The sequence below is a fragment of the Oncorhynchus keta genome, chromosome 29, assembly GCF_023373465.1.
Source record: "Oncorhynchus keta strain PuntledgeMale-10-30-2019 chromosome 29, Oket_V2, whole genome shotgun sequence".
NCBI classification, from domain to species: domain Eukaryota; kingdom Metazoa; phylum Chordata; class Actinopteri; order Salmoniformes; family Salmonidae; genus Oncorhynchus; species Oncorhynchus keta.
The window spans coordinates 26,372,958-26,431,137 of NC_068449.1; the positions used below are offsets into that span (position 1 = coordinate 26,372,958).

General features: G+C 42.3%; 3 protein-coding genes across 6 annotated transcripts; 1 reads left to right on the plus strand and 2 right to left on the minus strand.

Annotated features, from left to right (window-relative positions):
* The first annotated feature begins 8,335 nt into the window (after positions 1–8,335).
* Positions 8,336–34,033, plus strand: metap1 (methionyl aminopeptidase 1). The gene is made up of 11 exons (XM_035743118.2): positions 8,336–8,608; positions 9,773–9,824; positions 10,360–10,469; positions 10,733–10,793; positions 28,734–28,825; positions 28,922–29,005; positions 29,127–29,265; positions 29,996–30,127; positions 31,734–31,877; positions 32,292–32,357; positions 32,460–34,033. Exons 1-11 carry the CDS (start codon positions 8,495–8,497, stop codon positions 32,624–32,626), a joined length of 1,161 nt encoding a protein of 386 aa, XP_035599011.1. The 5' UTR covers positions 8,336–8,494; the 3' UTR covers positions 32,627–34,033.
* Positions 34,034–43,370: 9,337 nt separating this feature from the next.
* On the minus strand, positions 43,371–48,908 carry LOC118362627 (alcohol dehydrogenase 1-like). Its single transcript, XM_035743124.2, has 9 exons — positions 48,756–48,908; positions 46,104–46,205; positions 45,358–45,499; positions 45,176–45,263; positions 44,842–45,061; positions 44,497–44,757; positions 44,250–44,382; positions 44,019–44,157; positions 43,371–43,929 (listed from the first exon to the last, which is right to left on the minus strand). Exons 1-9 carry the CDS (start codon positions 48,771–48,773, stop codon positions 43,896–43,898), a joined length of 1,137 nt encoding a protein of 378 aa, XP_035599017.2. The 5' UTR covers positions 48,774–48,908; the 3' UTR covers positions 43,371–43,895.
* Positions 48,909–50,606: 1,698 nt separating this feature from the next.
* Positions 50,607–52,512, minus strand: LOC118362626 (trichohyalin-like). 4 transcript variants are annotated; one of them, XM_035743121.2, is made up of 5 exons: positions 52,369–52,512; positions 52,112–52,217; positions 51,921–51,948; positions 51,012–51,824; positions 50,607–50,856 (listed from the first exon to the last, which is right to left on the minus strand). In XM_035743121.2, exons 2-5 carry the CDS (start codon positions 52,177–52,179, stop codon positions 50,650–50,652), a joined length of 1,116 nt encoding a protein of 371 aa, XP_035599014.1. In that variant the 5' UTR covers positions 52,180–52,217; positions 52,369–52,512; the 3' UTR covers positions 50,607–50,649. The 4 variants fall into 4 exon arrangements, with proteins under 4 accessions (XP_035599014.1, XP_035599015.1, XP_035599012.1 ...); XM_035743122.2 differs by having other exon boundaries at positions 51,914–52,217; positions 52,369–52,424; XM_035743119.2 differs by having other exon boundaries at positions 52,112–52,424.
* Between the last annotated feature and the right edge of the window lie 5,668 nt (positions 52,513–58,180).

Below are 58,180 nucleotides of genomic sequence, written 5' to 3' on the forward strand. Positions count from 1 at the left end.
GGTAGCCTCTGGAACTGCCGATCTGCGGCCAACAAGGCAGAGTTCATCTCAGCCTATGCCTCCCTCCAGTCCCTCGACTTCTTGGCACTGACGGAAACATGGATCACCACAGATAACACTGCTACTCCTACTGCTCTCTCCTCGTCCGCCCACGTGTTCTCGCACACCCCGAGAGCTTCTGGTCAGCGGGGTGGTGGCACCGGGATCCTCATCTCTCCCAAGTGGTCATTCTCTCTTTCTCCCCTTACCCATCTGTCTATCGCCTCCTTTGAATTCCATGCTGTCACAGTTACCAGCCCTTTCAAGCTTAACATCCTTATCATTTATCGCCCTCCAGGTTCCCTTGGAGACTTCATCAATGAGCTTGATGCCTTGATAAGCTCCTTTCCTGAGGACGGCTCACCTCTCACAGTTCTGGGCAACTTTAACCTCCCCACGTCTACCTTTGACTCATTCCTCTCTGCCTCCTTCTTTCCACTCCTCTCCTCTTTTGACCTCACCCTCTCACCTTCCCCCTACTCACAAGGCAGGCAATACGCTCGACCTCATCTTTACTAGATGCTGTTCTTCCACTAACCTCATTGCAACTCCCCTCCAAGTCTCCGACCACTACCTTGTATCCTTTTCCCTCTCGCTCTCATCCAACACTTCCCACACTGCCCCTACTCGGATGGTATCGCGCCGTCCCAACCTTCGCTCTCTCTCCCCCGCTACTCTCTCCTCTTCCATCCTATCATCTCTTCCCTCTGCTCAAACCTTCTCCAACCTATCTCCTGATTCTGCCTCCTCAACCCTCCTCAACCCTCCTCTCCTCCCTTTCTGCATCCTTTGACTCTCTATGTCCCCTATCCTCCAGGCCGGCTCGGTCCTCCCCTCCCGCTCCGTGGCTCGACGACTCATTGCGAGCTCACAGAACAGGGCTCCGGGCAGCCGAGCGGAAATGGAGGAAAACTCGCCTCCCTGCGGACCTGGCATCCTTTCGCTCCCTCCTCTCTACATTTTCCTCCTCTGTCTCTGCTGCTAAAGCCACTTTCTACCACTCTAAATTCCAAGCATCTGCCTCTAACCCTAGGAAGCTCTTTGCCACCTTCTCCTCCCTCCTGAATCCTCCTCCCCCCCCCCCCTCCCTCTCTGCAGATGACTTCGTCAACCATTTTGAAAAGAAGGTCGACGACATCCGATCCTCGCTTGCTAAGTCAAACGACACCGCTGGTTCTGCTCACACTGCCCTACCCTGTGCTCTGACCTCTTTCTCCCCTCTCTCTCCAGATGAAATCTCGCGTCTTGTGACGGCCGGCCGCCCAACAACCTGCCCGCTTGACCCTATCCCCTCCTCTCTTCTCCAGACCATTTCCGGAGACCTTCTCCCTTACCTCACCTCGCTCATCAACTCATCCCTGACCGCTGGCCACGTCCCTTCCGTCTTCAAGAGAGCGAGAGTTGCACCCTGTCTTTTTGTCTGAAAAATCCCTTTCTCTCCCCTCCCTCTCTCTCTCTCTCTATGTTCCTACACTCGATCCCTCCGATGTCAACAACTACAGACCAGTATCCCTTCTTTCTTTTCTCTCCAAAACTCTTGAACGTGCCGTCCTTTGGGTCCTCAGCTCTCCCGCCAGCTATCTCTCTCAGAATGACCTTCTTGATCCTAATCAGTCAGGTTTCAAGACTAGTCATTCAACTGAGACTGCTCTTCCCTGTATCACGGAGGCGCTCCGCACTGCTAAAGCTAACTCTCTCTCCTCTGCTCTCATCCTTCTAGACCTATCGGCTGCCTTCGATACTGTGAACCATCAGATCCTCCTCTCCACCCTCTCTGAGTTGGGCATCTCCGGCGCGGCCCACGCTTGGATTGCGTCCTACCTGACAGGTCGCTCCTACCAGGTGGCGTGGCGAGAATCTGTCTCCTCACCACGCGCTCTCACCACTGGTGTCCCCCAGGGCTCTGTTCTAGGCCCTCTCCTATTCTCGCTATACACCAAGTCACTTGGCTCTGTCATAACCTCACATGGTCTCTCCTATCATTGCTATGCAGACGACACACAATTAATCTTCTCCTTTCCCCCTTCTGATGACCAGGTGGCGAATCGCATCTCTGCATGTCTGGCAGACATATCAGTGTGGATGACGGATCACCACCTCAAGCTGAACCTCGGCAAGACGGAGCTGCTCTTCCTCCCGGGGAAGGACTGCCCGTTCCATGATCTCGCCATCACGGTTGACAACTCCATTGTGTCCTCCTCCCAGAGCGCTAAGAACCTTGGCGTGATCCTGGACAACACCCTGTCATTCTCAACTAACATCAAGGCGGTGGCCCCTTCCTGTAGGTTCATGCTCTACAACATCCGCAGAGTACGACCCTGCCTCACACAGGAAGCGGCGCAGGTCCTAATCCAGGCACTTGTCATCTCCCGTCTGGATTACTGCAACTCGCTGTTGGCTGGGCTCCCTGCCTGTGCCATTAAACCCCTACAACTCATCCAGAACGCCGCAGCCCGTCTGGTGTTCAACCTTCCCAAGTTCTCTCACGTCACCCCGCTCCTCCGCTCTCTCCACTGGCTTCCAGTTGAAGCTCGCATCCGCTACAAGACCATGGTGCTTGCCTACGGAGCTGTGAGGGGAACGGCACCTCAGTACCTCCAGGCTCTGATCAGGATCTACACCCAAACAAGGGCACTGCGTTCATCCACCTCTGGCCTGCTCGCCTCCCTACCACTGAGGAAGTACAGTTCCCGCTCAGCCCAGTCAAAACTGTTCGCTGCTCTGGCCCCCCAATGGTGGAACAAACTCCCTCACGACGCCAGGACAGCGGAGTCAATCACCACCTTCCGGAGACACCTGAAACCCCACCTCTTTAAGGAATACCTAGGATAGGATAAGTAATCCTTCTCACCCCCCTAAAAGATTTAGATGCACTATTGTAAAGTGGCTGTTCCACTGGATGTCATAAGGTGAATGCACCAATTTGTAAGTCGCTCTGGATAAGAGCGTCTGCTAAATGACTTAAATGTAAATGTAAATGTGAGGAAGTTACTTTTAAAGAATGACCAGGCATCCTCAACTGATGGGATAATCATCAAAGAAGATAATAAAAAATAGATAATAAGTATACTTTTATTGTGTAACTAATCAGAAATTACATGACTTGTGCTCACAGTCAATAATACACAGCTTTATTGTACACACACAAATACACTTAATTTCAACCTACAAAATAACCAGCCAAGGTGGTCACCTAGTGATGCACAGGTGCAGGTCAGGTGGGTTTAGGGTCAGTAAAGTTGAAGTTGGAGACTTATATCTCCCTCACTACCTTTAAGCAACAGCAATCTTAGCAGCTTACCGATCGCTGCAGCTGTACACAGCCCATCTGTAAATAGCCCATCCAACTTACTTACCTCATCCCTCAGCTCTTTTGCACACCAGTATTTCTACTTGCACATCATCGTCTGCACCTCTATCACTCCAGTATTAATTTGCTGAATTGTAATTACTTCACTAATATGGCCTATTTATTGCTTTACCTCCTTACTCCATTTGCACACACTGTATATAGATTTTTCTATTGTGTTATTGACTGTACTTTTGTTTATCCCACGTGTAACTCTGTGTTGTTGTTTTTTGTCACACTGCTTGCTTTATCTTGGCCAGGTCGCAGTTGTCAATGAGAACTTGTTCTCAACTGGCCTACCTGGTTAAATAAAGGTGAAATAAATACAAAAAATTGTGTGGATGAAGAGCGTGTGGATTTAGGGCGGGTTGAATAAACAGAAAACAATAGCCTGCCTTAAAACATCTAAAAATATCTAATTCTTGTGCAATTTACAATACCAGTCAAAAGTTTTAGAACAACTTAATCATTCAAGGGTTTTTCTCTATTTTTACTATATTGTAAATTTACTATGTTGTAAATAGTGAAGACATCAAAACTCTGAAATAACACATATGGAATAAGTCGTGAAGAGGGCACAACAAGACCTATTCCCCCTTATGAGACTGAAAAGAATTGGCATGGATCCTCAGATCCTTAGAAGGTTCTACAGCTGCAACATCGAGAGCATGGTTGCATCACTGCCTGGTACGGCAACGGGAGTGCGTACGGCCCAGTACCACACTGGGGCTAAGCTGCTTGTCATCCAGAACCTCTACACCAGGCGGTTTCAGAGGAAGCACCTAAAAATTGTCAAAGACCCCAGCCACCCCAGTCATAGACTGTTCTATCCACTATCGCATGGCAAGCGGTACCGGAGCACCAAGTCTAGGACCAAAAGTAATCTCAACAGCTTTTACCCCCAAGCAATAAGACTCCTGAACAGGTAATCAAATGGCAACCAGGACTGGGTTGCCCCCCCCCCTTCTTTTACACATAGTCACTTGAACTATACATTCATGTACATATTACCTCAATTAGCCTGACTAACCGGTGCCCCAGCACATCGGCTACCCGGACTATTTGCATTGTGTTCAGCCACCCTCTACCCGCCAAGCCCTCTTTTACGCTGCTGCTACTCTCCGTTTATCATCTATGCATAGTCACGTTAGCTATACCTACAGTTGAAGTCGGAAGTTTACATACACCTTAGCCAAATACATTTAAACTCAGTTTTTCACAATTCCTGACATTTAATCCCAGTAAAAATTCCCTGTTTTACATTAGTTAGGATCACCACTTTATTTTAAGAATGTGAAATGTCAGAATAATATCTTTCAGCTTTTATTTCTTTCATCACATTCCCAGTGGGTCAGAAGTTTACAAACTCAATTAGTATTTGGTAGCATTGCCTTTAAATTGTTTAACTTGGGTCAAACATTTTGGGTAGCCTTCCACAAGCTTCCCACAATAAGTTGGGTGAATTTTGGCCTATTCCTCCTGACAGAGATGGTGTCAGGTTTGCAGGCCTCCTTGCTCACACAAGCCTTTTCTGTTCTGCCCAAAACATTTCTATAGGATGGAGGTGATAGGATGGGCTTTGTGATGGCCACTCCAATACCTTGACTTTGTGGTCCTTAAGCCATTTTGCCTCAACTTTGGAAGTATCCTTGGGGTCATTGTCCATTTGGAAGACACATTTGTCTTGAGATTTTGCTTCAATATATCCACATCCTTTTCCTTTCTCATGACGCCATCTATTTTGTGAAGTGCACCAGTCACTCCTGCAGCAAACCACCCCCACAACATGATGCTGCCACCCCCGTGCTTCATGGTTGGGATGGTGTTCTTCGGCTTGCAAGCCTCACCCTTTTTCCTCCAAACATAACGATGGTCATTATGGCCAAACAGTTCTATTTTTGATTCATCAGACCAGAGGACATTTCTCCAAAAAGTACAATCTTTGTCCCCATGTGCAGTTGCAAACCGTTGTCTAGATTTTTTATGGTGGTTTTGGAGCAGTGGCTTCTTCCTTACTGAGCGGCCTTTCATGTTATGTCGATATAGGACTCGTTTTACTGTGGATATAGATACTTTTGTACCTGTTTCCTCCAGCATCTTCACAAGGTCCTTTGCTGTTGTTCTGGGATTGATTTGCACTTTTCGCACCAAGGTATGTTCATCTCTAAGAGACAGAACATGTCTCCTTCCTGAGCGGTATGACGGCTGCGCGGTGTTTATATTTGCGTACTATTGTTTGTACAGATGATCGTGGTACCTTCAGGCATTTGCAAATTGCTCCCAAGGATGAACCAGACTTGTGGAGGTCTACAATTTTTGTAGACCTCGGCTGATTTCTTTTGATTTCCCATGATGTCAAACAAAGAGGCACTGAGTTTGAAGGTAGGCATTGAAATACATCCACAGGTACACCTCCAATTGACTTATCAGAAGCTTCTACAGCCATTACATAATTTTCTGGAATTTTCTAAGCTGTTTAAAGGCACAGTCAACTTAGTGAATGTTAACTTCTGACCCACTGGAATTGTGATACAATAAATTATAAGTGAAATAATCTGTCTGTAAACAATTGTTGTAAACAAAACAAAAATGACTTGTGTCATGCACAAAGTAGATGTCCTAACCGACTTGCCAAAACTATAGTTTGTGAATAAGACATTTGTGGAGTGGTTGAAAAATGAGTTTTAATGACTCCAACATAAGTGTGTGTAAAATTCCGATTTCAACTGTACATATTACCTCAATTAGCCCGACTAACTGGTGCCCCCACACATTGACAATGTACCGGTATCACCTTTATATAGCCTCGCTACTGTTATTTTCATTGTCATTTTACAGTTTTTTTCTTTCTTTACTTATCTATTATTCACCTAATACCTATGTTTTTATAAAAAATTGCACTGTTGGTTAGGACTTGCAAGTAAGCATTTCACTGTAAGGTATGCGGTGCACTTGACAAGTAAACTTTGATTTGATTTTAGTAACCAAAAAACAAATCATAATATAACATCATAATATATTTTATATTTGAGATTCTTCAAATAGCCACCTTTGCCTTGATAACAGCTTTGCAAACTTCTCTCAACCAGCTTCACCTGGAATGCTTTTCCAACAGTCTTGAAGGAGTTCCGACATATGCTGAGCACTTGTTGGCTGCTTTTCCTTCACTCTGCGGTCCGACTCATCCCAAACCTTATCAATTTGGTTGAGGTCAGGGGATTATGGAGACCAGTTCACCTGATGCAACACTCAATTGCTCTCATTCTTGGGTAAAATAGCCCTTACACAGCCTGGAGGTGTGTTGGGTCATTATCCTGTTGAAAAACAAATGATAGTCTCACTAAGCCCAAACCAGATGGGATGGCGTATCGCTGCAGAATGATGTGGTAGCCATGCTGGTTGAGTGCACCTTGAATTCTAAACAAATCACAGTGTCACCAGTAACCCACCACACCATAACACCTCTTCCTCCATGCTTTACTGTGGGAAATACACATAAAGAGATCATCTGTTCACCCACACCGCGTCTCACAAAGACATGGCGGTTGGAACCAAAAATCTCCAATTTGGACTCCAGACCAAAGGACAACTTTCCACCGGTCTAATGTCCATTGCTCATGTTAATTGGTCCAAGTAAGTCTCTTATTCTTATTGGTGTCCTTTAGTGGTGTTTTTGTTGTTGCAGCAATTCGACCTTGAAGGCCTGATTCACAGTCTCCTCTGAACAGTTGATGTTGAGATGTGTTTGTTACTTGAACTCTGTGAAGCATTTATTTGGGCTGCAATTTCTGAGGCTGGTAACTCGAATAAACTTATGCTCTGCAACAGAGATCATTTTGGGTTTTCCATTCTTGTGGCGGTCCTCATGAGAGCCAGTTTCATCGTAGCACTTGATGGTTTTTGCGACTGTACTTGAAGAAACTTTCAAAGTTCTTGAAATGTTCTGGATTGACTGACCTTCATGTCTTAAAGTAATCATGGACTGTCTTTTCCATAATATGGACTTGGTCTTCTACCAAATAGGGATATATTCTGTATACTGCCCCTACCTTGTCACAACACAACTGATTAGCTCAAACATATTGTAGCGACCCGCACAGACAGCTGTGTGTTATGTGTTAGGCTAGGAGGTGGTTGTGTTGTACTGACCAGTACCCGGTGTTCGCGGGGTCCGACCTGTCAATCAACCTGCTATCTGCCAATCACGGGAATGCCTGGAATGTTCTGATGCCAGGCATCCTGGTGGTTGGCGGAGTGGCGTGGAGGGGGGTTGGGCAGGGGGGTGGAGCATTGGAAGTTAAGACCAGGTTCAGCCTTTGTTCTCTCTCTCTTACGTCTGGGTTTCACAAGAGAAGGTCACGATTGGCTTGTGGGTTATCTGTCATCTATTTGGCGTGTGCTACGGCCCAAACAGTAGCCTGTGTAAAGTTGGTGTAATAAACCGTCAATTCGTAAACTCAAGCCTCTGTCTGGACAATTGTTCATTTATGATCTAGTCAGGTCATTACAATATTAAGGGAAGAAATTCCACAAATTAACTTAACAAGGCACACCTGTTAATTGAAATGCATTCCAGGTGACTACCTCATGAAGCTGGTTGAGAGAATGCCAAAAATATATTTGGTTACTACATCATTCCAAATGTTTTATTTCATAGTTGTGATGTCTTCACTATATTTACCCATCTCTCTCATCTTTCTATTTGTAGCTAGCTAAACTAACGTTAGCTAACCAAGCTAGTTTACTAGCTAGCTGATCGTTTTATGAACATAACTTGTGAGCATCGTATTCAGATGAGTTTTAAAAATACATATATTTATCCCCATTTCCGATTATCCATTAATCTCATCCATGATGTCTTGACGGCTGTGGCGCAAGCTAAAGGCAAAAAACGTAAACAAAGAGGATACATGCGAGTAGAGCAACTGAGTTTGGTCGTCACACACACATGCCCATATATGGCATTACGGTGGCAGACATATTGGAATTTCTATCCGGTGATGTCCCTGCAAAAGGGAACACATATATCTCCTGCTGGCGAGGTTTTCTCCAGCCGACAGACCGTCCACTCCTCCCAGTCTCCACCCCTCTAGACTGCGGGCAGGCATGGCGGCTATCGAGACACGGGAATGCGAAACAGAAGGCTGTAGCAGCGAGGCCAAACTTCAATGTCCAACCTGTATCAAGCTCGGGATCCAAGGCTCATACTTTTGCTCTCAGGTAGCATTCGTTTTCTAATTCATTCAATTTGAAAGGGGTCTGACATGATCCACACAACGGCCCAGCATCCTTCATCACGAGGTAGCTAGCGCTGACATAGTTGCCCCAATTGAGTTTCCTCACACCCCTTTAAGTAGCCTAGCATATGATGCTAGTTAGCTACAGTAGCTAACTAACTACAAGCATGTTCTGCTTAAAACCGTAGCGAAAAAGCAATGGTTTGCAAACACATTAGATAGGAACTTTATTTGAAGCCAATAGCTAACATTATCCTCCCGTATGAAAAATGCTTGTTTTGTTTATTGTAGTTTGTGTATTCTAACTAGTTAACTCATTTGCTAGCGCGGTGTTCGTTAAAAAGCATCAACTTTGAAGTCTAGCAAGCTTGTTGGGTAGTTAGCCTAGTTTACCCATTGGTATTGGTTATTGCAATGAATTAAATTGTGCATGAGGCATGCTTTCTACATGTTGATGATGTAGCCATGCTAATTAATTTGATTTCTCTGATCCTGGTCTGGCTGTAGTAAACCCACCTGTGGCATGTTTGAAATGTCAATCATTGAAATTGCCAAGGATTCAAGGAAAGAAGAATGCAGGTCCCAGTTTCAGTTTAGCCAAACATATTTATAACTAACCCACCTGTCTGTGGTTTAGCTGTGTGTCATTAAAGGTAAAAGGCAGTGTAATTAGTTTAAAGCTTATCACAGTCTGGCAGTAGGCCTAGATTCAGTTTTGTCAGAGACTGATTGGTAGGTAGGCAGATCTGCTCTGTCAGAGCCTCTATCCATGAAGCCAGCCGGTTGGTGGGATATTTTTTTCCTGTTGCTCTCACTGTTCTGGTGGTCACTGGTCAAAAAATCCATTGACTGAGCAGCAGAGATGCATGGTCAACTGGCCGTTGACCTAGTCTTGAAATAAACTGTTAAGTGGTTTATATAGCATGTGTGCAATACAGAGGCCATTGGTCTCTCTGCCTTTGTATAATATTGAGCGGGAAAGCACAAATCCCAGTCCACAGACGATTAGAGGAATTGATTCTGCAATTTGTGCCATTGAGAAACAAACAGCCAGCAGATACTGCTGCTATTGATGATTTAAGGTCGCACACCCCTGATGTGCAGAGTCTCATATGGATATATCTCTCCTCTCTGTCCCCTCATTCAGGAGTGCTTCAAAGGGAGCTGGGCTACTCACAAGCAGATGCACAAAAAAGCAAGTAGGTAGCGTCGTTAGCAATATCCTATCACACAGACCAACTCACTTCCAAATAATTTTCCAAACGGATCACAATGTTGCTTCATGGGCTTTCTTGTCATTGTTCCCATTCCTACATGACCTATCATCTGAAGGCATAGAATATGTGAAAGCCTGCATAAATGCCCAACCTTTCCCATCTCTAATTTTGATGTTGAAATAGAGCAATGGTGTAGCCATTCAAAATGGACTTTGACATTGTAATATGTACCAGCCATTAGATCAGGGGTGGACAATCTGTGATATCCGGTACAGGCTTCCCCCTCAGACAGGCAGCAACACACTGGATTACATTTATCAATGTAAAAAAAAAGAAGCAGTTGTTTTGTTGACTTGGGCATTTTACTGCTTGGCTGGAAGAAAAACCTGAACCCACACTGGGCCCTCACAAGATAAACTTGCCCAAGAGTAGTCTAATCTGTATGTGTGAACACCTAACTGTGATCTTTCAAAATGTTGTCAAATCAGATGTCCTATATTACATTCTCTTTTTGCAGAGGAGGATAAGAACCAGGTTGAGGCAAAGAACTGCGTGGAGAACGACACCAACACAGACCCATGGCCTGGCTACCGCTACACGGGCAGACTACGCCCTCACTACCCACTCGTAAGGCCACCTTTCTGGTACATTTCTAAATTGGGCTAATGCGCTGATAAGAGCTTTTATGTAGGATATTTTTTTCTTGACTACATAGTAGTCCAACATATGTCAACACAACATGATTTAATAGACAAAAGCCACACAAGCTTTGTGTAAAGTTTATTCATTAGCCCCTGGAAGCTGTCTAATCATGTCTCAACTCTCATCTTGTTGGTTCCTTCTGTGAGCTCCAAGTAATCAATCTCTCCTGTCATTGGTTCCCCATGTAGACTCCCATGAGGCATGTCCCCGGTAACATCGAAAGACCTGACTATGCCGACCATCCACTAGGTAATGCTACTCCTCCTCGACTGCCTCCAGTTGCTTTTAAGTTTTAAGAAATCCTTTGCTGTCCATTTGAAAATCTTCTCAAGGCTAGTATTCTTTGTCATGAATTGTTATTGAAACATGACACTTTATCTGAGAAATGTGTACTGTTTCTATGTTTAACATCAGGTGACATCATTCATAGAAAAATGGGTTTCTGCCCCAGCCATAGATTCCGCCTGAGCTGATCACTCATTATGTAACCATGGCAACCTCAATGGTGAGGATTCACTGCATAAGTTAACTGTCACCTGACTACTGATCAGCCACCAGGTAGCCATGGTTAGTCTCTCCACTCATGGCACATCCATCCAAATGGCACGCCGGGACGCGAGTGAGATAATGTCATGTCCGTTATTCGTGATCATCAGAGCCCAGTTTTTCAAAAGTTATCTGAATTCAAATCCATGTTTATTTGTCACGTGCCGAATACAACAGGTGTTGTATTTCACCTTACAGTGAAATGCTTACTTACAGGCTCTAACCAATGGTGCGTGACAAAATGTGTGTTAAGTAAAGAAATAAAACAAAACAACAGCAAAAAGACTTTTGAAAAAAGAGTAGCAAGGCTATATACAGACACCTGTTAGTCAGGCATATTGACGTAGTATGTACATGTAGGTATCGTTAAAGTGACTATGCATATATGATGAACAGAGAGTAGCAGAAGCGTAAAAAGAGGGGTTGGCGGGTGGTGGAACACAATGCAGGTAGCCCGGTTAGCCAATGTGCGGGAGCACTGGTTGGTCGGGCCAATTTAGGTAGTATGTACATATCGTTAAAGTGACTATGCATATAAGATAAACAGAGTAGCAGCAGCAGTGTAAAATAGGGGATGGGGGGGGCACACAATGCAAATAGTCCGGGTAACCATTTGGTTACCTGTTCAGGAGTCTTATGGCTTGGGGGTAAAAACTGTTGAGAAGCCTTTTTGTCCTAGACTTGGCACTCCGGTACCGCTTGCTATGCGGTAGTAGAGAGAACAGTCTGTGGCTGGGGGTCTTTGACAATTTTTAGGGCCTTCCTCTGACACCGCCTGGTGTAGAGGTCTTGAATGGCAGGCAGCTTTGCCCCAGTGATGTACTGGGCCGTATGCACTACCCTCTGTAGTGCCTTGCGGTCGAAGGCCGAGCAATTGCCGTACCAGGCAGTGATGCAACCGGTCAGGATGCCCTCGCTGTTGCAGCTGTACGATGGGATTAAATGCATAGAATTAGAATGAATAGAGTGGGATTCCAAGTCAATGATTTGGCTGTTTGATTAATTCTGTTTCTATGTATTAAATGGCTACATTTTGCTATAGATTTTCAATGTTCGAACATGGCTTGAGGCGAATCCCATGCATCAATTTGCCTATGATCCCACAACCCTTCTAAAGATGCAAAAAGTAATTTAGTTTAGAATGATGTTACAACACCTGTGTAGTTCTCTACTGAAGCTGCAGAGTCTGAGAATAAGTAGTAGCCAGTTCTCACTCTCACTCTGTATTCCAGTTCACGTTCTCTGGATGGCAAGTGGCTTGAACATTTTCCTCCATGACCAAATGATCCTGGTAAAACACCTAATGTTGCTAGGTAACCATGCAAACTTGGATAGATAGACATGAGCATGACTGGAATATGAATCTGATTAGGATGTTGATATTGGCCAACTACTGGATAACATAGATTTGACCAATAAACTAGCCAGCACTAACCATGTTACATGTCAGGGATGTGCAACTGGTGGCCTGTGTAGAAATTACAAAAAATATATACATTTTTACAAAAATGTATGTTCACTTGGAACTCATTCGAGATCTCGACTAACGCTTGAGACTTATAGTAGAATACACAAGGTGCAATTTCAAAATTGTCTTGTGAATTAGCAGTTTTTATCTTATGTCAGTCACTGACAATCACTCAATTAGCCCATGTCAGCTAACAATAGGCTACTTTACCGTCATATTTCAAATCAAACTATTTATCACATGCTCCGAATGCAACAAGTGTAGACCTTGCCGTGAAATGCTTACTTACAAGCCCTTAACCAACAGTGCAGTTCATGAAGAGTTAGGAAAATATTTACCAAATGAACTAAAGTAAGATAACAATAACAAAGCTATATACAGGGGTGTGCGGGGGTATAGGTTAGAGGTCATTTGTACATGTAGGTAGGGGTGAAGGGACTATGCATAGATAATGAACAGCAAGTACCAGCAGTGTACAAAATAAATGGAGGGGGGGACAATGTAATATTAGCAATGTTTACTTTGGTCACTAGGGGAGCTCCTGTATGGCTACTGAAGCGTAATACATTGTTGTAGTAATTACTCTTTACCAATAGGGTGAACTGTGCTGAACTAGAAGAGCTGCAGGTAAAACGCCTGCCAGCAAACAAGTTGGCTCGTGCAAGCGATCATGAGCCCTAGAAAAAGGAAATTTTAGCATTTAAAATGGCATATTTCAACCAAAATGGGAGACTGATTATCTGTTCACTGAATTCAAAGGTAGACCACAATGTTTGGTGTGCTTGCAGAATGTATCTGTGATGAAAGATTAGAACGTCAGTCGCCACTACAACAGCAACCATAAAGAGAAATATGGCAAGTACACTGGTGCTGCTAGTGCAGCCATCGTTACAAATCTAAAATCCAAGATACACAAACAGCAGTGCCTTTTTACAGAAGCCACTACAACACAATAATGTTGTGTAAAGGCATCTTATCAAGTAGCACTTGAATTAGGGAAAGCAAAGAAGCCCTTGTCTGATGGAGACACAGTGAAAAGATCAGTTCAGATGGCTAAGGCTTTTGGGGATGACAAGATGGCCTAGAACTCGAGTTTGTCTCACTCCGCACAGTGACTCGCACAATTTGATGTTCACCATCATGTAGATGGGAAGATAGAACAAATAAAATGTTATTGGTCTCATGCACATACAGTGGGGCAAAAATGTATTTAGTCAGCCACCAATTGTATAAGTTCTCCCACTTAAAAAGATGAGGCCTGTAATTTTCATAATATGTACACTTCAACTATGACAGACAAAATGAGAAAAAAAATCCAGAAAATCACATTGTAGGATTTTAATGAATTTATTTGCAAATTACGGCCAGGCAGAGACAGCAAGGGCGGTTCGTTGCTCCAGAGCCTTTCCGTTCACCTTCCCACTCCTGGGCCAGACTACACTCAATCATATGACCCACTGAAGAGATGAGTCTTCAGTAAAGACTTAAAGGTTGAGACCGAGTTTGTGTCTCTGACATGGGTAGGCAGACCGTTCCATAAAAATGGAGCTCTATAGGAGAAAGCCCTGCCTCCAGCTGTTTGCTTAGAAATTCTAGGGACAATTAGGAGGTCTGCGTCTTGTGACCGTAGCGTACGTGTAGGTATGTACGGCAGGACCAAATCAGAGAGATAGGTAGGAGCAAGCCCATGTAATGCTTTGTAGGTTAGCAGTAAAACCTTGATCAGCCCTTGCTTTGACAGGAAGCCAGTGTAGAGAGGCTAGCACTGGAGTAATATGATCACATTTTTGGGTTCTAGTCAGGATTCTAGCAGCCGTATTTAGCACTAACTGAAGTTTATTTAGTGCTTTATCCGGGTAGCCGGAAAGTAGAGCATTGCAGTAGTCTAACCTAGAAGTGACAAAAGCATGGATTAATTTTTCTGCATCATTTTTGGACAGAAAGTTTCTGATTTTTGCAATGTTACGTAGATGGAAAAAAGCTGTCCTTGAAATGGTCTTGATATGTTCTTCAAAAGAGCGATCAGGGTCCAGAGTAACGCCGAGGTCCTTCACAGTTTTATTTGAGACGACTGTACAACCATTAAGATTAATTGTCAGATTCAACAGAAGATCTCTTTGTTTCTTGGGACCTAGAACTAACATCTCTGTTTTGTCCGAATTTAAAAGTAGAAAGTTTGCAGCCATCCACTTCCTTATGTCTGAAACACATGCTTCGAGCAAGGGCAATTTTGGGGCTTCACCATGTTCCATTGAAATGTACAGCTGTGTGTTATCCGCATAGCAGTGAAAGTTAACATTATGTTTTCGAATGACATCCCCAAGAGGTAAAATATATAGTGAAAACAATAGTGGTCCTAAAACAGAACCTTGAGGAACACTTAAATTTACAGTTGATTTGTCAGAGGACAAACCATTCACAGAGACGAACTGATATCTTTCCGACATAAGATCTAAACCAGGCCAGAACTTGTCCGTGTAGACCAATTTGGGTTTCCAATCTCTCCAAAAGAATGTGGTGATCGATGGTATCAAAAGCAGCACTAAGGTCTAGGAGCACGAGGACAGATGCAGAGCCTCGGTCCGATGCCATTAAAATGTAATTTACCACCTTCACAAGTGCCGTCTCAGTGCTATGATGGGGTCTAAAACCAGACTGAAGCATTTTGTATACATTGTTTGTCTTCAGGAAGGCAGTGAGTTGCTGCGCAACAGCCTTTTCTAAAAAAAAATTGAGAGGAATGGAAGATTCGATATAGGCCGATAGTTTTTTATATTTTCTGGGTCAAGGTTTGGCTTTTTCAAGAGAGGCTTTATTACTGCCACTTTTAGTGAGTTTGGTACACATCTGGTGGATAGAGAGCCGTTTATTATGTTCAACATAGGAGGGCCAAGCACAGGAAGCAGCTCTTTCAGTAGTTTAGTTGGAATAGGGTCCAGTATGCAGCTTGAAGGTTTAGAGGCCATGATTATTTTCATCATTGTCAAGAGATATAGTACTAAAACACTTGAGCGTCTCTCTTGATCCTAGGTCCTGGCAGAGTTGTGCAGACTCAGAACAACTGAGCTTTGAAGGAATACGCAGATTTAAAGAGGAGTCCGTAATTTGCTTTCTAATAATCATAATCTTTTCCTCAAAGAAGTTCATGAATTTATCACTGCGAAAGTGAAAGTCATCCTCTCTTGGGGAATGCTGCTTTTTAGTTAGCTTTGCGACAGTATCAAAAAGGAATTTCGGATTGTTCTTATTTTCCTCAATCAAGTTAGAAAAATAGGATGATCGAGCAGCAGTAAGGGCTCTTCGGTACTGCACGGTACTGTCTTTCCAAGCTAGTCGGAAGACTTCCAGTTTGGTGTGGCGCCATTTACGTTCCAATTTTCTGGAAGCTTGCTTCAGAGCTCTGGTATTTTCTGTGTACCAGGGAGCTAGTTTCTTATGGGAAATATTTTTAGTTTTTAGGGGTGTAACTGCATCTAGGGTATTGCGCAAGGTTAAATTGAGTTCCTCAGTTAGGTGGTTAATTGATTTTTTGTCCTCTGGTGTCCTTGGGTAGACGGAGGGAATCTGGAAGGACATCAAGGAATCTTTGTTGTCTGTGAATTTATAGCACGACTTTTGATGTTCCTTGGTTGGGGTCTGAGCAGATTATTTGTTGCAATTGCAAACGTAATAAAATGGTGGTCCAATAGTCCAGGATTATGAGGAAAAACATTAAGATCCACAACATGTATTCCATGGGACAAAACTAGGTCCAGCATATGACTGTGACAGTGAGTGGGTCCAGAGACATGTTGGACAAAACCCACTGAGTCGATGATGGCTCCGAAAGCCTTTTGGAGTGGGTCTGTGGACTTTTCCATGTGAATATTGAAGTCACCAAAGATTAGAATATCATCTGCTTTGACTACAAGGTCCGATAGGAATTCAGGGAACTCAGTGAGGAACGCTGTATATGGCCCAGGAGGCCTGTAAACAGTAGCTATAAAAAGTGATTGATTGAGTAGGCTGCATAGATTTCATGACTAGAAGCTCAAAAGACAAACGTAATTTTTTTTTTTTTTTGTAAATTGAAATTTGCTATCGTAAATGTTAGCAACACCTCTGCCTTTGCGGGATGCACGGGGGATATGGTCACTAGTGTAGCCAGGAGGTGAGGCCTCATTTAACACAGTAAATCCATCAGGCTTAAGCCATGTTTCAGTCAGGCCAATCACATCAAGATTATGATCAGTGATTAGTTCATTGACTATAATTGCCTTTGAAGTAAGGGATCTAACATTAAGTAGCCCTATTTTGAGATGTGAGGTATCATGATCTCTTTCAATAATGACAGGAATGGAGGTGTTCTTTATCCTAGTGAGATTGCTAAGGCGAACACCGCCATGTTTAGTTTTGCCCAACCTAGGTCGAGGCACAGACACGGTCTCAATGGTGATAGCTGAGCTGACTACACTGACTGTGCTAGTGGCAGACTCCACTATGCTGACAGGCTGGCTAACAGCCTGCTGCCTGGCCTGCACCCTATTTCATTGTGGAGCTAGAGGAGTTAGAGCCCTGTCTATGTTGGTAGATAAGATGAGAGCACCCCTCCAGCTAGGATGGAGTCCGTCACTCCTCAGCAGGTCAGACTTGGTCCTGTTTGTGGGTGAGTCCCAGAAAGAGGGCCAGTTATCTACAAATTCTATATTTTGGGAGGGGCAGAAAACAGTTTTCAACCAGCGATTGAGTTGTGAGAGACTGCTGTAGAGCTCATCACTCCCCCTAACTGGGAGGGGGCCAGAGACAATTACTCGATGCCGACACATCTTTCTAGCTGATTTACACGCAGAAGCTATGTTGCGCTTGGTGATCTCTGACTGTTTCATCCTAACATCGTTGGTGCCGACGTGGATAACAATATCTCTATACTCTCTACACTCGCCAGTTTTAGCTTTAGCCAGCACCATCTTCAGATTAGGCTTAACGTCGGTAGCCCTGCCCCCCTGGTAAACGGTGTATGATCGCTGGATGATTCGTTTTAAGTCTAATACTGCAGGTAATGGAGTCGCCAATGACTAGAGTTTTCAATTTGTCAGAGCTAATGGTGGGAAGCTTCGGCGTCTCAGACCCCGTAACGGGAGGAGTAGAGACCAGAGAAGACTCGGCCTCTGACTCTGACTCGCTGCTTAATGGGGAAAACCGGTTGAAAGTTTCTGTCGGCAGAATGAGCGACACCGGTTGAGCGTTCCTACAGCATTTCCTTCCAGAAACCGTGAGAAAGTTGTCCGGCTGCGGGGACTGTGCCAGGGGATTTATACTACTATCTGTACTTACTTGTGGCACAGACGCTGTTTCATCCTTTCCTACACGGAAATTACCCTTGCCTAACGATTGCGTCTGAAGCTGGGCTTGTAGCACAGCTATCCTCGCCGCAAGGCGAGTACAGCGACAGTAATTAGAAGGCATTATGTTATATATATATATATATAAACGGTAATTAAAAAGTAAAAACCGTAACAGTTGTCAGGTAGCAAAATAGGTTGCCAACAAAACTCACAGCAACTCTAAAACAAGTCTGCAAGTTATGACCGGAAATGACGTCAGGTTCTCAGCTATCTCTAGTGGTAGCATGAGACTGAGTCAACCACCCACACAAGTGGCTCAGGTAGTGCAGCTCATCCAGGATGGAACATCAATGCGAGCTGTGGCAAGAAGGTTTGCTGTGTCTGTCAGCGTAGAGTCTAGAGCATGGAGGCACTACCAGGAGACAGGCCAGTACATCAGGAGATGTGGAGGAGGCCGTAGGAGGGCAACAACCCAGCAGCAGGACCGCTACCTCCGCCTTTGTGCAAGGAGGAGCACTGCCAGAGTCGTGCAAAATGACCTCCAGCAGGCCACAAATGTGCATGTGTCTGCTCAAACAAATAGAAACAGAGACACCATAAGGGTGGTATGAGGGCCAAACGTCCACAGGTGGGGGTTGTGCTTACAGCCCAACACCGTGCAGGACGTTTGGCATTTGCCAGAGAACACAAAGATTGGCAAATTCGCCACTGGCGCCCTGTGCTCTTCACAGATGAAAGCAGGTTCACACTGAGCACATGTGACAGAGTCTGGAGACGCCGTGGAGAACGTTCTGCTGCCTGCAACATCGGTTGACCGGTTTGGCGGTGGGTCAGTCATGGTGTGGGGTGGCATTTCTTTGGGGGGCCGCACAGCCCTCCACGTGCTCGCCAGAGGTAGCCTGACTGCCATTAGGTACCGAGATGAGATCCTCAGACCCCTTGTGAGACCATATGCTGGTGCGGTTGGCCCTGGGTTCCTCCTAATGCAAGACAATGCTAGACCTCATGTGGCTGGAGTGTCAGCAGTTCCTGCAAGAGGAAGGCATTGATGCTATGGACTGGCCCGCCCGTTCCCCAGACCTGAATCCAATTGAGCACATCTGGGACATCATGTCTCGCTCCATCCACCAACGCCACGTTGCACCACAGACTGGCCAGGAGTTGGCGGATGCTTTAGTCCAGGTCTGGGAGGAGATTCCTCAGGAGACCATCCGCCACCTCATCAGGACCATGCCCAGGCGTTGTAGGGAGGTCATACAGGCACGTGGAGGCCACACGCACTACTGAGCCTCATTTTGACTTGTTTTAAGGACATTACATCAAAGTTGGATCAGCCTGTAGTGTGGTTTTCCTCTTTTTAATGTTGAGTGTGACTCCAAATCCAGACCTCCATGGTTTGATAAATTTGATTTCCATTGATAATTTTTGCGTGATTTTTGTTGTCAGCACATTCAACTATGTAAAGAAGAAAGTATTTAAAGAATATTTCATTCATTCAGATCTAGGATGTGTTATTTTAGTGTTCCCTTTATTTTTTTGAGCAGTGTGTATATATATATATATATATATCTCTCAATCACACATGGAATCATGTAGTAACCAAAAAGTTTTACTTCATAATTTTTGATGTCTTCACTCTTATTTTACAATGTAGAAAATAGTAAAAATAAAAGTAGGTGTGTCCAAATGTGATATTAGTTTAAAATAAATTTACAAAACTTTCTAAACATGTTTTTTTCTTTGTCATTATGGGGTATTGTGAAGATTGAGGAAAAACGACAATTTAATTATTTTTAGAATACGGCTGTAACGTAACATTGTGTAAAGTCAAGGGGTCTGAATACTGTATGTACAGCAATGGTTAAATAGGATAGGCCTTGACTAGAATACAGTATATACATATGAAGTGGGTAAAACGGTATGTAAACATTATTCAAGTGACCAGGGTTCCTTGACTATGTACATAGTGTAGCAGTGTCTAAGGTACAGTCACTAAAGTTCAGGGCAGGATACCAGCTAGTGGTAACTATTTAACAATCTGATGGCCTTGAGAAGCTGTTTTTCAGTTGCTGTCCCAGCTTTGTAGCCGTGGACAGATTACCTGGAGGGCAGGGATTGTGACCCCGGTGATGCGTTGGGCAGACTGCACCACTCGCTCGAGAGCCCTGCGGTTGCATTTGGTGCAGTTGCTGTACCAGACAGTGATGCAGCCCGACAGGATTCTCTCAATTGTGCATCTGTAGAAGTTCAATGGGGGTCTTAGGGGCCAAATTGAATTTCTTCAGCCTCCTGAGGTTGAAGAGGCACTGTTGCGCTGCCTTCACCATTTCAGATTGTCAATGAACAACATTCTCACATAGACATTCCTCTTGTCCAGATGGGATAGGGCAGTGCGATGGTGATTGCGTAGTCCTTGGATCTATTAGGGCGGTATGCAAATTGCAATGGGTCTAGGGTGTCTGGTAAGGTGGAGGTGATATTATCCTTTACTAGCCTCTCGAAGAGCTTCATGACAGAAATTAGTTCTACGGGGCCATAGTCATGTAGTTCAGTGATCTTTGCTTTCTTGGGTACAGGAAAACTGGTGGACATCTTGGGGCAACAGACTGGGATAGAGAGAGATTGAATACATTGTATATGCAAAGAATTCAGATTCCTTGTATTTAAAAAAACATTTTGTTACATTACAGCCTTATCCTAAAATTGATAAAATAGTATTTCCCCCCCTCTACAATCTACACACAATACCCCATAATGACAAAGTGAAAACAGGTTTTGTATTAAATAAACCTGTACCTTATTTACATAGCTATTCAGACCCATTGCTATGTCAATTGAAACTGAGCTCAGGTGCATCCCGTTTCCATTGATTGTCCTTGAGATGTTTCTACAACTTGATTGGATTCCACCTTTGGTAAATTCAATTGTTTGGACATGATTTGGAAGGGCACACACCGGTCTATATAAGTTCCCACAGTTGACAGTGCATGTCAGAGCAAAAACCAAACCATGAGTTCAACGGCATAGATCTGGGGAACGGTACCAAAACATTTCTGCAGCATTGAAGGTCCCAAAGTACACAGTGGCCTCCATCATTCTTAAATAGAAGACGTTTGGATCCACCAAGACTCTTCCTAGAGCTGGAGACCTGGCCAAATTGAGCAATCGGGGGAGGAGGACCTTGGTCAGCGAAGTGTCCAAGAAACCGTTGGTCACTCTGACAGAGCTCCAGAGTTCCTCTGTGGGGGATCCTTCCAGAAGGACAACCATCTCTGCAGCACTCAGTCAGGACTGAGAGAAAGATCAATGGAGCAAAGTACAGAAAGATTGTTGATGAAAACCTGCTCCAGAACGCTCAGGATCTGACTGGGGCGACGGTTCACCTTCCAACAGGACAGCGACCCTAAGCACACAGCCAAGACAACGCAGGAGTGGCTTTGGCGCAAGTCTCCGAATGTCCTTGAGTGGCCCAGCCAGAGCCCGGACTTGAACCCGATCAAACATCTCTGGAGAGACCTAAAAATAGCTGTCCATCGACGCTCCCCATCCAACTTGACAGAGCTTGAGAGGATCTGAAGAGAAGAATGGAGGAAACTCCCCAAACACAGGTGTGCTAAGCTTTTAGTGTCACCGAAGAGAACTTGAGGCTGTAAAAGCTGCCAACGGTACTTCCACAAAGTACTGAGTAAAGGGCTGAATACTTATGTTAATGTGTTTTCTTTAAATTAGAAATACATTTGCAAAGCTGTCTAAACCAGTTTTTGCTTCGTCAATATGGGATATTGGGTGTAGATTGAGGGGGGGGGGGGGTTTGGGAAAAAAAAGAGTTAAGGTGTCAGAATACTTTTTGAATTCACTCTATGTCTGTAAACACTCTAGCCAGCTGGTCTGCGCATTCTCTGGATGTGGCTCGGGATGCGGTCTGGACCGCCAGCCTTGCGAGGTTTAACACCTTTCAATGTCTTACTCCGGCCACGGAGAACGAGAGCTCACGGTCAATGGTAGAGGCGGTGGCCCCCACCGGCGGCAGTGTTTCCCTCGAAGTAGACAAAGGTGTTTAGCTTATCCTGGAGCAAAACATTGGTGTCCATGACACGGCTAGTTTTCCCGTTTATAATCCGTGATTGTCCGGAGTCCTCTGCCACATACGTCTCGTGTCTGAGCCGTTGAGTTGTGACTCCACTTTCTGAAATTTTGCTCCTTTTACCTTGCGTTGTATGAGAGTACTGATGTGACCGATATCAGTCAGTTTTTCTATACTTGCGCTATACTTGCGCTATTGGGTAAGGATGACCCACTGGATTTGCAGGGTTTCTGCACCAGAGTGGTGTGGACTGCACTGAGTCATTCACCAAGTAAGACCACTCAATCATGTTTTCATAAATTCATAGGCTATACTCGGCTTTAATATCACATAATAAACTGAACAAAAATATTAATGTAAAGTGTTGGTTTCATGAGCTGAAATAAGAGCCCAGATTTGTTTACATCCCTGTTAGTGAGCATTTCACCTTTTGCTTTGATAATCCATCCACCTGAGCGGCGTGGCATATCAAGAAGCTGATTAAACAGCACGATCATTACACAGGTGCACCTTGTGCTGGAGATATTAAACAGCCACTCTAAAATGTGCAATTTTGTCAACACAATGCCACAGGTGTCAAGTTTTGAGGGAGGGTGCAATTGGCATGCTGACTGCAGGAATGTCCACCAGAGCTGTTGCCAGATATTTTAATGTTAATTTCTCTACCATAAGCTGCCTCCATCATATTTGGAGAATTTGGCAGTACGTCCAATCGGCCTCACAACCGCGGAGCACGTGTATGGCGTTGTGCGTTTTTCTTATTTAAAGGTTAGTGCCCCATGGTATGGGCGGGCATAAGCTACGGACAATAAACGCAATTGAATTTTATAGATGGCAATTTGAATGCACAGAGATACCGTGGCGAGATCCTGAGCCCATTGTTGTGACATTCATCCGATGCCATTACCTCATGTTTCAGCATAATAATGCATGGCCCCATGTCGTAAGGATCTGTACACAATTCCTGGAAGCTGAACATTTTCCTATTTCTTCTATGGCCTGCATACTCACCAGACATGTTACCCGTTGAGCATGTTTGGAATGCTCTGGATCGACATGTACGACAGCTCGTTCCAGTTAACTCAGTAAAAACTTTTGAAATAGTTGCATTTCATATTTTTTCGGTGTATAAAAATACAAACGTCACTTAGTTTTATTTGTTTTTTTACATGTCTGTGTGGAGATTAAACGGAGCTTATGTTTGCAGTCTAATTGTGCTTATTTTATAATTGTAGGAAGCTCTGTGGAAAGATGCTGAACTTCATTCATGGATGTTGTGACAAGTTACCAACTAGATCCGAGGAGCGAACAGAGCTGTCAAACATCGATGTTTGTGGCCTCCCTCTGATGTTTTCAACTTCACAGGGATACGATGGCAGAGCTGTGGGAAATGCCTGGAGAGGTTATTTTCGTTGTGCACAGTCTTCTGTTTTTGGAGGAGAGCATCCGTGTGGATACGAGTTTTTTTTTTTGTGAAGAATTTAGGGATATCAGCTTTCTCTCTGATCTGGCCTTTCTTACAGACAACCCAGCATCTGAAGGTGTAAGAATATTTTGCAGATAAATACACAACGCATAGGACGAGAGGTCAAAGGACTAAAAGTAAATTGAGTACTAATGGTCAATAGGGAATTATCAATGGAAATGGTTGGTTTTCAGTACAACATCTGGTAGGAATGTCAGCCCTGAACTTAAAGCTGAAGCTATGTGTGGCACCTTCTTATTGGTCCAACCTGAAATGGGATACTTGTTATTTGGCCATTGGCCCAGTTTTATTGCAAGGAATTCTAATTGGTCAACCACAGGCTAGGGCTGTTATAAAACTACATCCTATCCCTTTGTTCTGTGGAGGGAACCACTGGAGAGCATGAACATCTACCATCTACTTCCAAGCATGATTCGTCTGCTTTGAATACACCTATTTTCGTCCCCCTGATTTGCTTTGGGGTCTGTGTTACTAAAGAATAACCAACTGCTTGACACAAGGACGAAGAAATCAGACTGTGGTAGCTCTTTACGCCAATGTGAATGGGTTTCGGCGCAAACTTGAACTGTTCAAAGACCACCTGTCATTAGACCTGCTGAGTCTGGCCCACTTTCACACATGCAGATTTGCACACTGACATGTCTGAATGTGAGAACACTGTCCCCTTCAGCTGGTACACAGCTGTGATCACATTATTACAGGAGCAATTCAAAGATCACTTTCAAGACTTCCACGATATGCAGCCTCGCATCCGTCTGTTCACTGATCCGATCTCCTCTGCTGTGAATGAACAGCCCACCGAATTGCAAATTGAGCTTTGAGAGTTGCAGGCCGACCCCTTCTTTCAATCTAAATGGAACGAGGGAGATTGAGTTTTGGAAACTTTTGCCAGAGTCCAGTTTCCCACACTTGAGAGAATTTGCACTTTCATTGGCCAGCATTTTTAGGAGAACATTTTGTAGGAGCAGCTTTTCCACATACTCACAAAACACTTCCATCTCATGCGTGTGGTATGTACAACCATCCCTCCCTTGTGCGTGCACATGAGACACAAGTGTCACATTTTAAAAGCCAACTGATTACAAGTGGTTGTTGTTACTGCTGGTTGCACTTATTTCTGTAACTTAACCCTCACATTATATTTTTTTCCAATTGAGGAGTATGTCTCCTGCACCATTGTGGGATATGAATGATTAAACAATGTTTGGGGTAGGGCAGGCTATAATCAGTGGTGGAAAATGTACCCAGTTGTCGTACTTGAGTAAAGACCTTTTAATAGAAAATGACTGTACCAAATATTTGAAGACTTTTACTTAAGTATCAAAAGTAAAATAATTTCAAATTCCGTACATTAAGTAAACCAGACTTTCGTGTTTTTTTAATTTACAGATGGCCAGGGGCACACTCCAACACTCAGACCATAATTTACAAATTTAAGCAATTGTGTTTAGTGAGTCCGCCAGATCAGATTCCGTAGTGATGACCAAGGATGTTCTCATGATAAGTGTGTGAATTGGACCATCTTCCTGTTCCGCTAAGCATTCAAAATGTAACAAGTATTTTTTGGTGTCAAGGAAAATGTATGGAGTAAATTATTTATCTGACCATTTTTACGTCACTACATTCCTAAAGAAAATAAAGTACAGATACCAACAACAAACTACTTGAACTAGTGTTAAAGTAGTTTTATTTAAAAGCCTGCACTTATTGGGAAAATTAGCTACATAGGAATAGAGAGCATTACAGTAGCCTACCATAAATATACCTGCCGCATGTATTGACAGCTACAGGGTCACTAATCTGTTTTCACTTTTTATGAGCATTGGTGATGACAATTCCACATGTTCTGGTTATTAGCCTCCATTAGTTCTGTTTTTTGCAGAAGACTATTAGTTCTTAAAAATTTGTCCTAAAAAAATCAATTTATTTTACTGTTAGGCTAAAGAAATCTCAAAGGCAGATATTGACATTTTATGTGTTTAATACTCAATGGAAGTAGTGAGGGCTGCACTGATCTGTTGCCCTTTGTTTTGAAATTAACTCAAATACCAATGAATTTATATTGAAATGTTCGTTTTTTTAGTTCCTTGAATGCAGTTTCTATACAAGTATAGAACCATCTTATTGTGGTATTATTTGTATCCAATGTCAAGGATTTTGAATGCCATTGGTAGACTAGGACCGTGCCCCAGGACTACCTGACATGATGGCTCCTTGCTGTCCCCAGTCCACCTGACTGTGCTGCTGCTCCAGTTAACTGTTCTGCCTTATTATTATTATTAGACCATGCTGGTCATTTATGAACATTTGAACATCTTGGTCATGTTCTGTTATAATCTCTACCCGGCACAGCCAGAAGAGGACTGGCCACCCCACATAGCCCGGTTCCTCTCTAGGTTTCTTCCTAGGTTTTGGCCTTTCTAGGGAGTTTTTCCTAGCCACCGTGCTTTTACACCTGCATTGTTTGGGGTTTTAGGCTGGGTTTCTGTACAGCACTTTGAGATATCAGCTGATGTACGAAGGGCTATATAAATAAATTTGATTTGATTTGTTTGGTATAATGCATCGAGTTGTGGTTTAACTGCACAAATGGGTTGATTGTAAAAATCAGTTGACTACATGTTTAGGTGGGCGTACACAGAACTGCGAGCCACTGCTGCCCCTCATGCGTTCAAATTTTGTGCCCCCACCCACATCAAGGTAACCCATTTCACATGAGTCACTCCCCCTGTTCTGATGTTTTCTATACTGCTGTCTTGGCAAAATTAGAACGTAACCTCTTTTTTCTACTGTTCCACTTTTCTAAATGAGAAAATTCTGGGCCTAATACATCTTGGCTGGGTTACATAATATAACCATAAGCAGCACATCTGGATATATTTGAATGTTTAACTGTCAATGTGCTTTGCTGTCCTTGCCCAGCATTAATCACTAGACAGTCTGGCCTGTCTGCCACAGTGCTGTTTAATTGTTAATGGCATCCAATCTATTCCTGTTGTCCCGAGTCTAGTCTACACATTGTGAACCTGGCTAGTGAGATTGTTTGCTCAATAGCATAGTTGATCTACCCCTAGGCTTTTTATGTTGGTTCAGAGAACCAACATCTCATTGTTGAACTGGAATGCTAGTGTTGCGCACACAATATCTCTTCGAACAGGTTAACAGGATGAATTAATCTGTGAAGGTTAGAGTAGTGGCGGGGGTTAATGGTTTGTCACTGCGGCGGATTTCCATCATATGTATTTTTTGAGATCAGTGTAGATCCTCAATAAAACATATCTGGGGGTTGGCAGGGGTGCTGGTTTGGAGATGACACCGCCTAATACAGAAAAGCATGTCTGTTCTGCGAAATATATATTCCCAAATGTATTCTCATTTTATTTTAGCTGTTAAACTTTATGTCCCCTACTGACATGCACGGGTGTTGTTAACACCACATTGCAGGCCATATAATTTGGTCAGGTAATTATTTACTTAATTTTTTAAACTCATGTGTCATGATCTGGCATAATGGTAGGCAACATTTTAGGCTTTAAAAGTGGCTTAATAGTTAGGTCAGTTATTAAGCATTAATGAACAAAGAACCATTTGGGAGCCAAATGAACCGGCTCACAGAAAAAACACAATACCCATCACTACGCGACAGAGCTCAAAGGAGACAATGGCGTTTCTTAATTGAAGGGTAGGTTAATTTGTCCCCAGACAAAATCGATCTCAGATCGATTAAGTTTGTCATGGGATTTATTTTAGCTTTAATCCCCGAGTTAAATGGCTGTTGTAGATATTTGTTTCAGGTGCCATCTGACTATTTGCTAGTCTCTTAACAAGATTTGGGTCAATATCTCTCGAACTTTTCAATTAAGAAATTATTCCTTAATTTACTAAACTGAGAGGAAATTGACTCCACCTCAGTGCATTAGACTAGTAAACATTTTTACCTTTAGTAGCGGAACATTCCTGTATACATTTGCTACCCTCTGAAAGAAGCTTATTCGTCTTGGTTAATACCACAATCATTCCCACTTTGTGTGTGGCTATGTATGCAAGCGCTTGTGAGTGTTTGAGAGGAAGTGTGCTTGCGCGATTGAGTCTGAGGCCGGTGTCTGAAGCTCTTCTACTCATCACTTCAGCAGCAGAAGTGGGTCTTATGGCAGGTACGTCCTACTCCACAACACCCCCATCCCATGCCCAGCTGTCTGTTAACATATGTGCGGTACATGACCACACACACACTGTCGCTCTCTTATTGTGTAACTATTTTGTTTATTTCGTATGTCTCAATTGGTGAACACCTGGCAGGAAACCAAAGCATGGCCCAACATTTTTGCATGGCCTTTTCATTCATCCTTTGTTGCTGTAGTAGAGCTATGGTTTGTATTTTATTGTGGTGATGTGGGTGTTGTACAGTAGTCATGTCTCTTAAGTGGTTGATAAACTGACTACTGTGGTTGTGGCCCATGTGTCAGCGATGTTGCCTACACTGATTATGAAGCGCATATCAATGTATGTAAACATCGTTTTTGGTTTTGTGATCTCATGACAGATAAGAACTGTACAATAAGAATGTAATTTTCATTCCAATGAAAATAGTCTAAACCATGTGGCTCAACCATAATAACAGTATGTCAATACAAGGCCCCCATAGCACAGAAATATGTAGATGTTATATATTTCCACAGGAGTAAATAATATAGAGAGAATTCCACACAGCTGGAAGACTGGGATCCTTTCAGCTCTACAGGTGTGTCTAATATAGGGGGTAGAGGTTCATTTGGAACTCTGCAGAATTCAGAGAATGGCTTCAGGAGGTCTGCAGGGCAACATTATCATGCCTCTTGGTCGATTTGTGTAGGTCCATATCCTCGTGGTGTTTTCATTGTTTTCTTTTAATATAGCCAGGTTAGGTGAAGACGTTTCGTGTCTACTTTAATTTGATGAATCTATTCTGTCATGTGGGCTTCTAAGTAAAGCTAGGGACACACTTTTTATCCTAGATGTAGGCTACCATAAGGATGTGATGATGAAGGTAGTTCTATGGTCAGTACTCCACATTAAGCTCTTTTCTATGTTAATAGCAAGGAGGTTGACATAGTAGCTGTGTGCTTTGGAGTGTAATAACACTACGTAGTTATGTTTGAGCAGTCCATTTCAAGTGAAAGTCTTAGTGACTTTCTTTGACTCAGTTTGATGGACTGTTGATCAGGGTGAGTTTGGTGTATGGATTGAATAGTGATGTTAAAACAAATCCTGTATGTCAATTCTCACTTTGCTTTTTTTAAAGGCATGTCTGAGTCGGAGCAGTCTTTGAAGGGCACTTCACAGATCAAGATCCTTTCTGCCAAAGACATAGAAGGCATGACAGTTGTGTGTAAGGTAACTTATTCAATTGCTTTGTCAACTTTCTCCGTTGCCGCTATTAACATGGTTCTAAAAACAGTTTGAAATGGAAAGACATTTGTCTTTTTGTAGCTGGCCCGAGAGGTGCTTGACATCGCCGCCCTGATGGTAAAACCTGGCATGACCACGGAGGAGATTGACTACACTGTGCATCTGGTAAAGACCCTGGCCTCCTTTTCCCCCTCTCCCATCCCCTCATTCTCTTCCTTTCCCAATCTATTCTCCTCTCTCCCTCATCTTGGTTGTTGTGTAATTACTTTTTTATTTCTCGCTCCAGGCCTGCACAGCCAGAAACTGTTACCCCTCCCCTCTGAACTACTATAACTTCCCCAAGTCCTGCTGCACGTCAGTCAACGAGGTCATCTGCCACGGCATCCCAGACAGGAGACCTCTGGTGGATGGGGATATCCTCAACGGTAGGCTTCCCGGGAGGAATTTCCATAGTCTTGTGGCTTTCTCATCTCACTCCCTTAGTCTTTCCTGATGTGACTGGGCAGGTAAAAAGCAAATCCCTATTTGGCATCCTTCATATACTTTCACCTTTAAAAAAAAAATAATAATATTTTACCTTTTTCACCTTTATTTAACTAGGCAAGTCAGTTAAGAACAAATTCTTATTTTCAATGACGGCGTAGGAACAGTGGGTTAACTGCCTGTTCAGGGGCAGAACGACAGATTTGTACCATGTCAGCTCAGGGGTTTGAACTTGTAACCTTCCGGTTACTAGTCCAACGCTCTAACCACTAGGCTACCCTGCCGCTCCTAATGGATGTGCTATCAGATCATTGAGTATAATGGGATTTAACTAGACGGCCACTTTAGACTATTGAGATGCACATAGAGAATGGGCTGTTCCCAATCGACAGACTGCCGTAGACTTCTTGCTCACAGTATGGTTTGACAAGAGAAATTATTTGATTTAGCAACAGTCTACAGGACTTCAGCCAAATTGTAGCCTTCGTCCTATATATTTCTGCTAAGTCTCTTCTGAAGAGCCATATCCAATCGGTGACGCAGCCAAAAAATGACTTTACAGCATGGTTAGACAAGACAAATGGTCTCATTAGCGTTCAGCTTTGCCATTTTGCTCCCTAGCATGCATATATTTCTGCTCATGTTCGGCATCTCTTTCCCTCTCCTTTGCAGTGGATATTACTGTGTACCACAATGGATTTCACGGAGACCTCAACGAGACCTTCTTCGTTGGGGAGGCAGATGAAGGGGCGAAAAAACTTGTCCAGACCACCTTCGAATGCCTTATGCAAGCCATCGACTCCGGTAGGATCTCTTACCTGTTGCCAGATGATGATGATTTCTTTAACAATTAGGTCACTATCTCACAGTTAAAGGGGCAGTCAGCTCTTGCTACATCCATTTTGGGACTCAAATGAATAATATGTACTAGAGGTCGACCGATTAATCGGAATGGCCGATTTAATTAGGGCCGATTTCAAGTTTTCGTAACATTCGGAAATTTGTATTTTTGGGCGCCGATTTTGATTTTTTTATACCTTTTTATTTAACTAGGCGAGTCGGTTAAGGACACATCCTTCTTTTCAATGACGGCCTAGGAACGGTGGGTTAACTTCCTTGTTCAGGTGCAGAACGACATATTTTCACCTTGTCGGCTCGGGGGATCCAATCTTGCAACCTTAACAGTTAACTAGTCCAACACAATAACGACCTGCCTCTCTCTCGTTGTACTAGCCTGTTACGCGAATGCCGTAAGCCAAGGTAAGTTGCTAGCTAGCATTAAACATATCTTATAAAAAAACAATCGATCATAATCACTAGTTAACTACACATGGTTGATATTGCTAGATATTATCTAGCGTGTCCTGCGTTGCATATAATCTGACTAAGCATACAAGTATCTAAGTATCTGACTGAGCGGTGGTAGGCAGAAGCAGGCGCGTAAACATTAATTCAAACAGCACTTTCTTTGTGTTTTGCCAGCAGCTCTTCGTTGTGCGTCAAGCATTGCGCTGTTTATGACTTCAAGCCTATCAACTCCCGAGATGAGGCTGGTGTAACCGAAGTGAAATGGCTAGCTAGTTAGCGCGCACTAATAGCGTTTCAAACATCACTCACTCTGAGCCTTCTAGTAGTTGTTCCCCTTGCTCTGCATGGGTAACGCTGCTTCGATGGTGGCTGTTGTCGTTGTGTTGCTGGTTCGAGCCCAGGGAGGAGCGAGGAGAGGGACGGAAACTATACTGTTGCACTGGCAATATTAAAGTGCCTATAAGAACATCCAATAGTCAAAGGTTAATGAAATACAAATGCTATAGAGGGAAATAGTCCTATAATTCCTATAATAACTACAACTTAAAACTTCTTACCTGGGAATATTGAAGACTCATGTTAAAAGGAACCACCAACCATGTTTCATTATTTACTTGAGTCTAAATTGATTTTATTTATGTATTATATTAAGTTAAAATAAGTGTTAATTCAGTATTGTTGTAATTGTCATTATTACAAATAAAAAAATCGCCCGATGAATCGGTATCGGCTTTTTTGGTCCTCCAATAATCGGCGTCGGCGTTAAAATCATAATCGGTCGTACTCTAATATGTACCCATTTGATTCTTGAAGAAAATAACTTATAAATGCCTCATGAGCTTAGTTGAACTGCCATACCCCATCCTTAACCCAAAATTGAAATATGTTTTACTCCAATGTTTGTAAACAAATGCCTCAACGTGGTTAAAACTATCATTTTGATATCATGGATGGTCAGTCCTTGCATCCACAGTTCTGTCTTTGAATTTGAGAGGTAACTTTTCTTCAGCACCATCCCTCAGCTTTTTACCAAAACTGGTGGGGAGAATGCTTTGTTTCAACTGCTGATTGCCACTTTGTTTTTTTCCCCTCCCTTTTCTAGTGAAGCCAGGTATCCGCTACAGGGAGCTTGGTAACATCATCCAGAAACATGCCCAGGCTAACGGCTTCTCTGTGGTGCGGAGCTACTGTGGCCACGGCATCCACAAACTGTTCCACACTGCTCCTAACGTGCCGCATTATGCCAGTGCGTAACAATACTTATTAGGGCCGGGATGATACCTGTATTACGATACTCATTTGTATCGTGGCAAGGAAACAACACAAAGCCGATGTAATTGTTTAGTAAAACAGCCCAAATGTTGGAAACAAACAATTGTTGTCATTTATTTAGTCATATTTATTTTCCAAGCTACAGCACACTATTTTACATACAGCAGTTTTTTAAAGGACCAAAGAGATATCTGCTTTTTTCCCCTTCATTTTTGCCATGGAAAAAATATAGATACTGGTATTGTTCCGGCCCTACTTCCTCTCCTTACACCAATAAGCTTGTGAAATTGAAATCCTATTCTCAGATATCATAGTAGCCTACTTTATTAATCCCAACTGTGATTTGGGGAAGATGTATAAAGCAGTGGGTTTACTCTTTCCTTTGCAGAAAACAAAGCAGTCGGAGTGATTAAGCCCGGCCATGTATTCACCATCGAGCCCATGATCTGTGAAGGTAAGGGCCCTCTAAGACATGACCGCAGATTTGGGGTGTAATTTTGTATGTAATGGTTGGTAATTATATACCTATGTGTAATACTGTATGTGTTCTACGTAGGTGGTTGGCAGGACGAGACATGGCCTGATGGTTGGACAGCAGTGACCCGGGACGGAAAGCGTTCGGCCCAGTTTGAGCACACCCTCCTGGTGACTGAGACTGGCTGTGACATTCTGACGCGCCGGCTGGATGACAACGGACGTCCCCACTTCCTGAACCAAATCTAAACTGGGGGGGGCTACGACACAGCATCACATGGACTGTCTCACGGGATGCGTTCTCTTTTGCACCCCCGTTGTATCACACACACACCTCTAACCTGAGGCACCACACCCCCTGGAGGCCCGCCCGCCGTGGCCCAGCTCTCACTGTTCAACGAATTTACTGTCCTTCTACAAAATTAACAGAAAGTACTTGAATACATTTGATATCAACTGTGTGGATTTTTTTTATCTAGGCTGTTTTAAAAAAGAAATGTCTCATCAGGAGATAAAAAGGATAAAAAGAAAAGGGAAGTGTATTCATGAAATGTGGCTTTGTGCAGTTGCAGGTTGAATTCTTACCTTGATTGTTAGCTTGGATTCTGTTGATGTGTATAACTGAAGAGGCATGGAAGGGATCAGGCTTTAGTTTGACCCCATGACTTTTAGACATGTGCTACCTTACTGTATTGCTTAATTGATTGCAAGGCAGCCATGCTCCTATTGACCGGCTGTTCAGCTCACCTGTAGTGTTCTGTTAAGGTGTGTCGTCCAGGTCTATTCAAATCTGAGCCCTGAGGAGTGAACTAGTTTAGTAATAATTGGAGTCCCTCACCTGGCATCCCCCGGTCTGGTTTGAATCGGGATTGAAGTCAGCAGTGCTACGAACCCTGGGGTCTGGATTGGACTTGTCCTGGTGTAGCGTGTTGGGCCTTAATTTGTGAATTAAGAATGAGCATGCTGGCTAATGTCCAGGCAGCATATATCCGTTATTCCTCAGTCCAGTCAATCACTATTTATCTTGGTATGCTGTCGATTTACTGTTGCGAGCAACAGCCTTGAGTCTCCATTTCCAGTCTTTCCACAGTTTTTCTGACACCTTTTTATTTCTTCTATGATGGAGTGATAAGCAGCTGTTGTGTATGTTTTTTGTTTGTTTGAGTGTGAGGACTGTATAAATGCCAAAGGCTCTATTGCAGCAGAAGTTTGGGTTTACCACCGACCTGTGAGTTAATACCCGATTCAAGAACACTGTATTAAAATAGTAATCATTTGAAGTATTGTTTTACATTAGCTGGTAGTTATGCATTTGTCTTCCCATAATGTGCATATTTTCTAATGTGCACATTAGAAAATGAAAAATTAGACTAGATTCTTACTCCCAATGCTATGCGCAATTAACCTGGCGAAGAGGTTCAAATGAAATTGACCAGTAAGACAATTCTTTGATTTATTGTATTAAATTCAAATTGATAAATAATTTTCTAGAATTTCATAACACAAATACTGCAAAGTAAGAAAGGGGAAAGGATGGTATTGATTTATAACCTTGTAAATAGAAAGCTGGCTTTAATGTGATTCTTCTGCAATGCCTTACCATTTCCCAGCATGCATTAAACCAAAGCCCTCTGATACTCTCGAAGGGCAAACTCATCCAGCTTCTTGTTCATGTACTGACTGACCAGTTTAGGAAAACTCTCCACACTTTTAAATCCTGTGGAAAGCAGATGCGAAGTGTGACCTCAATCTAATCAAAGACCACATCCCAGAAAATGCTGGAAAACTGATGATTGGATAATGTGGGGTGCCAACTACACAGAGCTATTGGCTCTAACTGTGGTGACATTAGACCCATCCCAGTCACATCCAAGCAGTTCCAGTCAAGGTGTGTCCTGTCACCAAGCTGGAATGGGCAATTAAATCTCTTGCCCGGCTACTGCCACCCTCTGGAACACAGTATGTCACTTAGACAACCGTCACCTTACTATGGTGCCACTCTAACCATTGGGTGTAACAGAACATTTGCTGCAATTAAGATTTGAACCACTTTTTATGTATTATTCAATAAGATAAAATTGAGAAAAGCACTGTGTGTTCCTCAATATTGTCAACAAAATAGTAATTCACTCCCCAAACACTCAAGGGAGTGGTCAGTAAATGTGACATTCACCTCATTGCCCACACAATCTAGACTAATCCAGTCCTTTAGTCATCTCAACCAAAACCTCCTGGATAGGATTGCTGTTACCTGATAGGCTTGCTGGGGTTCACCAGCTCAGTGACTCCGAACTTCTTGGCCACCTAAAACTTGTCTGGGTTGAGGTCGATCCCATTGGTCCTGGTCGCCCCTGCAGCTTTGCATCCTACGATGGCACCCAGGCCCAAAGCCCCAAGGCCAAACTGCACAGGTGGAGCCCGCCCCCACCTGTAGGGGAAGGGAAATGAAACACCAAAGCCAGTAGGTGAGAGTTGTCCTGCTATACTCAATCAGTTGAATTGGCTGTATTAAAAAAATCAACCCAACTACCACCACTTCAGAGGACAAAAATAAATATTTTTGGGTTTCTGTTTTTTTTTGTTACATATAGATTACATTTGACAAACATGGCACTTTTATATACTGCTTTCCCTTGACATATTAACGATCATGAGCTCCTTAATCGAAACCCTTCAGCTGCTCTCAGCCCCAACCATCGTAGACCCCGCTAATTTGGTTTCCATGTGCCATATATTTTTCTAACTGTGCTGTTTTTCATGTATTCTGAACCTTTCTAATTGCATAGTATCCACATATTGTGACATAAAGATGAAAACCTTTTGCTATACCAGTTTTACTATATTGCTGATTGACTAAGGCTTTCCAAATCGCCCAACACTGCTATTCGTATGGTTCATTTTAAATGAATGTTTTTCTTTTTTTAGCCATTCCTGAAACAAGCTACATACCAGAATAAAATAAGGGCAATACCAGAATAAATTATCTAGTGATTGTCTCTTCGTGGCAAAATCTGCAGAGCTGAGATTTTTTTATGCTCCATATATAAAGCATTATATTGGTGGCAATAATTTTGTGTAATTGAAATATTTGAAGTGTTGTTTCTTGTATGAGGTCATATACCATGTTCCATGGAATCAGTACTTCAAAAATATTTTCCCAGCTATTTTGCAACCTGTATGGCATAGCTGTCAACATTTTTGCCCTCAAAGTTCCCTACCTTCTCCCTATAATAATAATAATAATAATATAATAATAATAATATAATAATATATGCCATTTAGCAGACACTTTTATCCAAAGCGACTTACAGTCATGTGTGCATACATTCTACGTATGGGTGGTCCCGGGAATCGAACCCTCTACCCTGGCGTTACAAGCGCCATGCTCTACCAACTGAGCTACAGAAGGACCTCTTCCACTTGCCTTCTCCATTTGTGGTAATGCTGCAATCATTTGGTTGTTACTTGGAATCAGATGTGTTAGTGAGGAAATATTCTGCATTTACAAAATGTCATACTGTTTTCCTTGTTCTTGTTAAAGCTTTTAGAAATAGTGTTTTTGTCCCCCTGGAGTGAGTTAATTGCTGCCCCGTAGCCCGTGGAAATCCCACAGCACAGCAGACAGACCCTGTCCAGAAAAGACAATACCTGCGATATCCTTCTCGTCCACCTTGTGCACTCAGAGAAAGTGCTCCAGCCCATGAAGTAGGGCCAGACACTTCCCCATACAGGATAATCGGGAGGTTCCATCTGACATCTGCCCCCATGCTCTGTGTTACCCTGGGTTAAGGAGAAACATGGCTTTGGAAGAGTCCCAATTGCTGCCGTGGCAACAATCTGCAACACACAGGCTAAGTAAATCTATTTTAATTCAGCCAATTAAGGAGATGATTCAACTTTACTGTTGTCTACTGAGGTAATTACAGTAACGGCAGTGTTTTCCCTCAAAGGCAAGTATGAAACCACCTAAGTGTCAATGATGTTAATAATTGAAGGGTAAATGGACTCTTGCCTACGATTCTTGGTTGCCCACTCACTCTCCCTTCCCAACACCCATCTTTACAGTAATCTCATATAGAAATATAAGGTGCTAAATCAATCCTATCTAAAGTAATCAAAATAAAGTGGTGCCTAATGTTAAGTGCTATTGTGACCCATGTCTACTGTACACGAGACAGTTTCTGACAATTTGTGCAGCAATTCTTCGCTTGTGTACACACAGTTTCATCAGCTGTCCTGGTGGCTGGTCTCAGACAATCCATCAGGGGAAGAAGCCGGATGTGGAAGTCTTGGGCATGCCAAAAGTGCGAAACTGTAAAGCAAAGGGTGGCTACTTTTGAAGAATCTAAAATATGACATTTTATTTGTATAACACTTTTTGAGTTAATACATTATTCAATATATGTTGTTTCATAGTTTGGATGTCTTCACTATTCTACAATGTAGAAAGTAGTAAAATTAAAACCCTGGAATGAGTAGGTGTCTAAACTTTTGACTAGTACTGTATGTGACATTGTGTTGTGACAAAATTGTACATTTTAGAGTGGCTTTTTATTGTCCCCAGCACAAGGTGCACCTCTATAATCATGTTTAATCGGCTTCTTGATATGTCACACCTGACTGGTGGATGGATTATCTTGGCAAATAAGAAATGCTCATTAACAGGGATATAAACACATTTGTGCACAACATTTGAGAGAAATAAGCTTTGTTTGAACTTGACCACCAATGTCATGCCAAGGATTCATGTATGGCTTAGCACTCAAAAGATTCCCCAGACACATCCAGATTATAAACAGCAGTTTTCCTTGTTTTTCCTTTACCAGGGTTTGTGTGGAAATAATTGCAACAGTGGACTATCTCTCCCCAAACGACAGATTGCTCAAGCCCTGAATTTATGCCTTTTCAGTTGAAAAACAATAATCATGCTCTGTATAATTTAGCAATATTCTACAACATGACCTTTTGATACATTGGGATATCACAAATGGCTTCATGTTATTTTTTTTTCAAGAGGCATTGCTGCTGAGTGAGAATACAGCACACATAATGGCACATCCTCTTATAAACAATGGATACGCTGGAGAGCTTGTGTGTGTCTGACTACACAGTTTTGTTGACACATCACAGAAAAATATGTAATTATTAATATACTACGCTACTGTTCAAAAGTTTGGGGTCACTTAGAAATGTCCTTGTTTTTGAAAGAAAAGCATGTTTTTCTTGTCTATTAAAATTAAATCAAATTGATCAGAAATGCAGTGTAGGCATGGTTAATGTTGTAAATGACTATTGTAGTTGGAAACTGATTATTTTTAATGGAATATCTACATAGGCGAACAGAGGCCCATTATCAGCAACCATCACTCCTCTGTTCCAATGACATGTTGTGTTAGCCTTTTAAAATGATAAACTTGGATTAGCTAATTGATCATTAGAAAACATTTTCCAATTGTTAGCACAGCTGAACTTGTCTTGATTTAGTAGTAAAACTGGCCTTCTTTAGACTAGTTGAGTTTCTGCAGTATCAGCATTTGGGTGTTCGATTACAGGCTCAAAATGGCCGGAAACAAAGAACTTTCTTCTGAAACTCATCAGTCTATTCTTGTTCTGAGAAATGAAGGCTATTCCTAGTGAGAAATTGCCAAGAAACTGAAGATCTCGGTACTACTCCCTTCACAGAACAGCCCTAACCAGAATAGAAAGAGTGGGAGGCCCCATTGCACCATTGAGCAAGAGGAGAAGTACATTAGTGTCAAGTTGGAAAAACCGATGCCTCACAAGTCCTCAACTGGCAGATCCATTAAATAGTACCCGCAAAAACACCAGTCTCAACATCAATAGTGAAGAGGCAACTCCGGGATGCAGGCCTTCTAGGCAGAGTTGCAAAGAAAAAGCCATATCTCAGACTGGCCAATCAAAAGAAAAGATTAAGATGGGCAAATGAACACAGACACTGGACAGAGGAAGATTGGAAAAAAGTGTTATGGACAGACTAATCTAAGTTTGAGGTGTTCGGATCACAAAGAAGTGTGATGATCGTGAGATGCCAAAAAATTTAAAGATGCTGGAGGAGTGCTTGACGCCATCTGTCAAGCATGGTGGAGGCAATGTGATGGTCTGGGAGTGCTTTGGTGGTGGTAAAGTGGGAGATTTGTACACGGTAAAAGGGATCTTGAAGGAAGACTTACTCCATTTTGCACCGCCATGCCATACCCTGTGGACAGCGCTCAATTGGAGCCAATTTCCTCCTACAACAGGACATTGACCCAAAGCACAGCTCCAAACGATGCAAGAACTATTTAGGGTGGGAAGAAGTAGTCAGCTGGCATTCTTTCCATAATGGAGTGGCCAGCACAGTCACCGGATCTCAACCCTATTGAGCTGTTGTGAGAGCAGATTGACCGTATGATATGACCGTATGATATGTAAGAAGTCTAAGCTAGATGTCCTAAGCTAAATTATCGAGGAACCTACCAGGTACAACCCTAAATCCGTAAACACGGGTACCCTCATAGATATCATCCAGACCAACCTGCCCTCTAAATACACCTCTGCTGTCTTCAACCAGGATCTCAGCGATCACTGCCTCATTGCCTGCGTCCGAAATGGGTCAAACGACCACCCCTCATCACTGTCAAACGCTCCCTTAAACACTTCAGCGAGCAGGACTTTCTAATTGACCTTGCCCGGGTATCGTGGAAGGATTTTGGCCTCATTCCGTCAGTAGAGGATGCCTGGATATTCTTTAAAAGTGCATTCCTCACCATCTTAAATAAGTACGCCCTGTTCAAAAAATGTAGAACAAAGAACAGATATATCCCTTGGTTCACTCCAAACTTCTCTCCTTGACCAGCGCAAAAACATCCTGTGGCGTACTACATTAGCATCGAATAGCCCCAGCGATATACAACTTATCAGGGAAGTTAGGAACCAATATACACATGCAGTAAGGAAAGCAAAGGCTAGCTTTTTCAAACAGAAATTTGCGTCCTGTAACACAAACTCCAAAAAGTTCTGGGACACTGTAAAGTCCATTGAGAATAAGAGCACCTCCTCCCAGCTGCCTACTGCACTGAGGCTAGGAAACCTTGTCACAACCGATAATCTACGATAACCGAGAATTTCAATAAGCATTTTTCTGTGGCTGGCCATGCTTTCCACCTGGCTACCTCTACCCCGGTCAACAGCTTTGCACGCCCCACAGCAAGTTGCCCAAGCCTCCCCCATTTCTCCTTCACCCAAATCCAGACAGTTGATGTTCTGAAAGAGTTGCAAAATCTGGACCTATACTAATCAGCTAGGCTAGACAGTCTGGACCCTCTTTCTAAAATTATCTGCCGCAATTGTTGCAACCCCTATTACTAGGCTGTTCAACCTCGCTTTCGTATCGTCTGAGATCCCATAAGATTGGAAAGCTGCCGTGGTAATTTTCCTCTTCAAAAGGAGAGACACTCTAGACCTAAACTGTTAAAGATCTATATCTATCCTACCCTGCCTTTTCAAAGTCCTTCGAAAGCCAAGTTAACAAACAGATCACCGACCATTTCGAATCCCACCGTACCTTATCCACTATGCAATCTGGATTCCGAGCTGGTCATGGGTGCACCTCAGCCACGCTCAAGGTCCTAAACAATATAACTGCCATCGATAAAAGACAATACCTGCGATATTGCTGCATTTTGCTGAGAGGCTACAATGTCTCTCAAACCCATGAATACAGTCACGATGCCTGTCACAATGCCTTTGCGATCTAATCCAACAAGGACAAGTCCTGTGTGATGAACTGGTGGAAACCTTGAAAAATGAGTCCTTTCCATTCAGCTAAACATTCACGTGTGAGCCCGTCGAAAATCGGTGAATCCGTTGCGTCCAATATCGTTAATATGGGTATTATGAAAAGTGTTGAGACGTTTTGTTGACTATGTGGTGTCGCTTTGGGTTTGAGGTGAACTTTTTGTCCTGAATACAATACGTGTTGAATTTGCCCCAAACATAACATCACTGAGAACCACTCTGTTTTCAAGCATGGTGGTGGCTGCATCATGTTATGGGTATGCTTATTATTGGCAAGGGCTACAGAGTGTTTAGGATAAAAACAAACAGAATAGAGCTGAGGACAGGCCAAATCCTAGAGGAAAACTTGGTTCAGTCCACAATTCCAACACACTTTCACCTTTCAGCAGGACAATTACCTAAAACACAAGGCCAAATATACATGAGTTGCTTACCAAGACGACATTGAATGTTCCTGTGTGACCTACAGTACCAGTCAAAAGTTTGGACAGACCTACTCATTCAAGGGTTTTCTTTTTTTCACTATTTTCTACATTGTAGAATAATAGTGAAGACATCTAAACTATGAAATAACACATGGAATTATGTATTAACCAAAAAAAAGTGTTCAATAAATAAAAGATTTTAGATTCTTCAAAGTAGCCACCCTTTGCCTTGATGACAGCTTTGCACACTCTTGGTGTTCTCTCAACCAGCTTCATGAGGTAGTCACCTGGAATGCATTTCAATTAACAGGCGTGCCTTGTTAAAAGTTCATTTGTGGAATTGACACAGTATACAGAAGATAGCCCTATTTGGTAAAATACCAAGTCCATATTATGGCAAACTACCAAGTCCATATTATGGTAAGAACAGCTCAAATAAGCAAAGAGAAATGACAGTAAATCATTATTATTACAGGGTAAGCATTTCCCATCCTGCCTACCCTGACTCCACATCACCGCTGGTTAACCAGTAACTGTGTGTTGTTACTGTGTAAACTGTTGACTGTGGTATTGACTTTGAAGGACCAGGTCAGAATTATTATGTGGATGGAGTCACTAAATATTCCTCCATGTGAAATCTAAGTATTTTAAAATGGGGTCCATCACATTTTAGGTGAACCTTTTTTGTAATGTTTTTACATTTAAAAAGTGTGTATGTATGCATAGGCAAAGGTGTGTGTGTGTGTGTGTGTGTGTGTGTGTGTGTGTGTGTGTGTGTGTGTGTGTGTGTGTGTGTGTGTGTGTGTGTGTGTGTGTGTGTGTGTGTGTGTGTGTGTGTGTGTGTGTGTGTGTGTGTGTGTGTGTGTGTGTGTGTGTGTGCACCCTTTCAGGAAGAGCAAATAACTGTCATCTGAAGTTCATCTGTTTTTGTTCCCCATCTTCTCTGAATGATACAATACATCTGGCCAACAATCCCAAATGACTTCAAACACTTATTTTCTCCACCCATGTACAGTAGACAGTTCGCTTGTATTATTGTAAAATACTTTTGTTTTTACTGTAATGTTAGAAAATGTGAACTCATGGATAAGGATATTCTGGAAGTACTATCTTACTTCAGACTTTTTTATTTTATTTTTTTACTTCAGTCTCTCAAGACTGAAGTAAAATCAGTTATGATTTACCAATGTATGTTTTTTGTTTTCATTCTGTTAATGCTGCAACAAGTTGGTCTTCTGGGAAAATAAAGATGCATCGAATTGGAATTGAAGCAGTGCTTTTATTACCTGTAATTCAGACCTGTACTTTTTTATTTGTTATATTCTGAAACACATTTCGCTTTAATTTTCTATGTGATCAGGTTCCCATTCCCTGTCAGTGTGTGCAGTGTGTTCCGCTCTGCAGTATGCTTGTGATCACATGCAGTGTGTTCCGCTCTGCAGTATGCTTGTGATCACATGCAGTGTGTTCCGCTCTGCAGTATGCTTGTGATCACATGCAGTGTGTTCCGCTCTGCAGTATGCTTGTGATCACATGCAGTGTGTTCCGCTCTGCAGTATGCTTGTGATCACATGCAGTGTGTTCCGCTCTGCAGTATGCTTGTGATCACATGCAGTGTGTTCCGCTCTGCAGTATGCTTGTGATCACATGCAGTGTGTTCCGCTCTGCAGTATGCTTGTGATCACATGCAGTGTGTTCCGCTCTGCAGTATGCTTGTGATCACATGCAGTGTGTGTCACTTCACCACTTTGATGTTTGTGTGTTTGATCCAGGCTGCTTCTGTCACTTTTCATCTGTGTGAGTCTGATGCAGTCATTGAAGTGACACAAATTGCCTGTATCTTTATCACTCTGTGGGTTTTAGTCAATGTTCTGATAGCAGCAATGTGTTATAAATATCTTTAATGCCAGAATCAATCCTACTCTATTTCAATCACATATATTTATAATTATCTAACTACAGAATATCATCAAATGTAGGGACAAGCTGATCCCCGACAATTTTATTACAAATAACTACACTGTCGGATTAAAAAAATAAGAAAGAAACAACTGGGTCACTGTCACTCCTTGACAAACACAATCACGACAATAAGTATCATAACAGACTAACCCGGAGAAGCATGTACGTGTTGTTGAAACACGTTTGTGTGGAAATGTACTCTGTTTATATATTAATAACAATGTTTGAGCACAGACATTACACTGATAAAGGGTATTGAAAGGCCCGGATACCATACTGATAAGTTATCGTCGCTCACAGTGACTTTATGCTTAGATGCGCAAACTAAGGTATGAGATAGGATAACTAATAACCGCCAATCTATTGACCTAGCATTGATTGAGCAACGACCGAGAAGTAGGGAATGGTTTTATTCAAAACTGACACATGATAGCCAGATCTCTTTGTACTTTAACCTACTCCCACTTGACAATGACTAAAGCAGAAACATAATTGGCTTCCAGGCAACATAACACAATCAAAACATGATTATCATTGTTGTTACAATGGTTACTAGCAGCATGCCTGCAGTATGCTACCTACCATTGAGTATTGTTAGTATAATTTAATTATGACAATGTGCTTTCATCAATTGAAAGCCCTTAATCTATTTTATGAGAATTTGTAAGATTTCTTGTTTACATAAAATAGATGCAGACCAGTCTTTAAATAATAGGTAATAGAATTTATTCTCGGAGCGCGCTACCACTCAAACACATGCATTATTTTTTATACAGATCATGACATAAATTTCACTGTCTTAACCGAACCCCCCTCTCGACAGGACAAAGTAAGGTGAAAAGTTCATTCTATCTTACTAACACACTCCCAGATAACTTTTGACCCCTCAACATTATCGATCACCTTATCGATCACCACTGAACTGAACTGACAGGTTCTGCCTAATCTAAAAACCCCAGAGCTAAGTTTCAGGTTGGGTCAACCATAGGCTAACGACCTTATGTGTTTACACAGTCCACAACCCATTTGTTCCTGCCCAGTTGGAATGGTTTTATTACTCCTTTCTCCTGTCACACAATTTCTTCTTATGAACTCATATTGTCTATTAAAGATACAGAGTATAAGTTTACCTAGACACAATTCTATTTAAAATGGGGATATTGTTTATTCATTTATCCATAATAAATCCATAATAAATTCAACAGTATTCAACCCTACTAATACATATTGTGATATAGTGAATCATTGGTTTATCAAGCCATATTGTATAGTTTTGCTCTTTGATTGGTTGAGCAGGAAAATTAAGTGATATTGGCTGGGTTGAGTTGACCCTCTTACTGCAGTGCCACACTCAGGACTGACCGTATACTGCAAAACAAGGAGAACACAAGCATTTATTTTTCTGAACATTAAATTAAACTTCTCACAGAGACAAACAGTACTAAGGTGAAAGTTACCAGTCTCCTGTCTGCATGAGTTGGATGGCGTCGTTGACCTGGGCCAGGGTCATGTTGTGGGTGACAAACTCATCCAGCTTCACCTTCTTCTCCAGGTACTCATTCACCAGCTTGGGCACACCATCCTTACTCTTAAAACCTGGCGTGCGCATGCACAGACACACATTTAGAAATATATCACACACACAAATACATGTATAATGTTTGACTGTTGATTGATAGGTGGCACACCTCCAAACAGAGATCCTTTCCAGGTGCGGCCAGCTATGAGCTGAATGGGTCTGGCAGCAAAGTCATCCATGTCAGTCCATCCGACCAGCACACTTACTCCCCATCCCTTAACACACGACTCCAAAGCACTCCTCTAGAGAGAGACAGGAATAGATAGAGAATTATAGATCTATACCACTTGACTCAATCAAGACATCACACCTACACACTTATCTCAACATCATACAAACACACAATCTAAACCCACCATTACGGCCACACTCCCCACACATTCCAGGGAAAAGTCCACTCCTCCATTGGTCATCTCATGCAGCACTTGACTGATGGGTTTGTTGTGGTCCTTGGGGTTGACAAACTCTGTGGCACCGAAGACCTTGGCCTTCTCATATTTGGTTGGGTTAATATCAATGGCGATGATCCTCTTGGCCCCAGCGTTTTTGCAACCCATGACCGCTGCCAACCCCACAGCTCCCAGGCCAAACACAGCACATGTAGACCCTGGCTCCACCTGGGGTAAAGGTGTCCTATGCATCAACACTTTAGTATATGAAGACATCACTACAACTAAACCTGATAGTTACAATTAACACACCTTGGCTGTGTTAAGGGCTGCGCCATATCCGGTGGCGACTCCACAGCCAAGGAGACAGACCTTGTCGAGAGGGGCTGAGGGATGGATCTTGGCCACGGCGATCTCATTGACCACGGTGTATTCTGAGAAAGTGCTGGTCCCCATGAACTGCAGCACCTTCTTCCCCTTACAAGTGAACCGGGTGTCTGACTCTGACATCACATCATACCTATCACTGGCCCTGGTGGGATTGGCTCATGTTCAGTGCAAGAATAACACACAAAAGTTATATAAAAAAAATAAAAAAAAATAGGTATTGTGAAAGTTCAAGACTAGGCTAGTAATGGGACCTCACCAGCCCTTCTCACACAGGTTGGTCTTTGGGCTCTTGCAGAACCGGCACTGGCCACATTGGGAGATGAACAGAGGGATGACTTTATCACCTAACAGGAGGAGAGGCAGAGTACACAGCTTTTTCGTACATGCTGTTATTTGTATCCAATTTGAAAATACAGGTTTACTAGCTATATTTCCAACCTGGATTGAACTTGGTCACTTCCGACCCCACACTCTCGACAATCCCAGCCCCTTCGTGGCCCAGGACACAAGGGAAGCCATCCTTGTGTTTCCCCTCAAACAGGTGGTACAGGTCAGTGTGACACACACCCGTGGCCACTATCTACACTCAACAGGACAAAAACAAAGAGGTATTCATTTTGAGAAGTGTTCTAAAAATATGCTAATGTGAGTGTCAGAAGTGTTTCTGTGGGCTCATGTTTATTTATGTGTGGCACGTTGTGTGTATTCATGTGTATTTATGTGTACTGGACCCATGGCACATTATGTGTATTTATGTATACTGGACCCATGGCATGTTATGTGTATTCATGAGTATTTATGTATACTGGACCCATGGCATGTTATGTGTATTCATGAGTATTTATGTATACTGGACCCATGTTATGTGTATTCATGAGTATTTATGTATACTGGACCCATGTTATGTGTATTCATGAGTATTTATGTATACTGGACCCATGTTATGTGTATTCATGAGTATTTATGTATACTGGACCCATGTTATGTGTATTCATGAGTATTTATGTGTACTGGACCCATGGCACGTTATGTGTATTCATGTGTGCTGTGTGTCCTCAGCAGTGCCCTCATACTTGGCCAGGGTAATATCAATGGTGATGATCAACACTTGATCATTGCCTTCTATGCGTTGCATAAATGAGAGCTTGTGTGTGTGTGTTTGCATTAATTGTAGTCTCTCTCACCTTGATGCGAATCTCATGTGCCTGGGGAGGAGCCACCTCAATTTCCTCCATCACCAGGGGTTTGCTTGGCTCCCATGCCACTGCAGCGCGGCATTTAATCACCTATAAAACACAACACGACCCAAAACAGGTCCAGTGGTGTAAAGTACTTACATAAAAATGATTTAAAGTACTACTCAAGTCGTTTTTTGTACTTTAATATTTATCTTTTACTTTTACTTCACTACATTAGTGAATTTGGCTATTTCAGCCACACCCGTTGCTGACAGGTGTATAAAATCGAGCACACAGCCATGCAATCTCCATAGAGAAACATTGGCAGTAGAATGGCAGTAGAATGGCTTTTGAAGAGCTCAGTGACTTTCAATGTGGCACCGCCATAGGATGACACCGTTCCAACAAGTCAGTTCATCAAATTTCTTCTCTACTAGAGCTGCCCTGGTCAACTGTAAGTGCTGTTATTGTGAAGTGAATGGCCTGCTCGCCTCCCTACCACTGAGGAAGTACAGTTCCCGCTCAGCCCAGTCAAAACTGTTCGCTGCTCTGGCTCCCCAATGGTGGAACACACTCCCTCACGACGCCAGGACAGCGGAGTCAATCACCACCTTCCGGAGACACCTGAAACCCCACCTCTTTAAGGAATACCTAGGATAGGATAAAGTAATCCTTCTCACCCCCCTTAAAAGATTTAGATGCACTATTGTAAAGTGGCTGTTCCACTGGATGTCATAAGGTGAATGCACCAATTTGTAAGTCGCTCTGGATAAGAGCGTCTGCTAAATGACTTAAATGTAAATGTAAGTGAAAACATCTAACAAGTGGTAGGCCAAGCTCACAGAACAGGACCACCGAGTGCTGAAGCGCGTAGCACGTAAAAATTGTCTGTCCTTGGTTGCAAAACTCACTACCGAGTTCCAAACTGCCTCTGGAAGCAAAATCAGCACAAGAACTGTTCATTGGGAGCTTCATGAAATGGGTTTCCACGGCCGAGCAGCCTCACACAAGCCTAAGATCATGCACAGTGCCAAGCTCACCACCATTGGACTCTAGCGCAGTGGAAACAGACTAATCTGGGTTGTCAGATGCCAGGAGAACACTACCTGTACGAATGCATAGTGCAAACTGTAAAGTTTGGTAGAGGGGGAATAATGGTCTGCTACAGCATACAATGACATTCTAGACGATATTGTGCTTCAAACTTTGTGGCAACAGTTTGGAAAAGCTCCTTTCCTATTTCAGAATGACAATGCCCGTGCACAAAGGTGTGGTAGAACTTCATGGCTTCCAGAGCCATGACCTCAACCTATCGAACACATTTGGGATGAATTACAACGCAGACCGCGAGCCAGGCCTAATCGCCAAACATCAGTACCCATCCTCACTAATGCTCTTGTGGTTGAATGGAAGCAAGTCTTAGCAGCAATGTTCCAACATTCAGTGGAAACCTTACCAGAAGAGTGGAGGCTGTTATAGCAGCAAAGGGGGGACCAACTTAATATTAATGCCCATGATTTTGGAATGAGATGCTCGACAAGCAGGTGTTCACATACTTTTGGTTATGTTGTGTAATTCAGCGAAGGGCTTCATTTCAGTCTTTATATACTTCATTGTTTACAGTACAATCTGATTCATTCAACTGTTGAGCAACTGAAACCCTATATAAATATTTATCTTTTTGTCCATTGGCTTTATCCCAGATGCACTCTCTGCCAAAGTCAATGGTTGTGCAAAAACAATTTGGATAGTTTCAGAGCGACTCTCCCCAAAAAACATATTATGCTTCACATTAGGCATGACGTTTACAGTGTGTGTGCGTGAGCGTGTGTGAGTGTGAGTGTGAGGGAGTGAGTGAGTGACCGCAGTTGCCAGGTTTTGAGGACCATTCCAGTTATTGTGTAATTCCAAAAGGATATTTATCCCAAACAAGAGGTTGTTATTCTGCAGGACAAATCTCTGATGAACTTGAAAATAACTTACTAGAGAGCTATAGTAAGCCCAGCGTTGGGAAGTTAATCATTGTTTTTTAACGTTATATTGTAATGTAATTACAGATACTTTAAAAAAACTAGATGATTACTTCTTGGATTACATTTCTTACATTTTCGCAATGCCGTTCAATTCAGCATTGAAAAAACAGGTGCAAGTTGAAGTTTGTTCCACCTGAGTAATCTCATCACAAATCAGAGAGCACTATGATGACACACCAAATGCGTTTGATGGATTCTTTTTGTCTTATTCCGATGCCTTTTAAGGGGAAATTAATGCAAAAGTAACTGAAAGCAATCCAATTAGTTTGGATAATCCAAAAATTGCGTTACTGCCACCACTCACTGTCATTTTCTAAAGTACACACTCAACCTTAATCAAATCGTACCGAAACACTTTAAATCACAGATTGTGCATCATCACATGTCAGTTCAAATTCAATTCAAATGCAGAGGATTCTCTATTGTTACATCTTTACACATGCATATATCTCTCAATAACAATCACTTGGTAGGAAGCCAAATGTATGTGTACAGCTGTATGTGTACTGTACATGAACCCAAATACAAAATAAATAAGTGATAAAAGTTGCAGTAGATACATTAATAACAATATATATACAGATGTGTATTCGAGAAAGAGAGGGGTGAAGACAGAGATACATACTTTTCCTGCAGTTGCCATCTTCTATCAACCTAAGGAGTTTGGAAGAGAAGAGCAATATATTTCAGCATAGAGTTAGAGGGAGAGAGTGTGACAGAGGGATGGTTTGGACAACCTTTAAATACTCCAGCCATCCAGACTAGAGGCTAACATTCAGAAAGGGGGGGGGGCCTTTTATTGCAAGGCTAGATATCCTTACACTGATACAAGTGGCATGAAATTGGATATCACAACTGCCGGTTCGTTCAACGTAGATTACAACTAACACTGCACAGTTATTGTTTGTAGCTGCATGTAATATAGATAAGTCACAGAGATGAGTCCATCATGTGATTCATCTGTTTGTAATGACCTTTGATATAACCTGTGAATTTTGGCTTTATGGTTAAATGCAATATAGTGTTAACTAGAAACTAGATTGAACTGTCTGTGTGGGATAGGCTCTTCTGGGAGATAGTGTTGTCTCGTTCTTCTCGAACACTGTGGAGACTTATTCTCTTCGATATCATCGGCATCCTGGAAAAACCTTGGATCTCATTTTTTGTCGATTGTGTTTTTTTCACATACATTGAAAGTAGTCATTCCCCTCAATATTCAGTGAATGAATGAATTACATTTGATTTTTGTGTCAAATTGCCAGTTGGCAACCCATCCCTTACAGGATTAATTGATACATAAACATTGCAATGATTCACAGTGATAATTTAGTGACAATTCCTCCTGTGTTTTACGGAGTGAATGAAAAATAAATCAATACATAATAGTAGATAAGGTTATGCAAGAAATAATAACAACCTAGAGCAGTAAAATAATACAAATAAATAAAGATAAATTAAACTGAAGTTGTAAAGGTTTCATGACTCTAGGTTTAATACAAGTCACGCAAAATGCCTTGTGATGTCCCATTAATAGAATAAAGCCTTGTTCATAAAAAATTTCTTTTTTGAAATACAGGGTTTCCTCCAGGACGACAATAGCAGGCAGCCTTTGCCTGTGGCTCAGATAGTTGCATGTTAAGTAATATTAACCAGGTGATTTCAGGACTCAAAATGGACAATCTGAAAATGAGTGAGATGATTAAAAAGAGTATATTATTTTTTGAAAGCTAGATTATGTAAATATGTATCAGCTTTCTGTGCTGATGAACTGCTGATATGGCAATGTCTCATAGCACTTTTTAATTAGACCCTGTTTGCTCTGGGTTTACAGAATAAAGAACATAATATTGAATAGCTTCCTGTCTTTGTTGCCAGTACCTTAGTGGATAGGTGAAAGGACTACTATGTTGAATAGCCATTTTAGCAGCAACACTTAACCCTTTTTACACTGTGTAATAATGCCTATGTAATTACAGCGTAGGTACATATATTGTTACATAACTACTTTCAGGTATTATATCTGTTTGCAGCATGCACAATTTAAAATACAACTTTCAAATATAAACTCATACAAATTTGAGTTTTACAATTTTATTGCAAATGGAAATATCTACATTTTAGATTTTTGTTTTATTGGTTATGCAAATGTTTTATAATGCTTCTCCATTAACTTCAGAAGTTATGCCCTACTGTTCTGATGAAATGGTAATTAGAGTAACATCTGTAAGTAGGAGCGGCAGCTGTCTGCTGTATCTGTGGTTACCTTCAAAATAAAGGGACATTTGAATCCCAGACAACGTAGGTGCTCAGTATTGTCTAGTAGATAATTATAGCTCTTATTGTAAAGATAAAGAACAATCCATTTATGTTGACTTAGGGACATATAAAGGGCAGAAATTTATATGAAAGAGTTTTAATTACATCATACATTATCTTTTAGAGGCCAATCGAAACAGTAAGCAAACACAAAAGCAAATTATATTGTCAACTTTTATTCATCAGTCTTTGAGAGTTATTTTTTACATCTTGCTCCTGTGGCGGCCATGTTGGATAGAGTTGTCCTTCATGGCGTCCTCTACTAGGACCTGGTGGTAGGTGAGCAGGGGCTGCAGGTCAGCCACCGAGGACTCCACCGTGCAAAGCAGTCTACTCAGCTTGTCATTCTCTTTCAGAAACCCGGCAGAGCGGTTCCGCTCCACGTCAAACTGGGCCTGCATCTCAGATAGCTGAAAAAGAGAACCACTAGAAATTAGGCTTTGTAGCTCAGGGGTCAATGGAGGCCCACATGCATAGCTTCCCTTTTATTATTATTATGATTTTTTAAAAATGAATTAGGCATGACAGATAAGACTCACTTGAATTAAACAAGCATCCATCTTACCTGCATTTTCATCTCTCTCTGCCTCCGCCTCCAGATCTCCAGGTGCTCTTCAAGGGCTTGAACTTGGCATGTGTCCAGGCTGTGCTGTCTGTTGTTCAAGAGGCCGGCGGCCATCACCTGCATGCTCTCTGTCTCCCTCTTCATGTCGGCCTTCAGCCTCTTCACAATGTCCCTCTGTCCCCCCAGCGTCTTCTGCCACCTCCACAGCGACGTCTCTAAGCAGGAGTGCTGGTCCTGGGCTCCCTTCTCTGGTTCTAGTTCTGGGTTCCTTTGGGCCTGTTTTAGCACATGTGGATCTGGGTGTATTGCCTGACACTGGTTTACGCACTCTGAGTTAAGGGCGTTTGCAGGCTTCCTCTCCTCTTCTTCTTCCTCCTCATCCTTCATCCCAGCCCATCCACCCCAGCTTATCTTGCGTCGCAGTATGGTGCTAAACTCCTGCACCTTCCCCCTCATCCGCTCCACCATGCCGCCCATCTCCTGGTTGGTCTCCATCTCTTGGTGGACAGTGTTCCAGCTTTCCTTGGCGTCTTGCTCCTGCTGCTGCCTCAGCTCCTCTGACTTCTGCTCGGCCCTCTCCAGACGCTCCACCAGCCTCGATACTAGGTTCTTCTCTCTCTGAAGCTCCTCCTGAAGCTGCTGGACGGAGACCTGGTAGGAGCTCATGGGGTCTAATAATGGGGAGGGTGATGCTGTTGTCTGCAGCTGGAGGCCCTCTAAGGCCTGGTGCAGGTCGGAGTGGAGCTTCATGGTGCGCTGCAGCCGGGGCCTGCTCTGATTGTAGCCCATACCTTCAGCAGCATCAGCAACCATCTAAAAGAGAAGTAAGAGCAAGTATGTAAAGCTGGCATCACTCCTTAATAAACAGTGTTAAGGTCAATGAAGAATAAACAGATACATACATTTTACCTCATCTTGTTTGCCAGGCTTTTCCGTGCTTCATGAAATAAAGAAGAAATGGTCAACAAGGAATCATTATCAACTTAAATCTGGGGGTTTCGATTCCGGTCCCCAGAAATCATAAATGTTTTCGTAATTCAATAAATCAATTAATCATCAAGCTCTTGAGTAGAAATCTTAACAATTATCAATTTACTGACCGCTCTGCAAACTGATTGGCTGCTTTCTTCTGCTCGGTTTTGACTGTCTCAATCAAACTGTCGGTCATCTGCCTGTGGTCTCCCAACAAACAGGTAAGGGAGGACACTACACATACACACACACACCACATACACACGCACTGCTGAAACAGGCCTTTTTTCAGCAAATTCTAGGATCTTCCCCAAGAAACAGATTGGGAAACATTGCACCAAATTATAAAACACACATTTTAGATGAAGATAAGTGCCATTGTTACCTTCATGGTGCAGCCGCTCCTCTTGGGCCCTCCAGTGGCTCTGGGCTGTGGAGAAAGTGTCCTGCAGGTCCTTCTGTCTCTGCTGGCACACAGACAACTCAATCTCCAGGCCCTGGACGGCTTCCAGCAGCACAGCCCGCTCTACACGCTGGGCCTCCTGGGCTTTGCAGAGCTGCTGGTCCCCCTGCGGCCGAAAGCACAGTTCAACACATGATGAACATAGTTCAGCCTTCAACACCAAGGTACCCTCCAAGCTCATCACTAAGCTCGGGGCCCTGGTTCTGAACCCCACCCTGTGCAACTGGGTCCTCGACTTCCCAACAGGCTGCCACCAGGTGGTCATGGTAGGAAACAACACCTCCACTTCGCTGATCCTCAACACAGGGGCCCCAGAAGGGTCCGTGCTCAGCCCCCTCCTGTGCTCCCTGTTCACCCATGATTGTGGCCATACACGCCTCCAACTCAATCATCCAGTTTGCAGACGACACAACAGCAGTAGGCCTGATTACCAACAATGACGAGGCAGCCTACAGGGAGGAGGTGAGGGCCCTGGCAGAGTGGTGCCAGGAAAATAACCTCCTGTCAACATCAACAAAAAGAAGATGATCGTGGACTTCAGGAAACAGCAGAGGAAGCATGCCTCTATCCATATCAACGGGACCGCAGTGGAGAAGGTGGAAAGTTTCAAGTTCCTCAGCGTACACATCCCTCACAATCTGAAATGGTCTACCCACACAGACAGTGTGGTGAAGAATGTGCAACAGTGCCTCTTCAACCTCAGGAGGCTGAAGAAATTGGCTTGGCCCCTAAGACCCTCACAAACTTTTAAAGATGCACAATTGAGAGCATCCTGTCAGGCTATGACCACTGCAGAGGGTGCTGCGGTCTGCCCAACACCTCACCAAAATACTTATTTTCCACCATAATTTGCAAATAAATTCATTAAAAATCCGAGTGTGATTTTCTGGATTTTTTTCTCATTTTGTCTGTCATAGTTGAAGTGTACCTATGATGAAAATGACAGGCCTCTCATCTTTTTAAGTGGGAGAACTTGCACAATTGGTGGCTGACTAAATACTTTTTTGCCCCACTGTACAGACATGGAATCACTAATCACTTTAATAATGTTTACATACTGCTTTACTCATTTCCTATGTATAAACTGTATTCTATTCTACTGTATTTTAGTCAATGCCACTCCATTGCTCGTCCTAATATTTATATATTTCTTAACTCCATTCTTTTACTTTTAGATTTGTGTGTATTGTTGCGAATTGTTAGATACTGTTGGAGCTAGGAGCACAATCATTTCCCTACACCCGCAATAACATCTGCTAAATACCTTCATGCGACCAATAAAATATTATTTGAATATACAATAACTATGTGACTGGTTTTCAACACAGATCACCTGGTCAGCGTCCCATATGACTGTGTTTGCCCGCTGAGCTAAAGCCTAGATTGTTGATCAAGAGCATAAAGAAGTCGTCAGGTCTCAGGCAAGATATTTTTACAAATTAAGCACTGACCTGCTCTTGCATCATGGTATGGTGAAATGTAGCAGGACCTTCCTGAAACCTCCCTGTTCTGGTCAAGGAATTTTGATTTACATCATAAACAGGTTTATTAAAATTCATTATGATGTCATCAATTATCATTAGAACAGTATGATGTTATGACCATAGAATTAGAATGAAATATGTCTATGGCCATGACTTGCTCAACTAGTTTGATAATTCTGCAGAGGCATACGTGTTGAGAACAGGACACACAGGAATAACATAACAACCCACTTAACCTCAACATTTCTCCAAGGTTTCACCATCATTGTAAAGCCCTAGTTAAGTTATTTCTGGCGATTATTATTTATTTAATGTGATTAGTGATTCCTTTTAAGGTAAAAAAAATCCCCCAAAACCTGCCCCTCGTTTTAAGATCAACCCTGTTACGTGAATTTAACTATCGTTTTAATATGATGAAACTATTCCTTTCCCCCCAAATTTGTTTTTAAAGAAATATTGAAAATCTTTTAGTCATACCCTAGTGTAAAAGTGTTTGAACTCGTTGTACTCTTTTCAACCATTTTCTGGTATTCTGTGGTGGAAAATTGAGTGGGTTGAGCATACCACATCAATCCTGTTACCCATCGATTGACAGGCTAGAATATTTTTTATTTAAGGCTGATTTAAGATGAAATTGTCAACCCTGTCATGGTCAACCCTGTTATTTTATATGGCACTTACTATTGTCATATTTTTTTATTCAACCTCTTGAGATGGGAAAACATGTTATTTATTAATTTTTTAAGTTTAACATGTGCTTTTTATGACAGAATGTAAAGATTTGGTCAAACAAAACTAACTTTTTACCAAGTTACACTACTCAAAAAGGCACCCAATTGGTAGAACGACCCTCATACTCATACAGTAGCAAAACATTAACACTTAGTGTACAATTAGTGCCAAAACGGTTGAGAAAAAAAAATAACATTGGTTACAAATTTCTCAAACATTATCCACCTTGTAAACTTACCCAACATTTCAACATAAACAACATAAACAGAAGAATTACATTCTCATTCGTAAACAAAGATCACTCATCCCTTTAACAAACTGATCACAGACATACCTACAGTGAATCTGATGCAATGCCAACTCAATCCAATAAATTCACTCTCAATTCACTCGCTCCCTTTGCAGATTCACATCTTGCTTTGCTTTGTGATCAAACATTCTTAAAAACCTACTTTGTAAATATTAATAGACATTCCACTTTTTTTTGCATATACAGTGCCTTCGGAAAGTATTCAGACCCCTAGACTTTTTCCACATTTTGATACGTTACAGCCTTATTCTGTCATGTGCCTTTTACTGAGGAGTGGCTTCTGCCTGGCCATTCTTCCATAAAGGCCTGACTGGTGGAGTGCTGCAGAGATGGGAGAACTTTCCAGAAGGACAACAATCTCCAAAGGTGAACTCGAGCTCTGTCAAAGTGACCTCGACACGATCCTGTCTCGGCGCTCTACGGACAATTCCTTCAACCTCATGGCTTGGTTTTTGCTGTTGACATGCACTGTCAATTGTAAGCCCCGTTATAGACAGTTGTGTGCCTTTCCAAATCATGTCCAATCATTTGAATGTACCACAGGTGGACCCCAATCAAGTTGTATAAACATCTCAAGAATGATCAATGGAAAAAGGATGCACCTGAGCTCAATTTTGAGTCTCATAGCAAAGGGTCTGAATACTTATGTAAATAAGCTATTTCTGTTTTCTATTATTAATACATTTGGTAAAATTTCTAAAAGCCTGTTTTCATTTTGTCACTATGGGGTATTGTGTGTAGATTGCTGAGGATTAAAAAAAAAAAAAAAACATTTTAAAATACAGCTGTAAACGTAACAAAATTTGGAAAGGTCAAGGGGTTTGAATACTTTCCAAAGGCACTGTAAACATGGAACATGCCAAACACCAAAAAGCATTCCACAAGGACTACGGTATTTTAGTTGGCAGCACAAGATTATAAAGTGACTTTTATTCTACAGTTGATGAATCCTGGTAGAGATTGGCCCCAGCAAAGATCTAGGATCAGGTTTCCCTAACCTTAACTATTTGGTAGCAAAGGCTACTTTGGATCAGCACTTATGGACAACATTAATTTACCAGTGTGGACTACATCCCCGGCTTACACTCAACTAATAGTGTTGCTGAATATTTTCATAGGAGTATATGTGATGTATATCTAATACTCCACAAGTTAAACAATAATTTTCATGCAGTGAACACTGGGCATGCTTTGCAGTGTACCGGGTTACAGTAGTATAAGTAGATACTGTAAGCTATCATCCATTCTGATGTGTTTGATGTTGAATATTTAGACACCAATGACAGAAAAAAAGTCATCCTCATTATCTTCAAACTGTACGATAGTAGCCATATCTAACAAAAGCAGTGATTTAGTCAGTTTCAACTTTGCAATTTGATATAGACTTTCCCACATGAATTGACAATGAAACACCATCAAGAAAGGTATTTGTTAGCCTTACAGCACCACCTTCTGGTTACATTTGGAGTGATTTTCAGAATGATACACCACTCATTAACAAGGGTATGATTCCTGACAATGTACAGTGCATTCGGTAAGTATTCAGACCACATGACTTTTTCACATTTTGTTACAGCCTTACTCTAACATGTAAATCGTTTCCCCCCCTCAATCTACACACGATACCCCATAATGACAGAGCAAAAACAGGTTTTTAGAAGTGTTTGCAAATTTATTTTAAAAATGATTTAAAAAACCTGAAATATCACATTTACATAAGTATTCAGACCCTTTACTCAGTACTTCGATGAAGCACCTTTGGAAGCGATTTCGACCTCATGGGTCGGTTTTTGCTCTGACATGCACTGTCAACTGTGGGACCTTATAGACAGGTGTGTGCCTTTCCAAATCACCACAGGTGGACTCCAATCAAGTTGTAGAAACATCTCACGAATGATCAATCGAAACAGGATGCACCTGAGCTCAATTTCAAGTCTCATAGCAAAGGGTCTGAATACTTATTTACATAAGGTATTTCTGTTTTTAAACATGTTTTTGCTATGTCATTATGGGGATTGTGCGTAGATGTATTAAATAAATACAAATCCTCATCAATTTTAGTAAAAGGCTGTAAAGTAACAAAATGGTGGAAAAAGTCAAGGGGTCTGAATACTTCCGAATGCACTGTACAATTCTCATTCAAAAGGATAGGCTTGAGATAATGTAGGGATAGGCTTGATATAAGTGCAAGTTAAACATCCATGATTGTAGGGGGACAACTTCAGTTACTATAGAACCTAATAAACCAGTCAGTGACATGCGTTCCAGGGTTCCAGTCCAAACACTTAAATGACACACCCTCGTCCACTTACCCTCGCCGTATGCCCTTGGGGGAATCCCCGTCGCCATCTTGGCGGGTGGTCGAAATATATTTTTGTTTGGTTATCTTTTGGAAATTGTAGAAATAAAACATTTCCCTTCAGAAGTTCCAGCTAGACAGGCTAACGTTAGTTAGCTAATTCATTTGCTAGCTATTATACAGTAGGCGTATATTAATAATTCTATATTTAATATAAGTAGACATGCACTCATAATTGAATGTAGTGCATATAAAGCACCGACAAGCCACCAGTGGCTGAAAACACAATCATCGTGGCACGAAGGAGTAAAGAATTTCCAGCCAAGGGTGGTCCATTTAAAAACCATTCCTTCCTCCCTCGCCCTGCAAGTGTATACTCGTCAGACATCATGATAACGTCATCATGATAACGTCATCAGATGTGTCCACTTCATTTGAGGGCTGAGGGGGATAGGGTGTGTCTTAAGTATTTGGACCGAAAGCTTTGTCCTTTTGAGGCATGCAGGTGTTAGAATGTTGCTCCCAATTAGCCTTAAAAAGGTGCAATCTGTAAGATGTCCTGATGGTCATTGGTAATTCAAACTAATGCAGCAGCAAAATACCTGTTGATTTCTAAAATAATTGCTAACGACTAAAGGACCTTTTACCTCATTCCAATGTTTATAACGAAATGGCATGTAACATCAAATGTGGAGGTAAGTAATGTTGCTCTCACTACAAATATACTGTATCATATAAATGATTATGAGCTGCTGATGTGTACATCTCATAGAAAGACCATATTCTAAGGCTACAGGTTCATTTCCCCCTCCACGCATAATATAATTCCCTGAACACCATAGATATAATTTTACAGATTGCACCTTTAGAAATGCTACTTGAAGCAATCTGCATCAAAATGCTCCTGAC

Excerpts from the sequence above, each read along its gene's own strand:
- metap1 (XM_035743118.2), top strand. The coding sequence starts at position 8,495 with ATGGCGGCTATCGAGACACGGGAATGCGAAACAGAAGGCTGTAGCAGC. Across the intron at positions 10,794-28,733 it reads CTATGCCGACCATCCACTAG|GCATGTCTGAGTCGGAGCAG; the intron begins GTAATGCTACTC and ends CTTTTTTTAAAG. Across the intron at positions 29,006-29,126 it reads TTGACTACACTGTGCATCTG|GCCTGCACAGCCAGAAACTG; the intron begins GTAAAGACCCTG and ends TTCTCGCTCCAG.
- LOC118362627 (XM_035743124.2), bottom strand. Across the intron at positions 44,383-44,496 it reads TGGGGAGTGTGGCCGTAATG|AGGAGTGCTTTGGAGTCGTG; the intron begins GTGGGTTTAGAT and ends GTCTCTCTCTAG. Across the intron at positions 43,930-44,018 it reads CTCATGCAGACAGGAGACTG|TATACGGTCAGTCCTGAGTG; the intron begins GTAACTTTCACC and ends CTTGTTTTGCAG.
- LOC118362626 (XM_035743119.2), bottom strand. The coding sequence starts at position 52,242 with ATGTGGTGTGTGTGTGTATGTGTAGTGTCCTCCCTTACCTGTTTGTTG. Across the intron at positions 51,949-52,111 it reads GCCAATCAGTTTGCAGAGCG|CACGGAAAAGCCTGGCAAAC; the intron begins GTCAGTAAATTG and ends TATTTCATGAAG. Across the intron at positions 50,857-51,011 it reads AGAGAGAGATGAAAATGCAG|CTATCTGAGATGCAGGCCCA; the intron begins GTAAGATGGATG and ends TCTCTTTTTCAG.